Below are 72089 nucleotides of genomic sequence, written 5' to 3' on the forward strand. Positions count from 1 at the left end.
TGGAGGGCAATATCCTTCAAGACATATTTTATCAATTTTTCACTCAGAGTAATTAAACCAAGAAATCACAGTCCTTCATCTGTTTAATCCTAGTTAACAACAAATGCACAGATTTATTTTGGAATGATGTTTCAAACTATGTAGTGGAGAAAACTTGAACACATCATCATTAGCAACCTCAGTATTTACTCTTGACAAATCTCATGCCCTCTTTAACTTTTCAGATTAAACTGTATTCTGGTCTAAATTTGCAAATAATTTGATTGTTTTGTTAATGTTTTCTTGCAACAAGAACAAACGGGTATACAAAAACAATATCCAATATATAATAGTAGTCTGAAAACTATTCTAAAAGTAAGTTAAGTACAGCTCAACTGTATTTGATATAAACAGTGTCCTCACTATTTGCTCTGTAATTTGAATTGCCCTCTGTTAGCATCTGTCTGCAATGAGGTAGCATACGGAGACTAAACCAACAGGATTGTATTTAAGATAATCACAATCTCTCCACAGCAACACACACACACATTATTTTCTATTCTTCTTAGTAAATCTCATGTATTTATTCTTCTGTATGGACTAAAATTATTTTTATTCAGGGCTTGCCCATCTCCCTGACACAGAAACTTAACAAGAGATTAAGGTTCTGACTTAAATTGCAGTTGACCCTAATGATCAGCATATGAAAATGTATGCTAAAATCCAATGTTCAGGTTGATGCCAACAGTTTTATCTCCCTTTGTATATCCCATCTCCCACCATTCTCCTCCCTCTACTTTTTAATAAATATTTCTTATAGTGCAAGAAGTAGTTCAATATTTGCCTCTTCTCAGAACATTTCATGGTTCTTGTATCACCTTATTCTGTTAAGACTAAGACTTAACGGACATGTGCTCATATAGAATCTGGGCTTCTCAGGTGGTGCTAGTGGTGAAGAACTCACCTCCCAGTGCAGGAGACATAATAGACTCCGGGCTCGATCCCTGGATTAGGAAGATCTCCTGGAGGAGGGCATGGCAACCTACTCTAGTATTCTTGCCTGGAGAATCCCATGGACAGAGGAGTCTGGTGGGCTGGAGTCCATAGGGTTGCAAAGAGTTAGACATGACTGAAGCAACTTAGCACGCACACATATAGTATCCAGTGCTTACCTCTATGCCAATGCTCATATAATTTTGTAATTGACAAATTGTCTATCTGCCCACTAATTTCAATGGAAGTTTAAAACTAGGCCATTTCCTGGAAATTAATGTATGTGAATAGTTCAATTTCTTTGAACAGTAGACCAAAAGCCTTTCGAAGGCAGCCCTCTTCTCTGCTTTCCTTGTTGTCATATATCCCGACACTTGATAGACATTTAATACATTTTTGTCCAGTGAATTAGTTAAGTTTCAGTTTAGTGGAATAAAAATATATACTTAGCAACTGATGCTGGCATAATCATACAAATCCCTGGGGAAAAAAGCTGTTTCTCTAAAGCAGACACAGGCAAACCACAGCCCACTGCCTGCTTTTGCATGCCCACCAGCTAAGAATGGCTTTTACATTTTCAAAATGTTTTGCTCAAAAGAAGACTACCATTCCACGAGATGTGAAAATTATGTGAATTCACATTTCAGTGTTCACAAATGAAATTTTTATTGGAAAAGCAGCCATGTTTATTCTGGCATGTACTGCCAATGGCTGCCTTCACCCTACAACTATAAACTGAACTAGTGACTATCTATGTGACTAGCTATGTGCCATAGTAATTCTGTGGTTTTCCCAACACTACTTGTACTTGCTGCACAACAAGATTTTATTTATTCAATTTCACTTTACTTCATCACATCAATCAAGAAAGGGGTCAGAAAGTGAGCACTGAATATCTAGCTTTCAAGGCACAGTGGAGAGTAGATTGTTTATCTTCACTTTAGACGGCAAAGCATGTCTTCATTATGCAATGACACTTTAACTATGCTAAAGAGTACAATACACATTGGCGTTGCCAAACTAAGCATTCATTACTAGAGTCTCAACTTCAGGCAGAAATATTAGAAAATTTGAAATGGAATACCTAATCACAACCGAATTTTCCACAAATTTTGTAACTCTGTATCTATCTATTTGGGCTTCCCAGGTGGCACTAGGGGTAAAGAAGCTGCCTCCCAGTGCAGAAGATGCAGGAGACTTGGGTTTGATCTCTGGGTTGGAAAGACCCCCTGGAGGAGGGCATGGCAACCCACTCTAGTATTCTTGCCTGGAGAATCTCATGGACAGAGAATCATGGCTGGATATAGTCCATAGGGTTGCAAAGAGTCGGATATGATGGAAGTGACTTAGCTTCCGCACATCTATCTATCTATCTCTATCTATTTATATCTGTCAAGAAATAGACATGGCTACAACCAAAATAAGTTTCCAAGTGGTTCACTTGCTAATTAAGCAAAGAAAACCATTTACTGATGTTTAGTCATATATATATATTGCAGCAGTTGAAGAAATATGTCCAGAGAAAATAAACTTCTTTAAGGTTATTCATTTTTTATCAAGAATGCTTGTTGGAAGAGATGAAGACATTGGGAGGAACCTCAGTAGTCGATTTAAAAGCAAAATTATTTTACACAGTTATAAAAGGTAAAATTATAATTCATTAGATAATTGCATAAGTTATCTTTAGGGCTTCCCTGGTAGCTCAACTGGTAAAAACCCACCTGCAATGCAGGAGACCCCAGTTAGATTCCTGGGTTGGGAAGATCTCTTGGAGAAGGGAGAGGCTACCCACTCCAGTAATCTTGGGTTTCCCTTTGGCTCAGATGGTAAAGAATCCACCTGCAAGGCGGGAGACCTGGGTTTGATCCCTGGGTTGGGAAGATCTCCTGGAGGAGGGCATAGCAACCCACTCCAGTATTCTTGCCTGGAGAATTCCCATGGACAAAGGAGCTTAATGGGCTACAGTCCATGGGGTCGCAAAGACATGACAGAGTGACTAAACACAGAAGTTATCTTTATCACTTTGGGAATGGGAAAGAGTTTTAAACAAAGCTAAAGTATAACAAACCCATAAAGGGAAAGGTTTAACATTTCTACTTCATTAAATTAAAATTTAAATCATTTAAAAGATATCATAATCTCATAATTAAAGAATACAAATTGAAATTGTACCTCTTAGATGGGCAAAAATCCAAAAATGTTTATCTCAACAAGATGGCAAGATAAGAAGGAATATATCTTCTCTTTCACTACTGATGAGGAAGTAAATTGTTCTAGCCAACTCACTTTGTAAAGTGAATTTCACAATATATATAAATAACTTACAGCATTTCCATTTCTATAATTTTAGCCCTTGGTAATATATATAAAAATTATCTACTTTACATTTTTTACAGTAGTAGAAATGTTAAACAACCTGGACATCCATCCTGAGGGGACTCATCAAATGAATTAGAATACACACACAATATGAAAAATGAGTGCAATTATAAAAGTTTGTTAAGTACTTTATGAACAAAAATAAGTAGAGTTATATATAACCCTTTCTTTTCTCTCTCTCAGTTAAGTGAATAAAAAGCAATGTGAGGAAACATTCATATAGTATGTCCACAACTGAAAAAAAAGCACAAGAAATAAATACTATAGCCACATTGTTTTTATGTGTATTAAAATATCTGGAAAATACAAGAGAAACTGAGAGTGATTACCCTTTTGCTTTTTAATTTCTTTGAAGGTCTCCTGTCTAGCTGAGCAGTGGTTGGAAGTAAAATTTTAACTGTTTACTTTGAGTCTTTGAATTATGTGACTAGCTTGCCAGTTTAAAATATAGAATTTTTTAAAATCTAAGCCTTTACATTCAAAACTATAATGACTTTTAAGGTACATTAATAAAATTGGGAATATAAATCATTTTAAGTGATGTTCCTGGCAATACATATAAATGACAAATTACTTTTACTCAGAATGTATACTGTGCTTAGTCACTCAGATGTGTCCAACTCTTTGCAACCCCATGAACTGTAGCCTGCCAGGCTCCTCTGTCCATGGGGATTCTCAGGCAAGAATACTGGAGTAGGTTGCCATGCCCACCTCCAGGGGATCTTCCCAGCCCAGGGATTGAACCCAGGTCTCCCACACTGCAGGTAGATTCTTTATCATTTGAGCCACCAGGGAAGCCCAAGAATACTGGAATGGGTAGCCTATCCCTTCTCCAGGGGATCTTCCTGACTCAGGAATTGAACTGGGGTCTCCTGCATTGCAGGTGGATTTTTTTTTTTTACCAGCTGAGATACCTAACTGCAAATTAATTATTAGAAAAAGACTAAGTTGCACTGCAGAAATGGGCAAAAGACTTGAGCATCATTATATATTAGACTCTCATTATTAGAGGAAGCTGGAAGTGTCAAATTTCTAAATAACCTTAATCCCATTAAAAATCTGAAACATGAAAATCAACATCAAAAAGAGATTAAAATTTCCCACCCATCCAATGGGAAGCAAGTTCAGAGTCTGATAAAATCAAGTGTCGGTTAAGGTTATGGAGATACAGGAGCTCTTACATAACTGCTGTTGAGAGTCAAATTGGTGCAACCACCATACTTTGGGAAACAAATTCCACTTCTCAATATACCCTTGAGAAATGTGTGCGGCAGAATATATGAAAACAATGTTTATAAAGCATAGCTTATAATGGCAAGACACTGGATGCAGCTAAATTTTCAACAAGAGCAGAATGGATAAATGATTTGAGGTATTTTTATTTTGTTATAGTGGATTTCTATACAGCAGTAAAAATAAATAGAAAACATTTACAAGCAGCAACACAGATGAATTTCACAAATACAATGTTTAGTATTTGTCATACGAAGCATGTAGTATGAAAGTGAGTCACACTACTGTAGGATTGCATTTTGGTAAAATTTTAAACATTCAAAAGTAAACATGGAAAGTCACTTAGTCATAAAAAAAGAATGAAACAATGTCATTTGCAGCAACATGGATGGGCCTAGAGATTATCATACTAGGTGAAATAAGTCACAGAAAGACAAATATCATATGGTATCACTTAGATATGAAATCTAGAAAATGATACCAATTAACTTATTTACAAAGCAGAAATAGACTCACAGTTATAGAAAATAAACTTATGGTTACCAAAGGGGAAAGGTAGCGGAGGGAAGGACAAATTCCGAGTTTGAGATTAACAAATACACCTTACTATATACAAGATAGATAAACAATAAGACCTACTGAATAGTGCAGGGAAATAGATTCAGTGACTCACAATAATCTATAAAGGGAATCTGATAAAGATATATATGTATAACTAAATCACTTAGCTGTACACCTGAAACTAGCAAAACATTGAAAATCAGCTATATTTCAATTGAAAAAAAAATAAACACTATGGCTTTTAGGAATACATAAACGTATGTGTCCAGTCACTCAGTCATGTCCAGCTCTTTACTTCCTCATGGACTATAGCCCACCAGGCTCCTCTGTCCTTGAAATTTTCCAGGCAGGAATATTGGAGTGGGTTGTCACTTCCTGTTCCAGAGGATCTTCCCAACCCAAGGATCAAACTCACATCTCCCACATCTCCTGTATCGGCAGGCAGATTCGCTACCAATGAGCCACCTGGGAAGCCCTAAGTGTATAGTAAATATATAAAAATCAAAAGAAATGAAAACAAAAAATAATTAGGATAGCGGTTAGCTTTGAGGAAAGAGGAAATGAGAAGAAACCTGCTTAGGAAGGGGTGGGATTAGAGTAATACAGGCAGGATCCCAAAAAGTAATTGCCGTTATCTAGTCTTAAACTGATTGACGGGTACAAGTTGTAGATTGTACTATTACTCTTTATGCATTAAACAATTGTTATAAATATTTCTATTTAAGCCATTATTTATTAAAATCACTGAATTTTCAGTTGCCTAATCTAACACTTTGGAATAAAACTCATTTATCTATGGAGAATTATTATTTTAGTATAGCATAATATTCTGTATTTTTTATTTATAGAATTCTGGAACCAGTATTCAAAACTAAAATATGATCTTTACTTTTTCTATTTTAGTATTATCTTGGTTTTAAGATTATTCTTGACTTCACAAAACCAACTGAAAAGTTTTCAATACTTTTATAGTCTGAAACTGCTTAGGTACCCAGGCATTATCTGCTTTTTGTTTGTTTTATTTCTTTCTTTTTTTTTAATTTCTCTATTTTAAACATTCTTTTGTTCTAAAATACAGGTAGGAGCAAAAGGGATAGTCAAATAATTTAGGAATCTTTTAATTCTTTTTTAAAATGCAAGCATTTTCAACCACTTGTCTCCCTGATTATATAAATCCATTTGCTTTTGAAAAAGAATCAGGGCATGGCATCAAACTTTAAGGTCATTTAAGTATTCCATTGTTACTTAATGGACTTGGACAAGTAATTCATGTGGAACTTCCCCAGCTATCCTCTGGAAAGAACTCAGCTCAAAATTAAGGCATTCTTCACATAGTGAATTACAGAGTAGCTTAGTTCACTTATTGAATGATCCTAGGTAATGTGAGAGAATATCTTGGTATAACAGGTTGCATGATGATTCCCAGAGTGGTGGATCTGCACTTGGAGCCCTGTAATCCAAGTTACTGGTAAAAAGGTCTTGGAAAATGTATTGAAATTAGTGATCTTGAGATGAGAAGATCATCCTAGTTACTGAGGTGGACCTTAAATTCAATTAAAAGTGTCCTTATAAAAAACAGAAGTACAGAAGACATAGATATAGACACACAGAACTGAAGGTGATATGAAGACAAGGGTAATAACTAGAATGATGTGGCCCCAAGCCACAGAAGCCAGAAACCAATCGAAGCTGAAAAGGGCAAGGAACCAAAATCTTCCCTGGAGCCTCTAGGGAGAACAAGGATCTGCTGACTCTTTGATTTATTATGTGGCTTCCAGGACTGTGGGAAAATAAAATTCTCTTATTTTAAGACACTCGGTTTGTGGTAATTTATTACAAAAGCCACAGGAAACTAATAACGATTTTTGTATGATGAATTGAGTTGCTCTGTACTACTACTTAAAAATGTGGCAGTGATTTTGGATTTGGGCAATAGACATGACCAGATTAATTTTGAGGTGTATGCTAAAAAAAAAAAAAAAAAAGTTTAGATTTTTCTTGAAAAGACTGTTGGTAGAAGAAAGGTGCTAATACTCTGCAAGTGAGAGCTCAGGAGAAAGTGAAGAACACAATAGAGAACGCTTTATCATCTCAAAAAATGTATATGCTGTCATGAACTGAATGCTGGCAAAAATATGAACACTAAACTTGCTTTGATGAAGATTTAGAAGGAAGAACATGCTCTTGGAAACTGGAGGAAAGGTAATCCTTATATTCAGCACAGAATATAATAGAATATAGATATAGAATTTATAATATAGAATTATATTATAATTCTAATATATAGTATTATCTAATAATAGCATTTAGCTGAGTTATGTCCTGCTATTGGGTAGAATGCAGAACTTTTAAGCAATGAACTTGAATGTTTAGCTGGAGATAATTTTTCAAATAAAGTGTTGAAGGTGTGATCTGGTTTTTCACTTCTGTTTATAGTAAAATGCAAGAAGAAAGTGATACTTGAGGGAAAAAAATGTTGGGAGAAAAGGAATCAAAAAGGAACACTTGAAAGATTTCAATAGATGCTAATACTAGGAGATTTACTGTCAAGAAAGTATACTCTGGAGAGAAGTCCAAGGGTATATATGGACAATCTTTCACTGAAAGAATTCTGTGTGTCTTGTGGATCCACTTGGCCATCTCAGCAAAGTGAGGAATTGATGTGAGCCTCCATGATATACACAGGAGATCCATAAGGCTTTTTGACAATGTTATATCAGCAGAAAAAACTGCCAGCTTGCAATGAAGGAGACAGAATGAGCATAAAATGAGGGAAGGCTGTTGAGTCTCTGAAATTCTACTGGTAGAAAATGAACTCATAGAGTTACTCAGCTGCAAACATGTGCTAGTCTTCAAGAAAAGGAAGATGACTCTGAGAACAGAGTCTTGGGCCCAGAGGATGAAGCTTTGGGAACATAGCACATATTATCAAGCAATAGAGTGTTATTCCCAGCATTAAAAACTAATGGGATATTCCCTTATGCCTTTGGATGTTACTTGGGACTGGAGACTTAGTTCTGCTTTCCATTTTCTCTTTTGGAATAAGAACATCTATAAATTATTATACTATGATTGCCTCATCATTATATTTTGTTTTCTAGTTTAACAGGTTAACAGATAGAGAGAAATTTTGCCCCAGCCAGAGCCAAACCCATTTGTGATTTACATGATTAAATGAGATTTGGAACTATTGAGCTAATAATATTTAGATAAGATTTTAGACTTAAGAGTTGTTACTTTGGGCAATATTCTGATGAGGTGCATATATTTTGAATGCTGGACAGACATTAATTTGGGGTGACCAATGGGCAACATATAGAGTTGAGTGGTAGCCCTCAAAAAGATAATGCCTGAAACCTGTACATGTTGGCTTATTTGGAAGGCGGGTTTTTGCAGGCTTCTTAATTAAGAATCTTGATAAGAAGGTGGGTTTCTTAATTAAGAATCTTGATACAAGAACAGCATCCTCAATTAAACAGGTAGGCCCTAATTTCAATCACAAGCATCCTTATAGATACACGCAGATGAGAAGGCAAAATGAAGGAGGAGGCAGAAACTGGAGTGGTGTGGCCCCAAGCCATGTAATCTGATGAATATCAGAAGCTGGAAGAGTAAGAAACAGAATTTTTCCTGGAACTTCTGGACGAAGCATAGCTCTCCTAACATATTGACTTAAGACTTGTAACTTACAGAGTTGTGAGAGAATGCATCTGTGTTGTTTTAAGCCTCCAAGGTTGTAGTAATTTTTATGGAAGCTCCAAGGAACTGAGATGTTTTGGAAATGCCATCAAGCCTCAGATAAGAGATCCAGGGATTGTTAAAGAATTGACCCTGGGAAGAAAGCAGCACACAGAAGCCTCTCTAATGCAGTAAACCTGGGCTTCCCAGCTACCAGTAAACAGTTATAGAAGTATTTCCAGTGCATAATAAGAAACTTCTTCTTTTAACTAGTAGCTTAATTAACTTACCCTCAATCAAATTCAAGAAGTGAATTAAAATTTAGTTGTAGGTACTAAGAAGTAGGAAAAATTAAAATTCACTATATTGGACTAATTTCTCCTTTAATTATTTGAATATTCACTTATGTGCATCTAAGATAAAATACTTTGACAGTTTATCTTTTGGTACCAGAACCTATAATGAATTTTTTTTCTTTTTTTAATTAAATAAAAAATAAAAAACTCTTTGTAAACTTCTAAAAGATTGTTTATTTTATTTTTTAGCCCTAAGAAAGCTGAAATAATTTGCTGTGGGGAATCAAAATCTTTAGAAATCGTTAGCTTTCATCTGCAGAGACACAGAGACAACCATATGGCTTATTATCCCAAAACTAGATGATTATTAATACTCTCCCAAAATTATAGGTCATAACCTGTTAGTGAATGATGGGTTTAATGAGGGTATTATAGAAGAGACACAGACATTGTACATTAGCAAATACTCAAGAAAATAACTGTGACACAGCAATAATAGTTAAAATGTTCTGGGCTATTACATAGCTAAGCATTTCACAGTGGAGTGAAAAGTGGTTGACTGTGGTTTCTTGAGGCTTACTGCTCTCCGCTATATGTCACAGCCATCTCCGTCTTGCAAGTCTTGAGCTTAATGGGACCGACCCAGACAGCGTCTGGCTTTCTTTTATCTTCATTATCTGGCAGTACTGTTTGCCTGAAGGTGAAAAAAGAAAGTGAGTGCACAGGCAAAGATAAAACATAACATCTGAAGAGGATGAAAATGTGGATGATACAGACAAACTGATCATTTTACATACAATGTGATGCTCAAAACCATCCTCTGAAATTGGTACTATTATAATCATCATTGTGAGCAAGGCATTTTATATTTAATCCCTTTTTGGTCTGCAGCTTATGTTAGCAGCCCTCAGCGCTGATGTCCAGGACAAGGGCCTTCTTAAAGCAGCAGCTTTTGTGCATGTACTGGATTCACTGCTCTAGTGGAGGGGCAGTCCCACTTTCTCCTTGAGTCACCTCAGCAATTATATACAAAGCAGCAGAATCCACAAAACTCAAAAAAGAATGCAGCCCTACTCCCACCTTGTAAAAGAAGACATTTGTATCAATGTTTTAGATCTTGATTTGTGGTGGGCAATAAATTTCAATCACAGAACATTAAGAAAGAAATTTGCTGTCTATTAAGAAACAAAATAGCTCTTCCTTTCAAGTAGGAAAATTAGGCCTGCTACTTCCATTAAGGGTAGGATCTTGTTTTTTTATTGGCTTTTAGAGTCTCTTGCAGTTCTAATTCCACCATTTTATCATTCAGAGTCACTTCTATAAAGTTGAAGGTTATCACAGGAAAGTCTTTGTGACAAGCCTCTAAACCAGCCTGCCTGTGGACTACCCCCCTATAGAAGGAAACCCCCAAACTTTAAAGAAACTGTGGGGATTCCCAGAGGTGATAGGATCTGCTTGTGTGGAGCTTCTGATGTTGGCCCAAAGGTGAGGCAGCCAGGCTCTGCATTAGGAGCATAAAGTAGAAAGGGAGCTGAGGGGTTTTCCCATTTTGCTCTGCACTGCTGCGGTCTTGAGACGTTATACCTCTGTTCCAGAGAAATTTTCCTGCTTGAGAGGAGTTCTAGGAGAGAAAGTGTGGATGGGCCAGAGAAGAGCTGAAAGAGATACTGGTTGCAATGTTTCCAGAAGTGATGTAGAGCAGGGGCTCCTGGTGTGAGGGTGCTTTAGGAATGCCTTATCCTGTACATTTGCTTGTATTTTCTTTTTATTTGTATGAGCATGCTATTACAAAAAATCTCTACATGTTGAAAGAGGTCTAAATAATAGACTTCTACCAACTGATTTAAAATAAATATTCTAAGTGTTCAAAAGCAAAATGGCACCCTGCAACTTTTATCCTTTCTTTGTAACTCTTAAAACAATGGTGCATCCTTCAATCAATGATAACTTAGATTTTATTAAAACTAACTTCTCTATTTGAAGTATGTATATGTATATAAAACCTACAATAATTTGGGTTCAGTTCAGTTCAGTTCAGTCAATCAGTGGTGCCTGACTCTTTGTGACCCCATGAACCACAGCATGCCAGGCCTCCCTGTCCATCACCAACTCCCGGAGTTCACTCAGACTCGCGTCCATCGAGTCAGTGATGCCATCCAGCCATCTCATCCTCTGTCGTCCCCTTCTCCTCCTGCCTCCACTCCTTCCCAGCATCAAAGTCTTTTTCAATGAGTCAGCTCTTCTCAACAGGTGGCCAAAGTATTGGAGTTTCAGCTTCAACATCAGTCCTTCCGATGAACACCACAGACTGATCTCCTTCAGAATGGACTGGTTGGATCTCCTTGCAGTCCAAGGGACTCTCAAGATCTTCTTCAACACCACAGTTCAAAAGCATCAATTCTTCGGCGCTCAGCTTTCTTTAGAGTCCAACTCTCACATCCATACATGACTACTGGAAAAGCCATAGCCTTGACTAGATGGACCTTTGTTGACAAAGTAATGTCTCTGTTTTTTAATATGCTTAATCAAGATGTAACAATAACAACAGCAAATTAGCAACCTAGTAAAATATTCAAATGACATAACTGAAAGGGTTTGTCCTGGGAAATGAAAATGCCTCATCATTAGGAATTTTATTAATAAAATCCATTATCAATCAGTCAGTTCAGTCTCTCAGTCATGTCTGACTCTTTGCAACTCCATGGACCTCAGCACACCAGGACAGCTTCTCTGTCCATCACCAACTCCTGGAGCCTACTCAAATTCCTGTCCATCAAGTCCGTGATGCCATCCAGCCATCTCATCCTTTGTCATCCCCATCTCCTTCCACCTTCAATCTTTCCCAGCATCAGGGTCTTTTCCAATGAGTTAGCTCTTTGCATCAGGTGGAAGTATTGGAGTTTTAGAGTTTCAGCTTCAGTATCAATCCTATTAAGAGATAATAACATCTAGCTAGCATATTGAAAAGCAGAGACATTACTTTGCCAACAAAGGTCCGTCTAGTCAAGGCTATGGTTTTCCCAGTGGTCATGTATGGATGTGAGAGTTGGACTGTGAGGAAAGCTGAGTGCCAAAGAATTGATGCTTTTGAACTGTGGTGTTGAAGAAGACTCTTGAGAGTCCCTTGGACTGCAAGGAGATCCAACTAGTCCATTCTGAAGGAGATCAGCCCTGGGATTCCTTTGGAAGGAATGATGCTAAAGCTGAAACTCCAGTACTTTGGCCACCTCCTGCGAAGAGTTGACTCATTGGAAAAGACTCTGATGCTGGGAGGGATTGGGGGCAGGAGGAGAAGGGGACGACGGAGGATGAGATGGCTGGATGGCATCACTGACTTGATGGACGTGAGTCTGAGTGAACTCCGGGAGTTGGTGATGGACAGGGAGGCCTGGCGTGCTGCGATTCATGGGGTCGCAGAGTCGGACACGACTGAGTGACTGAACTGAACTGAACTGAACATATACAAAGAAGGAAATGGTTAAAATTTACCAGCTATAGCTACTGTATACACAAACTATCGAAGTGATACAAGATATGGATGCTATAAACATTTGAAGAATTAATATCAATGCTTCTCAAAGTTTTCCCCAAAATTTAAGAGAACTGAACATTCCCAAACTCATTTTGTGAGATGAGCATTGCCCTGACACCCAAGCCACATAGGGATAGCACAGGGAAAGAAATCTACGGGTTAATATAACTGATGAATACAGATATATTCTCAACAAAAACTAGCAAACTTAACTCAGAAGCACATTAAAAGGATCATGCATCAGGATCAAGTGGGATTTGTTCCTGGGATGAAAGTCTGGTTCAACATACACAAATCAGTAAGTGTGATACATCACAATAATAGAACGAAAGATAAAAGTCACATAACCATCTCAATAGATGCAGAAAAAACATTTGACAAAATGCAACATTCTTCCATGATAAAAATGATTTTAAAAAAATGCTCAGTGGGTTAGATATGGATATTTCAGCACAATGAGGGCCATGTATGACAGGACAACTAATGGCATAATACTCAGTGGTGAAAGGCTGAAAAATGTCCTTTAAAATCAGGAATGAGACAAAGTGCCCACTCTCACAACTTTTATCCAGCATAGTGCTGAAAGTCCTAGCCAGTGCAATCATGCAGAGTAAAAGAAACTAAAGGCACCCAAATCAAAAAGGGAAAAGTAATGTTGTCTTTGTCAGCATATGATTCAGCCTTATATAGACAAAATCCTAGAGATTTCACCAAAGGACTGTTGAAAGTAATGAATGAGTTCTGTAAGATTCAGGATACAAAAACCAAAATGAAAATGTACATTTTGGCTGTATACTAACAACGAACAATTTGAAAAAGAATAAAAAATTATATTACAATATCACCAAAATCAATAAAATACTTGGGTATAAATTTAAGAAAGTGAAAGATCTATAAATGAAAACCTCAAGACTTTGATGACAAATAGAAGGGAAAAGGTGGAAGCAGTGACAAATTTCTTCTTGGACTCTAAAATCACTGCAGATGATGACTGCAGACATGAAATCAGGAGACAATTGCTTCTTGGCAGGAAAGCTATGACAAACCTAGACAGTGTGCTGAAAAGCAGAGACATCAGTCTGCTGACAAAGGTCCATATAGTCAAGCCTATGGTCTTCCCAGTGGTCATATACATTTGTAAGAGCTAGGCCATAAAGAAGGCAGAGTGCCAAAGAATTTATGCCTTCAAATTGTGATGCTAGAGACAACTCCTGAGAGTTCCTTGGACATGGAGATCAAACCAGTCAATCCTAAAGGAAATCAGCCTTGAATATTCATTGGAAGGACTGATACTGAAGCTGAAGCTCCAGTATTTTGGTCACCTAATGTGAACAGCTGACTCATTGGAAAAGTCCCTAATGCTGGGAAAGAATGAGGGCAGAAGGAAAGCTACTGGAGGTGATGGAATTCCAGTTGAGCTATTTCAAATCCTGAGAGATGATCCTGTGAAAGTGCTGCACTCAGTATGCCAGCAAATTTGGAAAACTCAGCAGTGGCCACAGGACTGGAAAACGTCAGTTTTCATTCCAATCCCAAAGAAAGGCAATGCCAAAGAATGCTCAAATTGCCACACAATTGCACTCATCTCACATGCTAGTAAAGTAATGCTCAAAATTCTCCAAGCCAGGCTTCAGCAATATGTGAACGGTGAACTTCCAGATGTTCAAGCTGGTTTTAGAAAAGGCAGAGGAACCAGAGATCAAATTGCCAACATCTGCTGGATCATGGAAAAAGCAAGAGAGTTCCAGAAAAACATCTATTTCTGCTTTATTGACTAAGCCAAAGCCTTTGACTGTGTGGACCACAAAAAACTGTGGAAAATTCTACAAGAGGTGGGAATACCAGACCACCTGACCTGCCTCTTGAGAAACCTATATGCAAGTCAGGAAGCAATAGTTAGAACTGGACATGGAACAACAGACTGGTTCCAAATAGGAAAAGGAGTACGTCAAGGCTGTATATTGTCACCCTACTTATTTAACTTATCTGCAGAGTACATCATGAGAAGCGCTGGGCTGGAAGAAACACAAGCTGGAATCAAGATTGCTGGGAGAAATATCAATCACCTCAGATATGCAGATGACAGCACCCTTAGGGCAGAAAGTGAAGAGGAACTAAAAAGCCTTTTGATGAAAGTGAAAGAGGAGAGTGAAAAAGTTGGCTTAAAGCTCAACGTTCAGAAAACTAAGATCAGGGCATCTGGTCCCATCACTTCTTGGGAAATAGATGCGGAAACAGTGGAAACAGTGGCAGACTTTATTTTGGGGGGCTCCAAAATCACTGCAGATGGTGATTGCAGCCATGAAATTAAAAGACACTTACTCCTTGGAAGGAAAGTTGTGACCAACCTAGATAGCATATTAAAAAGCAGAGACATTACTTTGCCGACTAAGGTCTGTCTAGTCAAGGCTATGGTTTTTCCAGTGGTCATGTATGGATGTGAGAGTTGGACTGTGAAGAAAGCTGAGCGCCAAAGAATTGATGCTTTTGAACTGTGGTGTTGGAGAACACTCCTGAGAGTCCCTTGGGCTGCAAGGAGATCCAACCAGTCCATCCTAAAGGAGATCAGTCCTGGGTGTTCATTGGAGGGACTGATGCTGACTGAGGCTGAAACTCCAATACTTTGGCCACTTCATGTAAAGAGTTGACTCACTGGAAAAGACCCTGACTCTGGGAGGGATTGGGGGCAGGAGGAGAAGGGGATGACAGAGAATGAGATGGCTGGATGGCTTCATCAACTTGGTGGACATGAGTTTCAGTAAGCTCTGGGAGTTGGTGATGGACGGAGAGGCCTGGAGTGCTGTGATTCATGGGGTCACAAAGAGTCGGACATGACTGAGCGACTGAACTGAACTGAATGTGAACAGCTGACTCATTGGAAAAGTTCCTGATGCTGGGAAAGAATGAGGGCAGAAGGAGAAGAGGATGTCAGAAGATGAGATGACTGGATGGCATCACTGATGCAATGGACATGAACTTGGGCCAACTCCAGGAGTTGGTGAGGGGTGAGGAGGCCTGGTGTGCTGCAGTCCATGGGGTCACAAAGAGCTGGACATGACTGAGTGACTGAACAACAACAACAACAATTTTGGGGGATAGTTTGAGAAAGATAAGTGTTAACTCTTCTGTAAATGTTTGATAGAATTTGTCTGTGAAGCCATCTGATCCTGTATTTCTGTTTATTGTAAATCTTTTAACCACAGTTTCAGTTTTAGTACTTGTGATTGATCCATTCATAGTCTTGGAACAGTCATTGATATTTTTCAGTCTTGGAAGGCTGTACCTTTCTAAGTATTTGTCCATTTCTTCTGGATTTTCCATTTTATTGGCATATAGTTACCTGTAGTAGGCTCTGATGATCCTTTGTATTTCTGTGGTGTCAACTGTAACTTCTATTTCATTTCTGATTTCATTGGTTTGTGTCCTCTCCCCCTTTTTTTGATGAATCTGGCTAAAGTTTTATTGATTTTGTTTATTTTCTCAAAGAACCAGCTTTTAGTTTCATTGATCTTTTCTATCATTTTCTTCATCTCTATTTCATTTACTTCTGCTTTGATCTTTATGATTTCTTTCCCCTACTGACTAAGTTTTCGTTGCTCTTTTTTCTCTAGTTGCTTTAGGTATAAGATTAGGTTGTTTATTCTATCTTTAACTTTTGAACTTTAATTATTATATGTCTTAGTATGGGTCTCTTGTGGTTCTTCTTATTTGGTATTCTGTGCCTTCTGGACTTGAATGTTTATTTCCTTAGATTAGGGAAATTTTCAGCCATTATTTTTTCAAATAGAGTTTCTGTCCCTTTCTCTCTCTTTTCCTTCTCAGCCCCCTGTATTTTCCCAGAAGTTCCTTAAGCTTAATCCTCATATTTTATATTATCGTTTCTTTTTGATTGGGTGGTTTTTACTACCCTGTGTTCCAGACTTCTATTCTATTCTTCTGCTTCTTGTACTCTGGTGTTGATTCCCTTTTGTGGGTTTTTCATTTCAATTATTGAGTCTTTCAGTTGTAATTACTTATTTTTACATTCTCTGTCTCCTTGTTAAAGTTCTCATTGAATTATTTATTCTTTTCCTGAGTTGAGCATCTTTCTGACCAATGAAGTCTTCATCTGATAAACTGCTTACATCTGTTTCATTCAGTTGTTTTGGGGGGAGTTTGATCTTGTTCTTTCATTTGAAAGGTTTTCCTTTGTTTCTTCATTTTGCTTAATTATCTGTATATATTTTTATTAGGTATATCAACTACATCTCCTGGTCTGGAAAGAATGACCTATGTAGAAGGTGTCCTGTGGGGCCCAGTGACAAAATCACTCCTTGTCGCCAGAGTGCTCTAAGGTTATCCTTTGTGGGGCTGCCTGTGCCTTCCTGCTGTCCTCGAGCTGCAATTGCTGCAGGCACTAGTGGGTAGAACTGGCCCCTGATGGCAGACACCCTGGTGGGAAGGGCTGGTCCCCAGCCTGGCTGTCCACCAGGCCTGGTTTCAGCTGCTGTAAGCAAGCTGGTATGCATTTCTAGCCTCTAATATGACTAGCTACAAAGCCTGGCTGTGATTGTTGTGGGTGTGCTGATGTATAGGGCTTGCCTCTGGGAGAAGGAGCTGCTTTAGAGGGATGCTAGTCCTGGCTGAATCTGCCTGTTGTGTGGGAGGGGCTGGCCACCTGGAACTAGTCTGGAGGGGAGCTGATGCTGGACAACACTGCCTGCCAGGAAAGGTATGGTTGGAACTGCTTTGGAGGGGCCCAGTGGGGAAAGTGGGTTGAGCCGGGCAAGTTCTCAGGGGCAGTGCTCATGGCATTAGGTAGGTTGATTAAGAATGACAGAAATATCACTTACCAGAGCCAAAACAACTAGATGAAACAAGGGTAAAAAAAATAAATAAACAGATGGCTCTTGCTAGTACTCTATCACCAGAGAAAGTTCTGTCAGATTCCTGCCCCTCCAGTACCCACCTTAGTATTAGGCAATGTACCTCCTTCTCAAATGGCTCAGGTGCTTTCCAGGCTGTTGCCTTTGCCCTGGGAGTGAGTGAGTGTGTGTGAATCCTAAAAGAGTGGAGACTTGATTTCACACAGCCTTCCATCTCCCCCAGATGTAAGCCTCACTGGTTTGCAAAGCCAGACATATGGGGACTCATCTTCCCAGTGCAGGTCCCCTAGGCTGGGATCCTAATGTGGGGCTCAAATCCCTCCACTTCTCAGGGGAACCTCTGTAATTGTGGGTCATCACATCGAGAGCGTGAATTGTGATTAGATTGCATCCTGTCCCTCCTACCTATCTCAATGTGTCCTTTCCTTTATATCCTTAGTTGTAGAAAATCTGTCCTGCTAGTCTATGTAACTGTAATTTTGGTATGTCCAAAGAAGAAGGTGATCTCAGGATTTCACTGTTCTGCCATCCTGAATCGTACTGCACAAACTGTAAATTTCTAATGGAAAGTCAACATTTTCTGTGAGAGTATGACATTTGAGTGTTACTGAGAAAAGCAAGTAAATGTTAGCTTTTGTAGCAGGAAAGGTAGAAGGAAACAAAGAATTAGAGGGAGAAATAGCATGAGCTATAAAAGAAGTCAAGCTTTTGGAGGTGAAAAATAATAGATATATAGACAGTATCGGAGAAGGCAATGGCACCCCACTCCAGTACTCTTGCCTGGAAAATCCCATGGATGGAGGAGCCTGGTAGGCTGCAGTCCATGGGGTCGCTAAGAGTAGAACACGACTGAGCGACTTCACTTTCACTTTTCATTTTCATGCATTGGAGAAGGAAATGGCAACCCACTCCAGTATTCTTGCTTGGAGAATCCCAGGGACAGTGGAGCCTGGTGGGCTGCCACCTATGGGGTTGCACAGAGTCAGACACGACTAAAGCGACTTAGCAGCAGCAACATAGACAGTATAAAAAGCTGAAACATTACTTTGCTGATAAAGGTACATCTAGTCAAAGCTATAGTTTTTCCAGTAGTCCTGTATGGATGTGAGAGTTAGACTATAAAGAAAGGTGAGCACTAAAGAATTGATGCTTTTGAACTGTGGTGTTGGAGAAGACTCTTGAGAGTCCCTTGGACTGCAAGGAGATCCAACCAGTCCATCCTAAAGGAAATCAGTTGTGAATATTTATTGGAAGGACTGATGCTGAAGCTGAAACTCCAATACTTTGGCCACCTGATGTGAAGAACTGATTCACTGGAAAAGACTCTGATGCTGGGAAAGATTGAAGGCAGGAGGAGAAGGGGACAGCAGAGGATGAGATGGTTGGATAGTATCACCTACTCAATGGACATGAGTTTGAGCAAGCTCCGGGAGCTGGTGATAGACAGGGAAGCCTGGCGTGCTGCAGTCCATGGCTTCGCAGAGTCAGACATGACTGAGTGACTGAACTGAACTGATAGAGTTTCAGAGATAGAAGGGATCTTGGTGATTGTTTGGGCACCTTTTATTCCTTAGACGAAAACATTTAGTCAAATGATTACAGTATATCTCATGATTATGCAATAGAAGGCCCACTAGAATCTAATGAATCTTGACTTCTAATTCAAGAATTTTTTTTTCCAATTAAGGGAACTGTACAATTTTTCCCAAAGAACTCCTTTCATTGGCTACAACTTTCTTCTTTTCATCATTCAAAGCCATTTCAAAGCTCTGTGTTCTATGAGAATTTGCCCCTTCTCCTTCTTCTGTCTCACTGCACTGCCTGGGGGAGAGTATATTTTTCAAAGACAGACTCAGCAGCATTCTGTTATGAACTGAATGTGTGCCCTTAAAGTTGATATTTTGAAGCCATAAATCCCAGTGTGGCTGCTTTGGGAGATGTGACTGTATGACAGTAATTAAGATTAATGAAGTAGTAAGAGTGAGGCCCACCTTCAATGACTTTAGTATCCTTATAAATAGAGACACCTGAGAGCCTTCTCTCCATGCACATGTATTGAAGAAAGGCCATGCGAGGACACAGAGAGAAGGCAGCCATCTGCATGCCAAGAAAAGACTACTTGCCAGAAAGTAAATCAGCCAGAACCTTGATCTTGGACTTCCAAACTCCAGAACTGTGAGTAATAAATTTTAGTTGTTTAATCCAACCAGTCTGTGGTCTTTTTTACGTGGCTCAAACAGATTGATATGTGTCACATCCCACAACCTTTCTACTTTCTCATTAAAAATGGGATAGAATGATCTCCCTCTGAAGCTAGACTGGCCTTAGGAACCTGCTTGTAACCAATAGAATGTGGTAGCAAGAATGCACTGGAGACATTTGCAGTTATGTGCTGTGAGATTCCTGAAGTCTGGTCAGAAGAGGCCATGCATTTCAGACTCCTCCCTCTAAACACTGGCTTTCCACATGCATCCTCTTGAAGTGCTCTTTTTCAGAACCCAGCTTTCATGCTGTGCGGACCCAAGCCACATGCTGAGGTTGTGTGTGGCGAGGGCACAACTGAGTCCAGACTTCAAGTCATTCTATTCTGGGTTCCAGATGTTTCCAGATAGTTTCAGCTCTCAGCCAGTCAAGCCACCCCCAAGGGTTTAGATCCTCCCAGCTGAAGCCCTGGAGCCCTGAGTTCTAGAGCAATGTCTGAATTTCTGATTATAGAATCTGCAAGCATAGTAAAATGGCTGATTTAAGCCATTAATTTTGGGGTTTTTTGGGTGCATCCATGGATAATTGGAACATAGAATTTCTTGCTGTAAAATATCTTCAGTGGTAGCTGTCTGACTAGTCCTATGCGTTCTACTCCTTATGACTTGTAAGACGGAGAAAGAGATAAGATGAACACGGGACAGAAATCTTCCCATAAGTAAGCTAGAGACAAGTTTTGAAAGAGTCCAGAATCTTTGCTACTTAACTTCCTTTGCCAAACATTATACTTGATGATGAAAAATTAAAACATGCTGACTTTAAATACAAGTGTCTCTGAGCTTCTGACATTTGGTTATTTATATTCAACACTAGTTTAATCATCATAGCTATATTAAAAGTTGAAACTCTCAAAATGATCAAGGTGCTCCATGCTGAGTTAAGCCAGTCCGAGTAGTCAGTCATTCTTACTAGACAGAAATCAGGGTGCCTACTCAAGAGGGAACACATAATGTAAAACTAGGGTAGATTTGGTTTCCACTTAGATAATTAGGGATCAGAAACATTCTTGCAACTAACTCCTTGCCTGTTAATAAGTTGATTACAGTCTGGTTAATTGCTCAGATTGAAAAGGTGGTGCTAGTCATAAATACAGTATTACAATAGACATGCATCCTACATGACTGCCTTCATGAAAAATTCTACAAAATGCAAAATTCCTAGTGACTGAAAGCACTGGAGATAGCAACTGAAAGTATTAGTGTTTGCCTGGAGATGGGGAGGAGGGGTAATTACAAGGGTCAATGGATGTGTCCATTATCTTGATGTGGTAATGGTTTCATAGATGTACACATATGCCAAAACTTTTTCAGCTGTACACTTTAAATGTGCTATGCTTAGTCACTCAGTCATGTCCGACTCTTTGTGACCCCATGGATGGTAGCCCGCCAGGCTCCTCTGTCCATGGGGTTCTCCAGGCAAGAATACTGAAGTGGGTTGCCATGCCCTCCTCTAGGGGATCTTCCCAACCCAGGGATCAAACCCAGTTCTCCCACATTGCAGGTGGATTCTTTGCCATCTGAGCCACCAGGGAAGCCCATGCTTTAAACACATGCAAGTTATTATAAGCCAGTTTTCTCTATAAAGCTGTTTTAAAAATTTCCATCATAGCCAAGATCATAGTGTTGAACTTTCTACTGGTCCTTTTTTTTTTTTTTTTAAGAAAAGAAGTATTGCAGAAATATCCCTCTTACTCCCTCTACTTTTGTCATTTTCCCAAAGCAAACACTATCAGGATGTTAATGTATTTCCCGTGCAAGATTTTATACATTATCTCTGAGTGTGTCCATTTAATTTACTTTCTTTCATGAGTTCAAAATATTTGCATAAGTATTATCATATTTGGATAAGCACCTATTTGTGATCATTGAAAGGGAAAAAGAAATTCTTTCCTTTTCCACCTTCCTTTCAGACATAAGTTTCCAGCCTCAGATTACTTTGCATGCACCCTTTGCTTATGATCAGTATTTCTTAAATGCCATGTTTTCTGTTTTGTTGGATTCTTTTTGTTTTTCTATGGTATGTTCTTAATGAATCTTATTTTATGAAAGGTACTTGGATAGGAAACAAACTTTGCAGTCCTTCTTTGCATGTCTAAAGGTGTCTATTTAATTTTGTATTCACATTTGATAGATAGCTTGGCAGGGAATAGAGTTTTAACTTGCAAATTATTTTCCCAGAAAATTAAAGCATTCATTGTTCCATCACATTCTAAAAACTAGTGATACAGATGAAAATTCTGCCAAACTTGATCTTCTTTCATTGTAGTTCACATGCCTTTTGCTTCTAGAACCCTTTAGTATCTTTATTTTGTTCTTAGTTTTCTGAATTTTTTTTTCTCTCATACTTCTTAACTCTTTTTACTGGGAAATTTCAGCAAATCTTTCTTTTAATTAGTTCTGTTAAATGGTTTTATTCAGATATCCTGTTTTTAATTCCATGAATTGACTCCATTTTTTATTTTTATTTTTCCTTTTGAATAGTAGTCTATTCTTAGGTTATAGATTCTTTGCTAAGTCTGTCTAGAGATTTTAAATATCTCATCTTTCTTCTGAACTATCTTCATTTCCTCTTTGTCAATTCCGTTTGTTCATCCTTCCTTGACTCTTCTGTTTTCCCTTCTTTTCTCCTTTTGAATTTTTTCCTGGAGTGTGTATTTATAAATAATTCACAGTGTTGCTTAATTAGACAGTTCACAAGAATATACTCAATTATTCATGTATGGCTTCTCCTCAGAATTTGAGGACTTCTTACAAGCTGGAATATAGGTGAAATATGTCACCTGGCAGATTTCTTTAAGTATATAAACAATGGTATGAAAACTGGCAAACATCCTGAAGTCACAAAGGGATCCTATTATTTTAGGAACCTTATACTCTCCTACTCAGGTATTTCTGCCTTCACTCTGGGAATAAATATAGATTCTGGGAAAGAAAGTTAGAAAAAGCCTACCATGACCCCTACTCTATACTCAGCATTGCTATAAATTTGTTCTGCTTTATATATACCTCAATCTCAGGAGTGCGACTCACGTAAACTGCATTCATTAAAATCTGTTATTGGGTCTACTTTGAAGTGAACCTAAACTAAGTTAATCTCTTGAACTCAACACTTAATCCTAGAATCTGAAGATTTATTGTCTTCGATTCATTACTATGTTCTTGTAAAGATTTTTCTCTTAACTTTGTATTTTTACAGGAAAATAGATGTAGATTTCAGTGCTGCCAGAACCACTGCTACCTATTTTGTGACATGTTTTAATGTAGACACATTTACTCAGCTTCAATTCCAGTCTTCCTTCTTGAATCTTCCATGTATTAGTCCTAAACCTTCCCTCCACAGATCCAGAAAAAGTAATTTCATAATCTATTAAAGTCAATTAACTTTGATCTCTGGACAGCTCAAGATTTTGTGGAAGTTTTTCCCTCTATTCTCCAAAAATCAGCTAATGAAATGAGATACACGATTTGATCTATCCATCTAATTAAACATTAATGAGTGACTGACCCTCTACTTCATGCCAGGCAGTTTAGGAGATTTAAAAAAATCCATAATCATAGGGCATATTATCACAAAGATTACAGTCTAATAAGAAATACACACAAACAACAATTGTGCTCTGTGAGACAAAGGCTATGAGACAAGAGTACAGAGTGCCTTTGTAGCCCATGGGAGAATCAGTTGCTGGTAACTGTCTATAGCAACTGGGAGTGTTCCTGAGAGGAAACAATCCTATTCCGAATCCTGAAGGGTGGGAAATAGAACTTTGCTAGTCAAAGGGACCAGGTGTTTCAATCAGACAGAACAGCATTTGTGAAACATTCTATTTCATCTGCTAGACCCATAATTTTCAATAAATTTTGTAACGGGAGCAGAACACTTTCTTAAACAAGAATCTTTGTGGGATACCAAGAATGGTCTGGGACTCTAAGAGAGACATCTTTCAATTCAAGTTTTCTACTGACTATAACATGACTTCTCCCCATCCCAGGCAGCCCCCACACAAGGATGATCCATGGTACTATGAGTTTACATGATGCAAGTACAGCTCCATAAATAAAAGGAAATCATTCCTATTATAGGCTCCTCTGGTATCTCAGACAGTAAAGAATATGCCAGCAATGCAGGAGACCCAGGTTCAATCCCTAGGTCAGAAAGATCCCCTGGAGAAGGGAATAGCAACCCACTCCAGTATTCTTGCCTGGAGAGTCCCATGGATAGAGGAACTTGGTAGGCTGTAGTCCATGAGGTTGCAAAGAGTCAGACACGACTGAGTCTCTAACACACATACACATTCTTATTACAGATTCTCATGAGATGGACCAATCTAAAATAGAAAGAATTTCAGTGGCGGGTACCAAAATACCCCCTTTGAAGGGAGGCTTTACCTTAATTGGTTCCATATACAGCTAATGTGAGTTAGAGAATGAGTTGGCAAGAAATAGGAAAGCAAAGATTGCTGAATTAGTCTCCTTAGGAAGATGAGGTTTTTTAAAATGTATTTTAAATCTTATTTATTACTCTTGAGGTGATGAGGAAATAGAAATCAGAAATTGGAAAAAACATGACTTGTTGCTCTGATGGCAAAAGTCACAGTTGGCTGAAATAGCAAAGAGACAATATTTTTAAGGAGCACAGGTGTATAATATTTAGTTTTTAGTTATTTGTAAAGCATACTGGTGCCAACACAGGTGGCTGGAGTCTGCTCTAAAAGTCAATTGTTAAACTGTCAGGAATTTCACAAGCTTGTCATTAAACTTAGCATTTATTCCAGATTAAATAACAGAAATGCACAATAAGTAACAAATATTAAAAACAAAGGGAACAGATACTCAAGACTGATTGCTCCCTAAGTAGTTTGCTATATTATACATAGGTACTCATAAGTTCCCCTATACCTGTGGCATAAGTACTATATAACATCATAGAGTATCACGTAGTGACATTGTACACAGTAATCTTTTCCTGACTAAGCCAGTGGTATCATGTTGGTAGCTTGAAGTATTTGCACCACAGGATTTGGCAAATGCTTCGGATCAGGGTGTTTCTGTTAGAGAGCAGGTCGTTAAATTTTTACCAGAGCATCAGCTCGTCAAGGGCCAGTTTGCCTGAAAACAGTCACTCAGAGTCCTTGTTCCATCACTAACCAGCAGCATGACTTGAGCAGTTACTTAGTCTCCTTCTGCCTGACTTTGCTCTTGTGGTTATTTTCAGAAGTAAATGAATCAAAATGTAATTGTTATCCATTATTGGTGTTTTGCTGTAACATTTTTTTTAACATAATAATATTAAAATACACATATCCTATATAAATGTCTGGCATCTTCCTAAACCCTCAGAAGCACACACAAAATCCTGGCTTTATCCTGTACTGTGCTTAGTTGCTCAGTCATGTCCGACTCTTTGCAATCCTGTGGTCAGTAGCCCGCCAGGCTCCTCTGTCCATGGGGATTCTCCAGGCAAGAATACTGGCATGGGTTGCCATGCTCTCCTCCAGGGGATCTTCCCAACCCAGGGACTGAACCCAGGTCTCCAGCATTTCAGGCAGATTCTTTACTGTCTGAGCCACCAGGGAAGCCCAAGAATACTGGAGTGGGTAGTCTATCCCTTCTCCAGGGGATCTTCCCGACCCAGGAATCAAACTAGGGTCTCCTGCATTGCAGGCAGATTCTTTACCAGCTGAACATCCATTTACTCAGTCAGTTTTCATAGTTAAAAAACAAACAACTGTTAGCTGGGTGTAATAACCTCTATAACTAAGAAAACATTTCTCAGCTTCCTTTGGTTGTTCTGAGTTACATTTTGAAACCCTAAGTGTCATAGAACTGCTGCTTATAGTCTTCCTTAAGAGGCAACCAAGTGGCAGACTTGGCTCTGCCTCTACAACACTTCTTTTTCTCTGCTGGGGGGATGTCAACACAATGGTAGGATCTGCAGCAGCCATTTCGAACTCTGAAGTTTCCATAACAGAGCAGCAATATGGAAGTCGCCTGGGTCTCCTCAGACTCCATGGAGCAGAGTGTCCACATCAACATTTTCCTTGGAAAGAAAATTATTAATACGTATCTGTGCTATTAATTCCCTTCTACTTCAGAGTGTGTTCTTTGAAACAACAGTTCTTATCAGAAATTCAGAATCTCTCTCTCAAGTCATTTGGTGGTTTAGTTGCTAAGTCACATCCAACTCTTGTGACTCCATGGACTGTGGCCTGCCAAGCTCCTCTGTCCATGGGATTCCCCATGCAAGAACATTGGAGTGGGTTGCCATTTCCTTCTCCAGGGGATCTTCCCAATCCAGGAATTGAACTTGGGTCACCTGCATTGCAGGACGATTCTTTACCAAGTGAGCTACAAGTGAAGCCCAAGACTGTTGACCTGCATAATAATAAAATTTGCACTAACACAATCATGGTATGCTTCATTTGCACATTAAAGGTGGGGACATGCTGGGGTAAGCATGGGGTAATGGTGTTTAATTTTCACCATTCTTACTTTCAGTTGAGCCCATTCTAACTTCTTTTATTCTTATGGGATCAAATCTGTACAGAATAACCAATGGGAGGGGCAGTATGCATACTTGGGTCCTCAGGATGAAAAGGAACAAATCATGGTTTGATAAGGAAAATAGATGAGAGGCAGGAAACTGGGACCTGTGCCACAAGCAGAAAAAACTCTTTGTCTGGAAAAAGGGGAATTACTGAGTTTTATTCAGATCTTGGGCTTCCCAGGTGGCTCAAGTGGTAAAGAATCCACCTGCCAATGCAGGAGACACAGGCAGGAGATGCAGGTTCTATCCCTGGTTCAGAAAGATTCCCTGGAGGAAGAAATGTCAGACCACTCCAGTATTCTTGCCCAGGAAATCCCATGGACAAAGGAGCTTGGTGGGCTACAGTCCATGGGGTTGCAAAGAGTCAGACAAGACTGAGTGACTGAGTACACACTCAGATCTTGAAATGGAGGATTACAGTCTTATCCACCAGTCTGTTCAGGGTGATAGTAATTATGCTGCCATCTTGGTTGATTGTCTTGTCTTCCCCACAGTTCTTTGCCTCCTTGTGCTTGTCAGTTTCATTTACTCTTTTAAATCCAAGGTTTCCTAAGACATGAAATGCCCAGGAAAGGAAAACTCTGTTGGTTCCCACTATTGCTAAAACTAGCTTGGGTTGTTCTTTAAAATGTAAGCTTTATTATTACTCAGGTATGCTGAAGCCAACAAATCAGAAGGAGACAATACTGTTAACAGGATAGTTTCTTACTTTCAGTTCTCAAGAGGTGGGTACATGCCATGCAGGGCCAAGAGAGGAGCATCAGGGTCAGTCAGGAGGCACAAGGAGAAGATAAAATGTGGGCAAGAGTCTGTTTTCATGAGAAAGAATTGGCAAGCAGAGTAAGCATGATAAGCAGATTTAGGATTGGCTAGTTTGAATAATCTCATGGGGCTCAGGGATATAGAAAAGAGTAAAAGTGTTACCCTCTCAGTTGTGTCTGATTCTTTGCAGCCCCGTGAACTGTAGCCTGCCAAATTCCTCTGTCCATGGAATTCTCCAGGCAAGAACACTGGAATGAGTAGTCAGTCCCTTCTCTGGGAAATCTTACTGACCCGGGGATCAAACTCAGGTCTCCTGCATTGCAAGGAGATTCTTTACCATCTGAGCCACCAGGAAAGTCCGAGGTGTAGAGGTTACCCCAGGTTGTCTGGTACCTGGCCCAGAGAAATATAGGCCTAGAGTGTGAAAGTTTTCTAGAGGAGGTATGGGCTAAATCAGTGTGCTTATGAATGGCACTTTCTTGAGCAAACTGTTTGCTATCTCCAGAAATTAACTAATCCAAGGATGAGCAGTCCCTCCCTGGTTTGCAAGATTCCATTTGCCAGAATATCAAGAATAAAGAAAATGAGAAAATATAACACATCAAGGAAGGCTTCAGTTCAAACAGTTCAGTACACTTGCTCAGTCGTCTCCGACTCTTTGAGGCCCCATGAACCACAGCACACCAGGCCTCCTTGTCCATCACCAACTCCTGGAGTTCACTCAAACTCACGTCCATTGAGTCGGTGATGCCATCCAGCCATCTCATCCTCGGTCGTCCCCTTCTCCTACTGCCCCCAATCCCTCCCAGCATCAGAGTCTTTTCCAATAAGTCAACTCTTCACATGAGGTGGCCAAAGTACTAGAGTTGCAGCTTTAGCATCATTCCTTCCAAAGAAATCCCAGGGCTGATCTCCTTCAGAATGGACTGGTTGGATCTCCTGGTAGTCCAAGGGACTCTCAAGAGTCTTCTCCAACCACAGTTCAAAAGCATCAATTCTCCAACTCTCACATCCATATATGACTACTGGAAAAACCATAGCCTTGACTAGATAGACCTTTGTTGGCAAAGTAATGTCTCTGCTTTTCAATATGCTATCTAGGTTGGTCATAACTTTTCTTCCAAGGAGTAAGTGTCTTTTAATTTCATGGCTGCAGTCACCATCTGCAGTGATTTTGGAGCACACAAAAATAAAGTCTGACACTGTTTCCCCATCTATTTCCCATGAAGTGATGTGACCAGATGCCATCATCTTTGTTTTCTGAATGTTGACCTTTAAGCCAACTTTTTCACTCTCCTCTTTCACTTTCATCAAGAGGCTTTTTAGTTCCTCTTCACTTTCTGCCATAAGGGTGGTGTCATCTGCATATCTGAGGTGATTGATATTTCTCCCGGCAATCTTGATTCCAGCTTGTGCTTCTTCTAGCCCAGCGTTTCTCATGATGTACTTTGCATATAAGTTAAATAAGCAGGGTGACAATATACAGCCTTGACGTACTCATTTTCTTGAAGGAAAGCTTAGAGGAAATAATAATTTGGCCTCAAAGGAAGAAGATTTGGTTTAGAGATAAAGAATATTCTCTTTTTTATTGGAGTATAACTGCTTTATAATAGTGTGTTAATTTCTGCTTACAACAAAGTGAATCAGCTATGTGTATACATATATCCCCTCCTAGTTGAGCCTTCCTCCTACCCACCCCTCATCCCACCCATCTAGGTCATCACAGAGTACTGAGTTGAGCTCCTGTGCTATCCAACAGCTTCCCACTAGCTATTTTACACATGCAGTGTATATATGTCAATGCTATTGTCTCAATTCTAAGTCAAGTAAAAGCACAAAAGGCTGATCTTCAGGAAGGATGACAGTAAGGATGAAGAAGATTGTTCATTACAGGAGCTGTCAACTGCCTGCTAAGAGCTGCAGCAAAACTCTTGCACCCATGAGATAATGAACGGAGGAAGGAAGTGTTGGCCGAATGGAGCCTGAGACCATCATACCATTGCTGAGTGGTTTGGGATGATCTAGCTCCAGCCAGCTTGCATGACATAGTGAGGTGTTATTCTTGCCTAAGGCACAGTTAAGTTGGTTCTCTGACACCTGCCCTGAAAGCTTGAAGTCAGTATAATAAAAGCAGGAGACTGGGGGATAAGCAATTTGGGATTGGTAAAATCTGACCTGAATACTAAAGGATTGAGGGAAGAGCTATGATCATAATATTTTTAAAAGGTTATTGTGATAGTCATGCATAAGATGGACTAGAGAGAAAATAGAACAAAGGAAATATATATATATATATGGAGAGAGAGAGAAAGAGAAGTAGCAAAATAATTTAGACAGTGAAAATAAAAAAGAAAAATAAGGAAGTCTGACAAAGTTTCACAGCAGGGCTTCTGAGGTGGCTCAGTGGTAAAGAATCTGCCTGCTAATGAAGGAGACACAGAGATGCAGGTTCGATCCCTGGGTCAGGAAGATCCCCTGGAGCAGGACATTACAACCCACTCCAGTATTCTTGCCTGCGAAATCCCACAGACAGAGGAGCCTGGGAGGTTACAGTCTATGGGGTGGCAAAGAGTCAGACATGACTGAGTGTACACACACACACACGTGACCACTGAAGTTGAGACCCTGGATAAGAAAGGAAACTATTTTGAGTCCCTGTGAGCAGGACAGTGCTGGAGCCTCAAAAGGAGAATCATCAGTAGAACAGACTCGGGAGCAAAACCAACACAGTCAAGCTTAGACCAAGCCTAGGTCTCCAGGGATGTCCACAAGCTCCTAGCTGCATATCACATGCCATAAAAGAACATGAAAGTCTTTACTCCTGATAAAAAGACCTTTGAGAACAAACATACTTTTGGAATAAGTGAAGATTGTTCATTAATTGAGCACTGATTCTCTGGCTTCCCAGACTGGGGATTACATCATCTCATTTTTCTTACCGTAAACATGTACAACTACTGTGACTGTTTTATTCACAATTTAATTATGAAGAAAAATTTAGGCTCAAAAAGTCAAAAGTCCTTATAGTCACACAGCTATAAGTGGAGGAGCTGGTAGCAAAGCAACTCAGTAGCCACGAAAACACACATTTACTGAAATGACAAGCACACACGATGTTTTAAGAGGATCTGAAAGTCTCTTTTTAATCTGGCTTCAAAATCTCCACCTACCGTTTCTACCGTCTTTAAGCACCTCCTGAATTAGCCAGCGACTCATTTTACTCCAGAATTTATAAATAGCACTGACAATTTTTTACCAGGATGAAATATAGAACAGAACAGATAATCTCTATAAACACAGGGATTAAACATTTCTTTTTATCTTTATGGCAGGATCTGGATCAAAAATGTTTATGAATTTAGGGTCCTGCATTTCAGAGAAGAGTTGGGACGGAATGCAGGGGAGAGTCAGTGGGGGTTTGTGCAAGATGTTGAGAGAGATAGAGTTGTTTACAGGCAGGATGGAGCATCCATTTATTTATTTACCGTCTGTAGCCTTAAACATTACAGACAGAGGTATGAACCAACCCACACAGAGTCAGGTCGGGGAGGCTGGTTAAGAGCATGCCAAGCAACTCAGGGCACCCATCTGTCTAGACTGGGAGTCCTCTATCACCCAGGCAAACACCATTGCGTTTTCTCTCTATGGATCTGTGTGGCAGAGGATGAGGACGCTGGCACCCACTTCATCAAGATAAGTCTCTTTTAAGGCTTGCTCTAGGTAAGCAGCTCACCTGGTTAGTCAAGATCAGGTGATCCTCTTTGTTCCTCCCTGTGGTGCAAGGGACCTTTTGCCTGGGCAGAAAGCACCATGTTTTCATTGTGCATTATGTATGAGCCCTTGCTCAAGTATCAGCCTGCACAGGCGATCACATCCAAAGGCATCCTGTGATCCACACCCTCGGAGCATTGGCTTTGGCAACCAGGAGCACTAAACACTGGGTGAAAACAGAAGGCAAACTGTCCTTTTGTAAGGAAATATGAATCAAAGGTCCAATTTCAGACTTTAACGTGGATGACTCTGGGTATAGATTTTAAAATATCAGCCTGCAAACAGCTCTCCAAGGTCACTGACTTAAACGTTGCCTTGCTCCTTGACTTTGCAATGCTCTCATTCCTGGAGCTGCCCCTAGCCCCGCCTCCCCCCTCCCTGTCCATCCCTGGTAGGATGCCCCGGACCTCCCCAGAGCTGGCCCCCGCCATCCCTACAGCGGCTGCAGCCGAACCACAGCACGTGACGCTGCCTGATGCTTTTGGCCAGCAAGGCCATATAAACATTTTCTCAAACCGCTATAGGACCTGTGTTTTCCAGAACCCAGAGGAGTTTTCTGTGGCATGACCCAGATGGTTCTTGCTATCTCCTACTCGGCTTGTAGGTCAGCTTCTGCCTGGTTTAATATATCTTAGTAAGAGCTTAATTCCCAGGTACCTGTTATCTGATCTGCCAATTTTAGCCGTGCGTTTTCTGGGTCAGTTGGATAATGGACCTCATTTACTGGTTGATCATTACCACTTTGTTTTTGAGGGGCTATTATTAGTTTCCTAGGACTGCCATAATAAAGTACCACAGACAGGGTGACTTTAAACATCAGAAGTTTATTGTCTTCCAGTTCTGGAGGCCGGAAGTCTCAAATAAGACTGTCAGTGGGCAATGTGCCTTCAGAAGACCCTAGCGGGGAGTTCTTCTACCTCCCTCCCAGTTTCTGGGGAGCTCTGATGTTCCTTGATTTGTGACAGCATCATTTCAATCTCTGCTTGTTTTTACAAGGCCATCTTTTTCCTGTGTGTCTGTGTTTTCAAATCATGTGTATATGTGTGTGTATACATGTGTATTTGTATATGCATGAATATGTGTATATGTGAATGGGTCTATGTGCATATGTATGTATGTATTTTATGTATAGGTATGTGTGTTTCTGTGCATTGCGTGTTCAATCATAACCCTAAGTTAGAGCACAGGGTGAAGACTAGGACAAAGGAAAGGTAAGCCACAAGACAGTATCCCTTGTGGCCTGCCTGGAGGAGGGCAACCCCAGCTGTAGAACACCTGGCCTCTTGTAAAGCAGAATAATGAGATAAATTATTTTAGGTGGGACTTGGAAACCCAATGGCCTGGTATGGAAGGAGGAGACTGAGATGCCCAGGGGGTTAGGAAATTTAGGAACCACAGGGAGCCTAAAAGAAAGGTGGCCACTGGATTTCCCATTAGTGGTCCAGCTGGAAACTTTGAGAACAGAGACACTGAGTCTCCACCCTAAGTGATGTTTGTTTAAGTGGTGTGGATGGTGCTGGTACCAGTGGAGAAATCAGGTCACTATGCCTTCTGGGAGAGAGGCCCAATAAAATACAGGCTGCCTCTTTAGAATGTGAAATGTGAGATAAATAATTAATTGATTAGTATAAAGTATGTCCCAAGCATTATGAGACATAACTGTACTAAGATATTGTTCAGTGCCTATCTGAAATTTATAGTTAACTGGGTATCCTCTACCTTTATTTGCTAAATCTGGCCACCTTATTTGTGAAGACCCTCAAGGCATAAAGAGACAGCCTGTGAGAATGGACCTATTCTATAATCACCCTCCTACCCCCAGCCCCATGGAGACCACCAAGATGGGGTGAGAAACAATTCCATTGGATTCTCCAGATATCTGATATTTTAATATATTTAGTACTAACAGGGTAAGAATGAAAAAGGGAAAGAAAATGAACCTCACCTGCTATCAAGCAGTCACTAAGGGAGGCATGGAGCATCCATGGAGTCTTTGCTCAGGGGAATCCCAAGTACAGCTGGGGAAAGGGGCACATGGTGGGTAGGTATAGAGATTAAGTAATTTGTCAGTAATTAATAAGTGAAGTGAAGAGACCATTAGTAAGTGAGGGAAAAGAAGGGACTGAGGCGTCTTTACTACAACCAAATTTATCTGCCCGTGTATCACTTTTCTCCTGGAGTCACATCCACACCATCTGTCTGCCCATCCTCCTTGTTTGCCCAGGTTGAAGGCCAGCCTGGTTCCTAGCTCCTGCCTTGCTCCACCCATCATTGATTACCTGCCCAACACCACGGTCATAAACAGAATGCACAGAGTCTCTGCCTTCACTGGGGAGGGAGTACATGTGTGGTAGGATGCACTAATCAGAAAATGCAGACTTACTTGATGGGAAAGTGGCAATTAACTTTAGTAGAGTGGGACAGTAAAATGAAAGGATTTTTTTCAAGACTCGATATTTAAGCTGAACAGAAAAATTAGTAAGAGTTACAAAAGCCTGGTGGGAGAGGTATGGGGGAGTTCTAGCTGTAGGGAACAGCAGGTAAAAATGCCCGGAGGTGGGGAAGTCATGCTGTATTTCAGGAACAAGAAGACCATCACCATAACTGAGAGGAGGAGTCGGGGATGGGTTGGGATGAGGCTGAGCAAAAGATGAAGCCTCAAGACTGAAGTTGCTGAAGCCCAGATTATCCAATTGGAACCTTGTCCTGCAGTTCCTCTGGTTGTCCTTCTGGAGCCTCTGCATTTGCACAGCCCCCAGCTGCCCAGGGTCATCCTCCAGGGCCGTTTGCTAGAGTCTCCATACAGTGACCTCTGATGGGAGGGGCATGATGCTTCCAGATTGTCTGGGGCTCCTGTCTATGGCCTTGTGACGGGATCGCCTTGTCATTCCCTGCTGTTCTGTCCTGCCTCGGCACGCAGGTTTCTATCTCACTTGGCCCATTGTCTCCCACAGGTTCCAATATGAGCTCATTTCCTGCCTCATATCTTCTGCCTATGTCCACCTCCCCACCCTACTCCTCAAAGGCATGTCCCAGACCTGCAGAATAGCTGCTGGTTTTGTATATTTCAGGACAGAGAAGGAGAGAAATGGAAAGGAAAAACTGTTTTGTTCCATGTGATTCCTGGCAAAGCAGTCTTTCTAAAGTGGGAAGAAGGGACCTCTGTTCACCTGGGTGCCTTTGGAAAGACATTGCTCTGGTAGCCAGTAGCAGGATGGGTTCAAATCCCAGCAAGGCCATTCCCTGCTTGTGTGACTTCCTACCATTTGGCTTCTATGTGACTCATTCCTCACCTGTAAGATGAGGTCAACCACAGTGCCCCTTTGAAGATTAAGAGCAGTGACCCTTAGGAACCCTCATCACAGTCCTCGCCTGTGGTCTTCACCCTCAGGCAATAAGTAGAAATAGTGGGACTCCCAACAGCCCCAAGCCTTGAGTAACAATGGGAGAGGTAGAATTGGAACTGAAACATTTCAAATTTACTCTGCTCATCAGAAAGTAATTTGCATCTTCTGGCAGAAATATGGAGGGTAGGAAAGGACAGAGGGAGGCTGGGTCTTATAGAAAAGAGCATGAGGTGAGAAATGTCTTTCAAGTTTAAGAAAATAAGAAAGCTGAAGAGACATTGGATGTGTGAAAACTCATCCCTCGATTGAAAAACTACAAGCATTGCAAAACTATAAAGAAACGCAACGACTTAGTGACTGAACAACAACAAGTGAAGGAATGCAATGCAGCAAGTAGGTTAAATTTGAATTTACTATTAGTCAGTGCGTGACACTGCAGGCAGGGATTAAACCCTTGCCCTTGATGCCCTCCTCATGACAAATGCTGACATGTGGGTGGGTCTCAAACTGTCCGTGCCCTTTTGTTTCTGTGGTTCGTGTCCAAAGGGGGCCTTCTTCCTCAGGGAACACTGTCTATTGTTCACCTAAGTGTGGAAAAGGGGGAAGGCAACAGATCAATTTACCATGACTTTGTCCTGCTGCATTTTTCTAGAGGTAGAATGTCCAGGCTGTACTGAAGATGCAGCTGTTGAGACATATTCTATGGCAACACTTTAGCCGAGCACTTAGGGATAAAAAGACAGGTATGAACATCTATGTGGAGTTTCCAGTGTAGTGGAGGAGGCAAACTTCTAAACTTACCGGGTAGAAAACTACCCAGGAATTAACAAGAATGAGATATATGCAGGAAGGTTGCTTGCCCACCTTTCACTTGCCCACCTTGCCCACCTTCCATGGCAGCAGAAGTTGAAGCAGGTAACCCTGATAAGGAAATGTAAACATTGTGTCAGTTGGAAAAAAATGTTTGACTCTGTAACACCACTGAGTCGAATGCAGAGCCAGGGGGCAAGAAAATGTGCAGACAATGATACATCCCTCTCCCTCCTGGTTGCAGCAGGACAAAGTGCACAGCAATGTCTGGCTGGAGAGAAGGAGAATAGACAGGGAGGGCAGGCCAGGTGGGCCCTGCAAACTGAGATGGGGCCACAGACCATGTTAGGGAAAGAAGCCATATGGACACATGAGCATCTTTAGAAAGATCCTGTTTACAGTGGTAACTGAATAATTTTTTAAAATCATCTAAGACATCTCTCACCTGGAAAAAAAAAAATCAGAACTTGGAAAAGGTGAAGGGATTAAACACTTTGGTGAGGAAAGGTACAAGCACGGCGGGAATGCCAGAGGCAGACAAAGCTGGTGGTACCCACGATGAGCAAGATGGTAAAATGGGATGTAGTTGTGGCCTCAAGTAGGTTAACCCATTTATGGACAAATTGTATCCTCCCCAAATTCATATGTTGAAGTTCTAATCTCCATTACATCAGAATATGACGGTATTTGGAAATTAGATCTTTACTGAGGCAATTAAGCTAAAATGAAGTCATTAGAGTTGGCCCTAATCCAACCTGACTAGTATCCTTAGAAGAAGAGCACAGTAGAACACAGATATGCACACACAGAAGACCATGGGAAGATGTGGGGAGGAGATGGTCGTAGGCAAGCCAAGGAGAGAGGTTTCTTGATCTCAGACTTTCAACCTCTAGAACTGTGAGGACATGTATTTCCTTTACTTAAGCTCCCAGATATTTTATTACAGCCAGCCCTAGCTCACCTGGGCTTTCCTTGTGGCTCAGAGGGTAAAGCGTCTGCCTGCAATGCAGGAGACCTGGGTTTGATCCCTGGGTGGGGAAGATCCCCTGGAGAGGGAAATGGCAACCCACTCCAGTGCTCTTGCCTGGAGAATCCCATAGATGCAGAAACCTGGTGAGCCACAGTCCATGGAGACGCAAAGAGTCGGACACGACTGAGCAACTTCACTTTCACTTTCTTTTCTAGCTCACCTAGACTTTCTCCCACTTGTGTCAAAGGCCAGTATCTCAACAAGCTGAGTTCATAAAGATGTATATTTAAATTTTTATTTTGGCTCAGAATATCACTCTTTTTATTCGACTAGTAAAACAGTTGTTTTATCCTTTGTTGCATAACCAATTTGCTTCTGATTAAATAAAAGTAAGTAAATATAAACTCTCAGAACATATTTTCCAGATAAATTAAATAACAAAATTCTGCTAAAGATAAGAGGAGAAATAGAAGCTGGTAAAAATTCACTATCCTTTGAGGACATCATCACCTTGAACAGATTAAGCTCTCTTAATGATTATAATCTCTTCTCCAAAACAATTTAATTTACTCTGTTGGTTTTACTAATTATACTTTACTCTTACAAATAGATTGCCCAGTCTCCAGTTTCACTCATTCCTTTTCATTTCTCCAGCCACAGAAAAGAATGCCCTAATGGAAATGTGCTTGTGTATCGGGTTTTGATATTGGTACACTGGAGAATTTTGCCATCTTCCAGTTTCTCTGCTTTGTGACATCTTTCAAAACTCCTCTTTTGGAAACTGTGCTACCAGTGTTGTATGGTTTTCTTCCCTGGTTTCAAAATAAATTTATTTAACTTCTGCTTCTAGGAAGATGTAGTAGCTGTATGTTTCCCTATTTCTCTCGCTAGTTACAACTGAAAACCCTAGACTTTATATAGATAATAACCAAAGAAGATTCTCAAAGGTGGGGAGCAAAAGGAAGGCCAGCTAAGAAACCTGGGAAAAGGGGATCACATGGCAGTAGGTTCTGGGTTTTCTTTTTGCCTCATACAACTGCAACTTGAAGCTGAATAACATATAGACAAAAATATCTCAGCAAAATCATTCTGTCTCTACCCAGAGGACAAGAGGACTCATGCTGGCAGGACAGAAACTTTCAGATGATCAATGCTCTCCTCCTAACCAAATCCCACTGAGAACTGTGGACAACCCTCATCCCTGCCAGCAAAAACCAAGTGGGAAGCCTTGACTTCCATCCCCTCCAGGCAATAATGCATGCATGTTCTGTTTCTCAGTTGTGTCGGCTCTTTGCGACCCCCTGGACTGTAGCCGGCCAGGCTCCTCTGTCCATGAGATTTTCCAAGCAAGAATACTGGAGCGGGTTGCCATTTCTTTCTCCAGAGGATCTTCTTGACCCTGGGATCAAACCAGTGTCTCCTGAGTCTTCTGCATTTGCGAGAGTCTTTACGGCTGAGCTTAAAGAGGCATCATAAAAGGCCCTCGCATTTCCCCAACCGAGCAGTATCACAGAAAGCCAACTAAAATAGAAGACTTAAACTCCAAATTCTCATAGTATAATCTCCATATTTCCAAGTTTCAATAAAAATAACTCATCACAGACTTAAAACTAAATGGAAAAAATACAAGAGATCCCATCACCAAGTTGGCCAATATGCTAGAATTCTTTTGGACAACTTTACACAAAACATGAACCTTCACTAAATTCTTACACCTCATATAAAAAAACTCAAAATGGTTTATGAATACAAAACCTAAAATTTCTACCAAAAAAAAAAAAAGGAGAAAATATCTTCAGGCTCTAAGGCTTGGCAAAAATTTCTTAGACTTTACACAGAAGCATGATGCAAAAAGGAAAAGAAATTAACCTGGATTTCATCAAAATGTATAACCTTTGCTCTGCAAATGACTCTCTCAAGAGGGTGAGAAGACAAATTACAGACTGGAAGAAAATATTTGCAAACGTCGTATCTGAGAAAGGGCTAATATGTAGTATATATAAAGAACTCTCAAAACTGAACAGTTGAAAAATTCTCAGAAAAAATGGGCAAAAGAAAAGAAAAAACATTTTGCCACAAAGGGTATACGGATGGCAAATAAGCATACAAAAAAATGTTCAACATGTTGCTTTCAGGGAAATGTACATTAAAATCACAATAATATATCACTATATGATCATCTATGCCAAAGCCTTTGACTGTGTGGATCATAATAAACTGTGGAAAATTCTGAAACAGATGAGAATGCCAGACCACCAGACCTGCCTCTTGAGAAACCTATATGCAGGTCAGGAAGCAACAGTTAGAACTGGACATGGAACAACAGACTGGTTCCAAATAGGAAAAGGAGTATGTCAAGGCTGTATATTGTCACCCTGCTTATTTAACTTATATGCAGAGTACATCATGAGAAATGCTGGGCTGGAAGAAGCACAAGGTAAAATCAAATTTGCCAGGAGAAATATCAATAACCTCAGATATGCAGATGACACCACCCTTATGGCAGAAAGTGAAGAGGAACTAAAAAGTCTCTTGATGAAAGTGAAAGAGGAGAGTGAAAAAGTTGGCTTAAAGCTCAACATTCAGAAAATGAAGACGATGGCATCTGGTCCCATCACTTCATGGGAAATAGATGGGGAAATAGTGGAAACAGTGTCAGACTTTATTGTTTTGGGCTCCAAAATCACTGCAGATGGTGACTGCAGCCATGAAATTAAAAGACGCTTACTCCTTGGAAGGAAAGTTATGACCAACCTAGATAGAATATTAAAAAGCAGAGACATTACTTTGCCAACAAAAGTCCGTCTAGTCAAGGCTATGGTTTTTCCAGTGGTCATGTATGGATGTGAGAGTTGGACTGTGAAGAAAGCTGAGCACCTAAGAATTATTGCTTTTAAACTGTGGTGTTGGAGAAGACTCTTGAGAATCCCTTGGACTGCAACGAGATCCAACCAGTCCATCCTAAAGGAGATCAGTCCTGGGTGTTCATCGCAAGGACTGATGCTGAAGCTGAAACTCAAATACTTTGGCCACCTGATGGGAAGAGCTGACTTATTGGAAAAACCCTGAAGCTGGGAGGGATTAGGGGCAGGAGGAGAAGGGGATGACAGAGGATGAGATGGCCGGATGGCATCACTGACTCGATGGATGCGAGTCTGAGTGAACTCCGGGAGTTGGTGATGGACAGGGAGGCCTGGCGTGCTGCGATTCACGGGGTCGCAAAGAGTAGGACACGACTGAGCGACTGAAATGAACTGAACTGAACTGATATGACCATCAGAATGACTAAATTTTTTTTTTAATGGTGACATTACTGAATATAGGTGAGAATGCAATGAAACTGGATCACTCATACATTGCTGGTGGGAACATAAAATAGAACAGCCACTCTAAAAAACATTTTGGCTATTTCATAAAAAAAAAAAAAAGTCACATAACTATCATATGACCCAGAAATTATACCTCTGGGAGTTTATCCCAAGAAATGATGACTTAAGTTCAATAAAAATATTTAAAACATGTAAATGCTCATTCAGGTATTTTTTAAAATTTATTGTGAATTATAGGATAATTGCTTTACACTACTGTGTTGGTTTCTGCCATACATCAACATGAATCAGCTATAGGTATACATATGTCTTCTCCTTCTTGGACCTCTTGCCCACTTCCCATCTCATCCCTCCCCTCTAGACTGTCACAGAGCCCCAGTTTGAGCTCCCTAAGTCATACAGCAAATTCCCACTGGCCATCTATTTTACATATGGTAGTGTATATACTTCTGAGCTACTCTCTCCATTCATCCCACCCTCTCCTTCCCGTGCCCTGGCCACCCCACTCCGCCACTGTGTCCACAACTCTGTTCATTCAGTTTTACTTGTAGTAGCCAAAAACTGGAAATAACTCTGATATCCATTAATGGATGAATGGTTAAACATACTACGAATCTTCCATACCATGGATCACTACTCAGCAACAAAAAGGAAGGGATTATTGATACAGCATCAACTTGATGAATCTCCAGGAAAGATGAGTGAAAAAAGATTGAAGTCATAGTCCTTGTAAAGCCCCATCTAACATGTGACATTCTATCACTTTGTCTATCCTATCTGTTAGTGAAAGCAAAAGTGATAGTCGCTCGGTTGTGTCCAACTCTTTGCGATCCCATGGGCTGTATCCCCCAGTTCCTCTTATGCATTGAATTCTCCAGGCGAGAATACTGGAGGGGGTTGCCATCCCCTTCTCCAGTGCATGCTCCCCAACCTGAGATCGAACCTGGGTCTCCTGCACTGCAAGCAGATTCTTTACCTTCTGAGCCATTCTCTTGGTTAGAAGTGAATCATTAGGTCCAGCCTACATTCAGCAGGAGGGTTTTTCACAAGCATATGAGTTCCAGGAGCCAAGATCATTTCAGGTCACCCTGGAGGCTATCTACCAAAGCAGGAAATAACCCTCTCCTGCCTGGAGAGGGAAATGGAAACCCACTCCAGTATTCTTGCCTGGAGAATTCCATGGACAGAGGAGCCTGGCAGGCTACAGTCCATGGGTCACAAAGAGTTGGGCACCCCTCCCCTGCTTAGGCAAGTTAAAGGATCTCAGCACTCATAGTGGAATTAATGTGGCATTTGGGGGAGAGAGGGCCTGTCTTGAGATGCCTTAAGTCGACCTAGAAAGATCATTTGTAAAGGGTCCAGTTTGCTGAAGGCAAGAGTTAGCAAGTACAGTGGACACCTGGCAAACCAGAGCCTGGGGGGAGCAGCTGCCAGACGAGGAGAGGCACCGCCCCACCTTGAAAACCACAGCTGTGGAGCCCAGCAGTGAAATAGCACTGGGAGAACTGCCGAAAATTGCCTTGGGGACAATCCCAACCGTACCACCTCAGCAGATGGAAAATGAATCCACGCATCAGACTGCATTTTCTTTCCTTCCTCCCCTTCCCCAGGCTCACTCTGGAGGGGCCAAAACTGTTTACCAACTGAGCTATCAGGGAAGCCCAAAGTTGACTGGAGGAAAGAGAAAAATAAGAGGAAGGGAGGGGAGCAGCAGATATAGGGTTCCTTCTGCAAGCAGCTGGCCCATAGTGCTAGGTGGGCCAATGGAGGTGGAGGTGGTGACTGACTCCAGTCTGGGAGTGGGCAGTTTAGGTGTGAAGGAGACACTAAGACAGTGTGCCTGATGCCACCCACCCTAGGATCATCCATTAGGTGAAAGGGAACAGAGAGGTCAGGGGACTAGCTGGTTCCTCCAGGAGTAGGGAAAATCTATCCCCCTGGTATAAATTTCTTAGGGGCCACAGAAAATGAACACAAAGTGGATTGTGATCATATCTTTTAGGAAGAGTTTGTGCAATGTTCCAGTTACAGTTACAGAAAAAGCCTGTCCCTGCTTGACCATGCTTACCCACTGGGAATTGATAGATATGAAAGAACAATTTCTATTGCATAAATGTAAGCCACAGCTATCCCTTGCTACTGCTGCTGCTAAGTCGCTTCAGTCGTGTCCGACTCTGTGTGACCCCATAGACGGCAGCCCATCAGGCTCCACCATCCCTGGGATTCTCCAGGCAAGAACACTGGAGTGGGTTGCCATTTCCTTCTCCAATGCATGAAAGTGAAAAGTGAAAGTGAAGTCACTCAGTCTCTACCCCATGGACTACAGCCCACCAGGCACCTCCATCCATGGGATTTTCCAGGCAAGAATACTGGGGTGGGGTGCCATTGCCTTCTCCCACAGCTATCCCTTCAGTTCAGTTCAGTTCAGTCACTCAGTTGTGTCCGACTCTGCGACCCCATGAATTGCAGCATGCCAGGCCTCCCTGTCCATCACCATTTCCCGGAGTTCACTCAGACTCACATCCATCGAGTCCGTGATGCCATCCAGCCATCTCATCCTCGGTCATCCCCTTCTCCTCCTGCCCCCAATCCCTCCCAGCATCAGAGTCTTTTCCAATGAGTCAACTCTTCGCATGAGGTGCCCAAAGTACTGAAGCCTCAGCTTTAGCATCACTCCTTCCAAAGAAATCCCAGGGCTGATATCCTTCAGAATGGACTGATTGGATCTCCTTGCAGTCCAAGGGACTCTCAAGAGTCTTCTCCAACACCACAGTTCAAAAGCATCAATTCTTCGATGCTCAGCCTTCTTCACAGTCCAACTCTCACATCCATACATGACCACAGGAAAAACCATAGCCTTGACTAGATGGACCTTAGTCGGCAAAGTAATGTCTCTGCTTTTGAATATACTATCTAGGTTGGTCATAACTTAGATCTCCCTTAAATCTCTAGCAACCCTTTCTTTTAACATTGTATCCAGGTCACAAGTTCATTTGCACTGTGTGTTTCACATCTGTACAGTTTGGTGGTGTGTTGACAGATATACCCACCCGAGCACATGAAGGGATCCTTCTGCAGCCCTCAAAGCACTGCTGTGACCAACCAGAAGTAAGAATGGGGTATAACAGCCTCCCTGGAGGGATGCCTTTCTGTGGAAACCTCTGGGATTCCAGGAGGGCCACTCCAACTTGACATCTCTCATTTACTCCCTGGACAAACCCCTAATCCTCTGAAGTCACGGTCCTTCAGCTGAGAGTCACAGCCTTAGTGAATATGGCTGCTAGCCAGAGAAGAGCATGCCCTTGGAGAGCCGTAAGGCTGCACATAGACGGAACTGATGGGCGACTGTCTAATATTAAGTGACATCTGGCTTCGGAAATAGCCAATCTAGCCACCTCTCTTAGGATTTTTTATAAACAGAGAATTGAAGACTTTGGGTCCAGATAAGCCATAAAATCTGGGTTTTGCCACTTGCTGGTCCCAGGTCCTCCAGCAGATAACTCAATCTTGCAGCCTCAGTTTTCCTGGATTTAAAACTGGAGGTGAAACAGCAACCCCTCCATAGCGGTCTTGTTGGGGGGTAAGTGAGGTGACACAGGGAGAGTACTCAGCCTGTGCCTGGCTTACGGTAGCTGCTGCCTCTTAACTAAAAACCCAGGATAGGCAAGCCAGGCTCTGTTGGCCATGCTACCCAGCTACTGAACACAAGAAAGGGGATGCCTCTATCCAGGAACTGATACTAAAGAAGATGACATCTCTTCTCTACTCACTCTCCTCTGTTCCCATTCCTTGAACCTTTTCCCTTGAAGAAATCCTGGGCCACCCTTGGAAACCAGAGATGCCAGCTCCTGGTGGAGACAAAAACCTGCCTTTGTCCCTGCTCTCTAGAGAGGACTTTGCCCTGGTCAGGTCAGGGCTCGCTCAGGAGGACCACGCTGATAGGAACCTAGATCTATCCCTACTCACTGCCTCTCCTCCAACCATTAAATAAGGTAGCCCCTACATTCACAGGGCCGTTCCTTGTCAGAAAAGAAGGAAGCCAAGTCCCAAGGCATTTTACAGCTGCTAAAACTCACTGTGAGCCTTTATTTTCAAGGATGTCAAGTAGCATCCTTCCTCATCTTGATGTTGATGGGCAGATTGCAAAAAGGACCATAGGGTTTGCTGAAATACACAGCCCTGTATCATCTCCTTTCCATGCATGAGAGCTGGACCTAGTCACTTTCCTCTACAAAGAGATGGGATGTCACTTCCATAGTGAGGGTACAGAAGACCCCATGTTCTATCTCCCACACATTCTTTTGCATTTTGCTTACTCAATCTGCAGGAAGCCAGCTATTCTGATGTGTTCTGCCTCTTGAGAGGCCCCTTGGCAAAGAACTGACAGCTCCAGCCGGCAAAGAACAAAGGGCTTCAACTCAACATGTGCAAAGCCCAGAATCTTACTCAGAGCTATGGGAGTGAGCTGGGAAGAAGAGCCTCCCCTTTCCCTCTAGTTCTGAGAGAACTGGAGATCCTTCAACACCCAGACTGCAACTTCTGAGACCTTGAACCAGAACACTGAATAATAAAGATTTGCCAGTTCAAAGTCATTGAGATTTCTTAGGCAGAAACAAACTAAAACCGCTGTGTTAGATTTTAAACAGTCCTAGAAACCTCCTCCAGTTATTCTTTCATTCTCATTTAAATACTCTCATTAACATCAATAAATAGCTCATGAGAAATAGACATGCAATTTTAACGCCTACACACCAATCTTGAGTGAGTGCCTGACACTGTACCTCGGTTTCAAAATACTTACCGCTTGCGTTTTATTCACAGCCCATGCTCCATCCTACTGCTTCCTTAATCTACTTTTCTGCTTTTTTTTTTTAAACAGGATTAGTCTTTTGAAAAGGAAATATTGAGTGATGACTCTTACAATACTGCCGAGCATCAGTGAATTAGAACTAGATGTGTGGTTCCAGTGCTGATTTGTTTACGTGCTTGTACCCGCAGGGACACTGTACAGTTTCTGGGTGAATCACCCCATTGCCTTTCTCCAAGGCTTTGGGGGTTGATTAAAATTATCCTCTGCCTTCAGGCGCACAGCAGAAGGAGGCCGATGTTTCTGGGAACGAGTCATAGTTTTTCTTTCATTGTCTTCCCAGACTTAGGTGCTCCAATTTTTCCTTTTCATGAGGTTTTTATCCCATTATTGGCTGTCATTTCTGTCACTTCCTCCTTGTTGTCACAGCACAAACGGAAGCTCACCAGTCGCCAGGGATCTTTTTGTGTCTCCTGTCACCTGGGGGTCTGCACCTAACAGACTTTAAAAGATTAATTTTCTGTCTTCAGTCACAAAGGAGGACAAGAGAGTGCTTAGTCACCTTGCAAACCAGGGTCCAAAGATTATTTTTACAGACACTTTGCTTTTTTATTTGTGATAAAATATGCATGACATAAAATTTACTATTTTAACCTTTTGCAAGTGTTCAGTTTGGTGGAACCATCAACCACTATCCACTGTCTGTCTTCAGAAATTTTTCATCTTCCCAAACTGAACCTCTGTCCCCAGTAAACACTAACTCCTGCCGTTAGCCCCTGGCACCTAACACTCTACTTTATGAATTTGATTACTCTGGGTCCCTCATACAGCTGGAATTATGCAGGCCTTCTGTGGTTGGCTTAGCTCACTTAGCATAATGTCCTCAGGGTTCATCCATGTTGTAGCATGTGTCATTTTTTGTTATGGCTATATCTTGGAGATATATATATATATATACACAAATTATATATATATATATTTATATATATTTATAATTTATATATATATATAAAATTTGTGTGTATATATAATGTATATATAATGTACATATAATGCATATATAATGTATATAATATATATATATAATGTATATTTTATATATATATATATATGAGAATCCCATGGATGGAAGAGCCTGGTGGGCTACAGTCCATGGGGTTGCAAAGAGTCAGACACGACTGAGCGACTTCACTCACTCACTCACTCATAATGTATATATATATACATTTCAGGTAATGTATTTTGCCATTTTACCCAAACATTTTGCTTTAGGTAGACTTGTACATTTTGCTGCAATATATATCATTATATGTGTTATATTAGACTGGATGTCCTATCTCTTTTGAGGCAGTGTTCCCTGACCACCACAGTTTCAAGACTGACTCTTAGCATGTGCTATATTTTGTTTATTCATTGTTGGACATTTAGGCCATTTCAACTTTTTGGCTACCGTAAACGATGCTGCTATGAATGTAGGTTATTTTCACAGATGTCTTGGCCCCATTGCTGACTGAGGATAATAGTAACAGGACAGAGAACATGTGGGAGATGGGCCTCATTTGACTTTTTCCTCTTTTTTCCTTATGTCCTTCTATCACTCAGTATGGTTCAAGTAACTGAGCTGGGCACCAGGGGTGCCAGGCATAAATATGACAGCACCCTGTGTCATACACTCCCAGATAGGGAGGAGAACTCCACACATGCTCTGTGGGGCTGGTGAATCTGCGGGGTAAGGTCGAGTCCTAGAGAAAAGATCTAGCCTAGCTCAGGATCAACCGGAAAGGCTTGGCCCAGGACCTTGACAGACAGATTAGCACAAATGTAAGGCAGGAAACAAGAGTGGTATTGGCACGGTGCAACTTGGGCTGAGTGGCTGCAGTACCGGGAAGGTACATAGGAAGCCTGACCTCGTTAGAAAAGGAGATTGAAGCCCATGAAGAATGAACTTGTGTATCTTGCAAAAAAGCAACCCAACTAAACACAATCAAATCACTGAAGTATGTTCTACTTTATTGCAAACTTATATTGGGGTAAATGTTGAAACCCTAAAGATAATAGAGAAGCTACGATGATATCACAACACAGTTAAGTTTTAAAAAGTCATCATAACATAGACAACAAATGAGATGTGGTACTCTGGGGTGGGATCCTGGAACTGAAAGAAGATGTTAATTTTAAAAACTGGTGAAATCCAAATAAAATCCACAGTCCACTTAATAGTAATATACCAATGTCAATTTCTTAGTTTTGATAGGTGAGCCATGATATGAAATATATTAGTGATGAGGGGAACTCAGGGAAGGGTATATGAGAACTCTGTTTTTGTAACTTTTCTCTTATATTTAAATATGTTTTAATCCCTATCAAGATACCGGCAATATTTTTCACAGAACTAGAACAAATAATTTCAAGATTTGTATGGAAATACAAAAAACCACGAATAGCCAAAGCAATCTTGAGAAAGAAGAATGGAACTGGAGGAATCAATTTGCCTGACTTCAGGCTCTACTACAAAGCCACAGTCATCAAGACAGTATGGTATTGGCACAAAGACAGACATATAGATCAATGGAACAAAATAGAAAGCCCAGAGATAAATCCACATACATATGGACACCTTATCTTTGACAAAGGAGGCAAGAATATACAATGGAGTAAAGACAATCTCTTTAACAAGTGGTGCTGGGAAAACTGGTCAACCACTTGTAAAAGAATGAAACTAGATCACTTTCTAACACCGCACACAAAGATAAACTCAAAATGGATTAAAGATCTAAATGTAAGACCAGAAACTATAAAACTCTTAGAGGAGAACATAGGCAAAACACTCTCCGACATAAACCACAGCAGGATCCTCTATGATCCACCTCCCAGAATACTGGAGATAAAAGCAAAAATAAACAAATGGGATCTAATTAAAATTAAAAGCTTCTGCACAACAAAGGAAAACATAAGCAAAGTGAAAAGACAGCCTTCCGAATGGGAGAAAATAATAGCAAATGAAGCAACTGACAAACAACTAATCTCAAAAATATACAAGCAACTCCTGCAGCTCAATTCCAGAAAAATAAACGACCCAATCAAAAAATGGGCCAAAGAACTAAATAGACATTTCTCCAAAGAAGACATACGGATGGCTAACAAACACATGAAAAGATGCTCAACATCACTCATTATTAGAGAAATGCAAATCAAAACCACAATGAGGTACCACTTCACACCAGTCAGAATGTCTGCGATCCAAAAATCTGCAAGCAATAAATGCTGGAGAGGGTGTGGAGAGAAGGGAACCCTCCTACACTGTTGGTGGGAATGCAAACTAGTACAGCCACTATGGAGAACAGTGTGGAGATTCCTTAAAAAATTGCAAATAGAAATGCCTTATGACCCAGCAATCCCACTGCTGGGCATACACACAGAGGAAACCAGAATTGAAAGAGACACATGTACCCCAATGTTCATTGCAGCACTGTTTATAATAGCCAGGACATGGAAACAACCTAGATGTCCATCAGTAGATGAATGGATAAGAAAGCTGTGGTACATATACACAATGGAGTATTACTCAGCCATTAAAAAGAATACATTTGAATCAGTTCTGATGAGATGGATGAAACTGGAGCCGATTATACAGAGTGAAGTGAGCCAGAAAGAAAAACACCAATACAGTATACTAACACATATATATGGAATTTAGGAAGATGGCAATGATGACCCTGTATGCAGGACAGCAAAAAAGACACAGATGTGTATAGCGGACTTTTGGACTCAGAGGGAGAGGGAGAGGGTGTGATGATTTGGGAGAATGGCATTGAAACATGTATAATATCATGTAAGAATCGAAATGCCAGTCTATGTCTGATGCAGGATATGACACGCTTGGGGCAGACACGCGGGGATGACCCAGAGAGATGTTGTGGGGAGGGGGGTGGGAGGGGGGTTCATGTTTGGGAACGCATGTACACCTGTGGTGGATTCATGTCAATCTATGTCAAAACCAATACAGAATTGTAAAGTAAAAATTAAAAATAAATAAATTAATTAATTAAAAAAAATAAATAAACTTCAAAAAAAAATCAAAATAAATTTTATTAAAATTTTAAAGTCCCAGAAGTCTATAATCCTATCCTTTAATTGAATCTCTTTTTCCTATGTTTTATTCTAATTTATAGTGGATATGCATTTTTATATCTGTAAAGAAAGTTACTAGATAGACTTACTATAATCGGCAGTTTTAGTTAACATTGTTCACACTTATGTTTCTTCATTTTGCTTCAGTCTCTTTATTTTTTGTCTCTCTCCTTCACCCTTTTAACACCATCACAGAACCAGTATTACATACTTTTCAGTATGCCCTGTACCTCATATATTAATACAAATGTGTAAACACATGTACATCAATGGCAAACATCTGTCTTTGTTGAGTTTTATAGAAAAAGAATCATAAGGTAGATGATTGATTGATTGATTGAAAGATAATCTGTGTACCTTCTTTACTTCACAGCAAAAAACATCCTATAATTCAAGAGATATAGGTCTAATTAAAAATGTTAAATGGCCAAATAACATTTCAGGTAATGTATTTTGCCATTTTATCCAAACATTTTGCTTTAGGTGGACTTGTGCATTTTGCTACAATATATATCGTTATATTGGACTGGATGTCCTGCCTTTTTTGAGGCAGTGTTCCCTGACCACCAGTTTCAAGACTGACTCTTAGAATCCACCCTAGGCTGGACCCAAGGCCTGACCTTTTCTCTCTGGTATATTCCCTGTGTGGCTTAGGTCTCCCAAGACTGGGCAGGATGGAGGATGAGTGGAGAAGGCAATGCCTTTTCTTATTTTTATCTCACTGGTGATGTTTCAGTTGGACATTGGTGCCACTTAGGTGACATTAAGTATAGTCACATGGCTCTGCAACCATCACCAATATCCATCTGTAGAACACTTCCATTTTTTCAAGCTGAAACTCTGTATCTATTATACAACAACTTTTCATTCCCCATCTTCCAGACTTGGCACCCACCTTTCTTCTCACTGTCTGTTTGATTTGAGTCTTTGTTATTGGGAGCTCCAGCAGCTTCTCAGAAGATGGCCCTATGCCCCTAAGACCCTAATAGAGTCAAGGACTACATAGGGTTGTCCCTGACTGTTGGGCACCCTCTCTCAGGATGCCTCCCAAAGGCACATCCATGATTTCTGTCTGCTCTCAGGAGTCATGCCATTCAGCCTCCCCCTTCTGCCCTCAGAATGCCCCTAGCTCATTCCTGACAGATTTCACCAAGCCAGTGTTAGACGACAGCTCAGGAGTGCATATACCCTGTTTTCCAGGGATTCTCTTAAATACCCCTCAGTTGGCAGGTGCTGGGGAAAACAGTCCATGCAAAGGCAAGGTACTCTGCAGCTTCTCTACACAGACTTTCCCTTACCTTTCTCACCACACAACCCTCCCTTCTGGGTCCATCTGAGGACAGAGAACAGGTTCTGCTGCCTCCTTGGCAAGTGTTTTCAGAAAGTTTGTTCTCTCTTAAAAGGCGTGGGCCCTTTGTTCTCTTGCAGCCTGATATTGGAGGAATCCCCATGACAGTCTGCTGCACAAGAACACACTTTCCCACTTTCCATTATGGATATAAAATGAAGATTCCAAGACTCAAGGCAGAGGGTGGAGGTACACAGCAGGGAGGTGACATACTCTCTCTTTGGCCAAATTTTACCCAGGATTTTTGGAGCTCTTCTTTTAAAAAACCAATTTATTTAATTGGAGACTAACTACTTTACAATATTCTGGTGGTTTTGACCATGCATCGACATGAACCAGCCACAGGTATACTTGTGTCCCCCTATCCTGAATCCCCCCCTCACCTCCCTCCCCACCCCATCCCTCTTTTTAAGCTAAGCCTCTACTTGGGTTCTCTGCATTGTCCCACATTAGGAAGAATCCTTGGAAGTCTGTTTAATCACCCCTCTCCACATTGTCCACATCTGATCACCCTCGATGTCTGACTAGGTTCCTCATCCTCCACTACCTCCCACCCCCTACCCCATGGTGATGTCCGATCACCCTGGCCTGCCTTCATCAAGAATCCTGTTAGGATGGGTTAGCCAGAATCCCCCCTCATCCCTAATGGTCCTCATAGTGACTTTTCATCCACTGACCCCCATCCTCCTCCTTGATCATAAATTCCCACTTGTTCACACCATATTCAGAGTGGACCCTGATCTCTCTCCCATTGTAGTAGGCCTTTCCTTGAATAAAATTGGCCTTACAGTTCTTTAACAAATGTCAGTAAGATTTTACTTTTTAATTGAAATATAGCTGAAATACAGTTTTATATCAGTCTCAGATATACTACAAGACAATTTGACATTTGCACAGGTTATGAAGTGATCACCACTATGCATCTAGTAACCATCTATGTCCATACAATGTTACTATGTTATTGACCATATTTCTCATGCTATACAGTATATCCCCATGACCCATTTATTATAATAACTAGAAATTTTTACCTCTTAATCTCCTTCACCTGTTTTGTCCAAACCCTTTCATGGTGACCCTCTATTTGTTCTCTGTATCTATGAGTCTGTTTCTGTTGTGTTTTGCTTATTTTGTTTTTTATATTCAACATATAAGTAAGATTATACAGTATTTGTCTTTATCTGACATATTTCACTTAGCCTAACACCAATTAGATACATCAATTTTGTTGCACATGGCAATATTCCTTTTTTATGACTGAGTAGTATTTCATTGGGCATATATTGGGTTGGCCAAAAATTTTGTTCAAGTTTTTCTGTAACATCTTATGGATGAACTTTTTTGGCCAAGACAATATATACCGCATATTCTTTACCCATTTATCTGTTGGTGAACATTTAGGTTGTGTTCATATCTTGGCTATTGTAAAGAATGCTAATGTGAACATTGACATGCATGCATCTTTTCAAATTAGTGTTTTTGTTTTCTTCAGGAAAACCCCCCAAAATGAAATTGTTGGATCATATAGTAGTTCTGCTTTTAATTTTTTGAGGAACTTCCATACTGTTTTTCATAGCATCTGCATCAACTCAGACCCATCAACAGTGAACAAGGGTTCTCTTTTCTCCATGTACTTGACAACACATGTTCTCTATGTTGTATTTTTGATGATAGTCATTCTGACGGTGTGAAGTGTTCTTTTCATTAGAACTTAACTGATGATTAGCAATGTTGAGCATCTTCTCATGTGTCTGTTGACCAATCTGTATGTCTTCCCTGGAAAGATATGTATTTAGCTCCTTGACCCATTTTAAATCAAATTACTTGGGGTTTTTTGTTGTTGCGTTTTATGAGTTCTTTGTATATTTTGGAAATTAACCCCTTTCAAATATACCATTTCTAAATATCTTATTTCATTCATTAGGCTGCATTTTCATTTTGTTGATAATTTTCTCTTCTGTACAAAACTGTTTTAGTTTGATGTATTCCAATTGTTTATTTTTTGTTTTGTTTCTCTTGCCTGAGGAAAGAGATTTTATAAACATTGCTAATATCAATGATAAAGAGTGTATTCTCCATAACATCTTCTAGGAGTTTTATCATTTCAGGTCTTCCAATACATTTAACCCATTTTTTATTTTTGTGTATGTTGTGAGAAAGTAGCCATTTTGATTCTTTGGCATGTAGCTGTTTAGTTTTCCCAACACCATGTATTGAAGAGACTGTGTTTTTTCCATTAGATATTATTACATCCAGCGTCATAGATTAATTGACCAACCATGTAAGCATGGGTTTATTTCTAGACTCTCTTTTCTATTCCGTTGATCTATATGTCTGCTCGTTAATGTCAGTACCATATTGTTTAGATTATTGTAGATTTGAGTATCACTTGAAATCAGGGAATGTGATATTTCCATCTTTGTTCTTTTTCAAGGTTGTTTTGGCTATTTGAAGCCTTTTGTTTTTGTACAAATTTTAGAATTACTTGTTCTACTTCTGTGAAAAATGCCATTGTTATTTTGATAGGGATTGCCTTGAATCTGTAGATTGCCTTGTGCAGTATGCTCTTTTTAACAATATTAATTCTTCCAACCTATGAGCATGGTATCTTATATCAATGCATAATATATATATAATATATATATATAATATATATATTATATATATTTGGTCTAATGTGTTGTTTAAGGTCAGTGTTTCCTTATTGATTTTCTATCTGGATGATTGGTCCTTTGAAATTACTGGGATGTTAAAGTCTCCTACTATCATTGTATTACTGTCAATTTCTCCATTTATGTTAGTTAGTATTTGCTTTGTGTATTTATGTGCTCCTATATTAGGTGCATATATATTTATATATTAAGATGATAAATTATAATAGGATACTGCAATTGTTATACCTTCTTATTGAATTTATTCCTTTATCATTGTGTAACATACTTCTTTTTTCTTGTTATTGTCTATGTGTTAAAGCCTACTTTTCCTGGTATAAGTATTGCTACCCAACTTTCTTTTCATTTCATTTGTATTGACTACTTTATCACAGATTTTCACTTTCACTATCTTTAGTGTTGTGTTTGGATTCATTTTCTTGTGTGTGTGTATCTATTATAAAGGGTTTTGGTTTGTGATAACCATAAGGTCCCTATCTTATCTGTTTATCTATCTGATTATAGTAAGTTAATAATCTTTTAATTATGAATAGATTCTAATAACCTTGAAGTTTTACATCTTCCCCATGTTTAATGTTTTTGACATCATGTTTTATATTATTTTGCTTTGTGTATCCCTTAACTACTTGTTATGGGTATAGATGATTTTACTACTTTGTCTTTTAACCTTTCTATTAGCTTTATATGTGGCTGACCTACTACACTGGCTGTGTGTGTCTTTATCAGTGATGCTTTTTCTTTCATAATTTTCATATTTCTAGATGTGGTACTTACTTTTCTGCTTAGAGAAGCTCCTTTGACATTTCTTGTGAAGTCAGTTTACTATTCTAAACTCTTTTAGCTTTTACTTCTCTGTAAAAATACTTTCCTTCAAATATGAATGATAACCTTGCCAGGTAGAATTTTTTTGGTTGCAATCCTACCACTTTTACTGACTTGCAAATTTTCTACTCAAAAGTCATCTGATGGTCTAATAGGAGTTCCTTTGTATGCAAATATGCATGTTTCTTTTCCCTCAATGCTTTTAAGAGTCTCTGTTAATCTTTATTTATTTCATTCATTTTAATCAGACTTTTTCTTGATGGATCTCTTTGGTTCATCTTGTTCAGGACTTTCTGTGTTTCCTGGATCTTGATGTATGTTTTCTTTCAGAGGTCAGGGAAGTTTTCTAATTTTCTATTATTTCTTCAAATATCCTTTCTGCCCCCTTCTCATTCTCTTCTCCTTCTGGTACCCCTATAATATGAATGTTAGAATGCTTGATGCTGTCTCAGAGGTCCCTTAAAAAAGTCCCTTAAAAGTTCTTTTTAAAAAAAACTATTTTTATTTTTTTTAATTCTTCTCTTCTTCTGTTCAGTTTTAGTGATTTCCACTACTCGCTCTTCTAGTTCGCAGATCTGTTCTTCTGTATTATCTAATTTTTTCTATATATGCATATCCTTTAATAACAAAGTTACTTTAGCTGTAAACAAAGAAAGGAAGACAAGAAGACTTTAACACATGATACTTCCACAACTTTGGGTCAAATCAGGCATATGTGAAGCTTTAAAACATATATTGTTTGTATAGAGGCTATACCTACCCACTTTGACTATGTACATCTTCTAAAATATTATTATCAAAGAGTGCATGCAAAGTTAGAGGAAACAATAATATCAGAAAAATTTTGTCTTAAAATTTTGATAAAGTCTTTTAAGAAAGTCTCACATTGACTCTCAAACCATTGATTTTTATATCAGAATATCAGTTTGCCACTTTAACTTTTACCATACATAAAAAATTATCAAAAAATTATTGATGGGCCTATACTAATATGACTGTTTATATTTACATTAAGCAGACTCTTTTACCAAATTCTTTATATTCAAATTACCATTTGTCTGATGTCAAATTCATTAAAAAGTTAGAAACAACAGAAATTTTATTAAAAATAATGCATTTGAGTATGTAACTTCTTTCTATCAACAAAGAACATTTTAAAATAAATTAACTGAAAAATTATTATCTAATTTACTGTTTTCCCTTCTAGTATATTTTTATTTCAGTTATTGTATTCTTTAGCTCTGTTTGATTCTTCTTTATATTTTCTGTTAAAATTCTCAGTTTGTTCTTTATTCTCCTGAGTAGTTCATTGAGCATATTCATGGCAATTACCTTGAACTCTTTCAGGTAGATGGCTTATCTCCATTTCATTTAGTTTAGTTTTGTTTTTTTCTGGGGTCTTGTATTATTCCTTTGTCCAAATCTCTATGTTTATTACTATGTATTAGGTATGTCAGTTACATTTCCTGATCTCAGAGAAGTGGTCTTATGTAAGAAACATTCTACAAGACCCAGAAGCACACTCCTCTCTATTCCTCAGAGCTATAATCTATAGAGGTGTCACCTGTGTGGGCCTTTCTGTTGTGGTGAGGCCATAACTACTATGAGTGCACTGGTAGGCAGGGCTGTCCTGGCTGGTTGGCTACCAGACCCTGTCTCATGTAGTGGCTGCTGGGTTAGTGGTGAGTGGGGCCAAGTTATGGTGCTGCTGACTACATGACCTGGTGTGTCCTGGGATGTGTACCAGTACACTGATGGTCAAGACTGACTCCTATTGTCTCCTATGCAAATTGTGGGTTCCCTGGACTGGTGCCAGTTAGCTGCTGGTAAGGGTTGGGTCCCAGGGCATCTGACTTGGGGCCTAGGGGAGCTAAAGCTGGTTCCAGTCCACTGATGGGAGGGACTGGGTCCCAGCTTGGCAGGCAATGGGACCAAAGGGAGTTTGGGTCTGGTGCTGGCCTGACAGTGGACAGGTAAGTCCTTGGTTCTTATAGGCTTACCAGTACCAATGTCCCTGTGGTAGAAGAAGCTCCCCAAAATGGAGCATCTATGTCCTCAAGGGGAGTCCCAGTTGGCAGCTTTCTCTTCAGGAGGCTCTCTAAGATCAGCAAGTAGATTTGATTCAGGCTCCTTTCAAATTACTGCCTTTGTGCTGGTTCTCAGAGTTTGTGAGATATTCTGTGAACTTTTAAAAAGTGCAGTCTCTGTTTCCTATAGCCCTCCAACTCTCCCATACTCAAGCTCTGGTTGCCTTCGAAGCTAGACATTCTGGGGGCCTCTCTTCCTGGTATAGGACCCCTGGGCTGGAAGGCCCAATGTGGGACTCAGATCCTTCACTCCTTAGGAAAAACCTCCACAATTGTGATTATTCTCCCATTTATGAGTCACCTACCCAACTACGTGGGTTTTGATTATACCATATCTCTGCCTCTCCTACCTATCCTGTTGATATGGAAAATCTTTTCTGCTAGTCTTCAGATTTCTCCCATTGAGGGCTGCTCTGTAAACAGCTATAATTGTTATATGTCCATGGGAGAAGGTAAGCTCAGGGTTTCCTTACTCTGCTATCTTGGCCACACCTCCAGAAATAGTATTTTGTTTAACAATGCTCCACATGTGTCCTGTCTTATATTTGGTAGACTTCCAGGGTGGGTTTCAGGGTGGCCAGGAAGTGCAAGCAGAACAGGCAGGAGAGTGGCCAGGAGGCTGTTGCAAATGTCCAGGACCTGTGGGAATAGCACAGCCATATTCCAAAAGATCAGTGTTTAATTTTTAAGTTATACTGCACTTCTTTCAGAATAATTTTATCTAGCAATCCTGGGAAATGCTAGATATGAGGGCATGAAAATTGAAGTCACTGCCTGCCCTGGAGGAAATAGATATATAGGGCAATATTGGCCTTGTTTTTTGGATCAAATTTATCAAAGGAGCATCACTACAGAATGTTCAGTGCATACATGCTCTGTTGCTCAGTGGTGTCTGACACTTTGTGATCCCACAGACTGTAGCCCATCAGGTTCCACTGTCCATTATATATTCTATGCAAGAATACTGGAGTGGGTTGCCCTTCCCTTCTCCATGGGATCTTTCTGACCCAGGGATTGAACCCACATCTCCTGTGTTTCTGCACTGACAGTCAGATTTTTTACCACTGACAGACTTGGGAAGCCTGGAGAATGTTCAGAATTGGCTAATCCCCAATTCTGGAGATGCTTCTAAAGACCAGAATCTGGGCATAGATGGGTCCCCCGAAATGATTATCCTGGGCTCCTTTCAAGCACTAGATTGGCAAGAAGGGTGGGTTAAGGCAGGTGTTTTAACTGAGAGATGATAAATGCCATTGAGGGAAAACATGTGAGCTGCACAGGCCTCTGAATGCACCAATTATCTGCTGAAGGCTGCTGCTGTGCTGACACCTGGAATCTCACACACCTGACAGACCGTCTCTACTGTAAGACACACCCACTGAGACGTGAGCTCAGCAGGCACTCAATGGCCATCGTAAACTTTTAAGAAATATTTCAAAAAAATCTCTCTAGTTAAATAATCTTTACCCTTATATGAAAGTAAAAAAAGAAATGGAGTGTGTACACACATGTACGTGTGTTTGTGTGTTTGCAAGCAGATCTATCACTGATATTTATGCTGCAACACATAATGCAGAGTAGAAACCACTATATGATCATGGTAATGCTGCTACTGACAGAAGCAAACTTCACTTCATCACAGCAGCTTAGAGGCACTTGCCTTACCAATCCCCACTGTGATATCAACTCTTCAGTTTTATTGGCTCCACAAAACTGACTTATGAAATGTAGTCATACTTTGTATATTCCTATTATTAATATCCTACATGCTCAGATTATATATATATAAACTTGTAGGGATAGAAGCACTTCATTTGTTGTTGTTCAGTCGCTCATTTGTATCCAACTCTTTGTGACCCTATGTACTGTGACACACCAGTGTTCCCTGTCCTTTGCTATCTCCCGGACTTTGCTAAAACTCATGGCCATGGAGTCAATGATGCCTTCCAACCATCTCATCCTCTGTCACCCTCTTCTCCTCTTGCCCTCAGTCTTTCCCAGCATCAGGGTCTTTTCCAATGAGTTGGCTCTTTGCGTCAGGTAGCCAAAGTACTGGAGCTTTAGCATCAGTCCTTTCATTGAATATTCATGATTGATTTCCTTTAGGATTAACTGGTTTGAACTTCCTGCAGTACAAGGGACTTTCAAGAGTCTTCTCCAGCACCACAGTTTGAAAGCATCAATTTTTGGTACTCACCCTTTCTACAGTCCAACTCTCACATCTATACATAACTACTGGAAAAACCATAGTTTTTAAGATATGGACTTTGTTGGCAAAGTGATGACTCTACTTTTAAATACACTGTCTAGGTTTGTCATAGCTTTCCTTCAAGGAGCAAATGTCTTTTTATCTTGTGGTGAAGTCACCTTCCACAGTGATTTTGGAGCCCAAGAGAATAAAATCTATCACTGTTTCTCCTTTTCCCCTTCTATATGCCATGAAGTGATGGGACCAGATGCCATGATCTTAGTTTTTTAAATGTTGAGTTTTAAGCCAGCTTTTTCGATCTCCTCTTTCACCTTCACCAAGAGGCTCTTTGCTTTCGACCATTAGAGTGGCATCATCTGCATACATCTGAATTTGTTGATATTTCTGCCAGCAATCTTGATTCTAACTTGTGAGTCATCCAGACCAATATTTCACATGATATACCCTGCATATAAGTTAAATAAGCAGGGTGACAAATATATAGCCTTGATGTACTCCTTTCCCATTTTTGAACCATCCATTGTTCCATGTCCAGTTCTGTTACTTCTTGACCTGCATACAAGTTTCTCAGGAGGCAGGCTCCTTTGTTTAGTTCCCACAATGTGGGAGACCCAGGTTCCATCCCTGGGTCAGGAAGATCCCCTGAAGAAGGGCATGGCAACCCACTCCAGTATTCTTTCCTGGAGAATCCCATTGACAGAGGAGCCTGGTGGGTTACAGTAGTCCATGGGGACACAAAGAGTTGGACACAACTGAGTGACTATCACACAAGGGATATTAGCAATTTGATCTCTGGTTTCTCTGCCTTGTATAAATATAGCTTGTACATCTGGAAGCTCTTGGCTTATGTACTGTTGAAGCATAGCTTGAAGATTTTGAGTATTACTTTGCTAGCATGAGAAATGAGGGTGATTGTACAGTAGTTTGAGCATTCTTTCGCACTGCCTTTCTTTGGGATTGGAATGAAAACTGACCTTTTCCAGTCCTATGGCCGCTGCTGAGTTTTCCAAATTTGCTGGCATATTGAGTGCAGCACTTTAACAGTATTATCTTTTCAGATTTGTAATAGCTCAGCTGAAATTCCATCACTTCTACTAGCTTTGTTCATAGTGAGGCTTCCTAAGGCCCACTTGGCTTCATGCTCCAGGATGTCCTTCTCTACATGAGTGATCACACCATCATGATTATCGGGGTCATTAATACCTTCTTTGTATAGTTCTTTTGTGTATTTTTGCAACCTCTTCTTAATCTCTTCTGTTTCGGTTAGACCCTTACTGTTTCTGTCATTTATTGTGCTCATCTTTGCATTAAATATTCCCTTGGTACCTCCAGTTTTCTTAAAGAGATCTCTAGTCTTTTTCATTTTATTGTTTTCCTCTATTTCTTTGCATTGTTCACTTAAGAAGGCTTTCTTATCTCTCCTTGCTATTCTCTAGAACTCTGCATTCAGTTGGGTATATTTCCCTTTCTCCTTTGCCTTTCATTTCTCTTCTCTTCTCAGTTATTTGTAAGGCCTCTTCAGACAACCACTTTATGTCCTTGCGTTTCTTTTTCTTGGGGTTGTTTTAGATCACTGCCTCCTATATAATGCTATGAACCTCCATCCATAGTTCTTCAGTTGCTCTGTCGACTAGATGTAATCGCTTGAATCAATTCATCACCATTTCTGTATAATCATAAGGGATTTAATTTAGGTCATGCCTGAAAGGTCTAGTGGTTTTCCCTACTTTCTTCAATTTAAACATGAATTTTGCAATAAGGAGCTGATGATTGGAGCCACAGTCTGCTCCTGGTCTTGTTTTTGCTGACTGTATAGAGGGAAGAAGCCTGGTAGGCTACAGTCCGTGGGGTCGCAAAGAGTCAGACACAACTGAGCGACTTCACTTCACTTCATAGAGGGGAGCATATTCAGTTTTCATTTGCTTATATCAGCCATCACTGGGGGAAAAAAAATTGAAGGAGAGAGAATTTGTGAATGATTAGGAAATAGTTACTTTGTTCTCTCTTTAGTTGAGAAATGTGTTACACTCCTTTCCCACCTTCCACTGATATGGAGAGCAGAGATGCTCACAGGGAAGAGGGCACGTGGCCCCACACCCAGCCTGACTTCTTTCTGTATTTCAATGTCCTCTCTTCTGCCATCTCCTGAAACCAAGATAGGGAAAGAGGAGAAAATAAAGACAGGTTGAAGTTTCACTGTTCTCATTCATAAAGGCCACAATTAAAGTCCATGGGTCACTGTCTCAGAAGCAGGAGGCCTGGAACCAGCCCACAGGCTCTGTGCTCTTTGATCAGCTCTCACATCCCTCCAAATTGAAGAGGAAAAATGAAAACAGTGACTACTTAATTTTCTTGGACTCCACTACAGGTGGTGACTGCAGCCATGAAATAAAAGACACTTGCTGTTAGGATGAAAAGCTATGACAAACCTAGACAGTGTATTTAAAAGCAGAGACATCACTTTACCAACAAGGGTCCAAATAGTCAAAGCTATGGTTTTTCTAGGAGTCATGTACAGATGTGAGATTTGGACCATAAGGAAGGCTAAGAACCAAAGAATTGATGCTTCCAAACTGTAGTGCTAGAGAAGACTCTTGATAGTCTCTTGGACAGCAAGAAGCTCAAACCAGTCAATCCTAAAGGAAATCAACCCTGAATATTCACTGGAAGGATTAATGCTAAAGTTGATGCTCCAATAGTTTGGCCACCTGACGTGAAGACTTGACTTATTGGAAAAGACTCTGATGCTAGGAAAGATTGAGGGTAGAAGGAGAAGTGAGAGACAAAGGCTGAGATGGTTGGATGGCATCACTGACTCAATGACCATGAGTTTTAGCAAACTATAGGAAATAGTGAAGGACAGGGAACACTGGCGTGCTGCAGTCCATAGGATGCAAAACTCTGGGCACAACTGAGCAACTGAACAACAACAACGCATCCCTCCATGTGTGCTTCTGGCTCTGTTCAGACCTATTCTCAGTCATCTCACCCCTGGAACTGAACCTCGTCAGCCTGGTGTGGAACAAATGCTCCAACACCAGCAAAATCCTTTGTGTACCCTGATATCTTTGCACATCAATGATGATTTCTTGCATCTCCGATGTCAGTTCCACCATTATTCTTATATGTGTTCAAACGACTCCAACCAAATAGCAAACTTTCTGTGATAATGCTTTACACCCTAATGCAGGTGGGATTTCTATGAAGAGACAGAAAGAAACAACCAGAGCCAAGAGCCTCACAGAGTCACCCCTTACACATAGAAAACTCAGGCGAAAGGAAGGATTGGGAGCCCCAGTTGGGCCCAGGCTTCTTCGGGGGAGGATGAAGCACTGGCTTAGCAGCCTGAGGCATGCATGAGTAGACCGTGCCCCTGGATGCTGGCAACAGATGAGGAACACGTGAGTTGTGACTCCAGTCAATTCTGTACCTTGGAATCAGCCATCATCCTCAGACAGCAAAGAATTTCTGGATCTCACTGACAAACAGATCAAGAGCTCCTCTCTTGTAGAGGTGACAGAAGCCGTAGGTAGTTCCCAGCTGCCTGCTGCTTCAGTGCAGGCAAAGTGGCTCTGAAGTTTTGATGCCCTGACTATGCAGAGCATGCAGCGCTTGCTTCTTTGAAAGGACCTGAGGATCACATTGCTCCTGTGTTACTTATAATAGACCAGAGCTCAGATTCCAAGAAGTCCCTCAGGGGTGTGTTCACCCAGTTCCCCACGAGCAGGCAACAAAAGTTGCAGGAAGCAGGTCTACCGTCTGTTTACAAAATTGTCTGACTGAAGACCTGCTTCTATTTCCATATTAAGAAAGTTACCTGCTTACATTCAGGAGGAGAGTCAGCTTACACAGCTATAGTCTTTATCCACAGAAATAAACAAAACCAACAGTGCCCAGTTTACCATCAGTTAAGAGTAGCACCAACATTGCAACTCAGGGCTGATTGACTTACAAAGTATGTTCCAGTTTCCCTCTAGAAAAGCAGGAAGAATAATATCTGTTTTCTCCTGGATACAACAACATGAGATGTGATCAGAAGTGTTTGTAGCTCTTCAGAAGAAAAATTATACAGTGCTACACCTGTCCTCAACCTAGTACTTAGAGACTAACTTATCTGCATCTGAAAGCTCCACACAATTTGGGAGGCCAAATCACCAGTCTTACTTAAGCACTTTAGATAAACCTCTATTTAAGAGTTTAAAAATAAGGGGAAAAGTCTTTTTATTGGTTCTAAGACTTGAATAACTTAATTGGGTATGTATCTGTATCTGTGTCTGTGTGACTCCGTGCATGCATGCATGCATACTTGTGTGTGCAGACATATGTATATTTGTGCATATATGTATGTGTTCCTGTGTGGGAATTTGTGCGTCTTTGTGCATGAGTATATGTGTGTGAATATGTGTCTGAGTGTATGAATATGTGTCTGAGTGCCTGTGTGTGTATTTTGTCTAATAGTAGTCAGTTATGGTCCAGTTTCCTTACCTGTTCAAACCAAGCACTACCTGCCAAGTCATCCTCTGAGACCTGATAATCTAGTGACCCCAATAGATATCTCTCTGTATTTTCTTTTGTTTTGAGGAGATATCTTCAGTTTTCTTCCTATTCCTTTTATTTTTTTTTTAATTGAAGTATAGGTAATACAATGTTGTATTAGTTTTAGGTATACAGCATGGTAATTCAGTTTCATAAATACACACACATATGTGTGTATATATATATATTTTTTTCAGATTATTTTCCATTATTAGTTATTACAAGATATTAAGTGTAGTTCCCTGTGCTATAGAGCAGGTCTTTGTTGTTTATATATTTTATGTATAGCAGTGTGTATATGTTAATTCCAAACATATATGGAATTAATATGCTAGTTTATCCCTCCCCCAATCCCTTTCCTCTTTGGTTAACCATAAACTTGTTTTCTATGTCTGTGAGTCTATTTCTGTTTTGTGAGTTCATTTTTACCGTATTTGAGACTCCACATTTAAGCGATGCATGATATTTGTCGTTCTCTGTCTGACTTCTTTTAATATGCTAATCTCTACATCCATTCATGTTCTGCAAATGATATTATTTCATTCTTTTTAATGGCTGAATAATATTTCAGTATATATATATATATCACATCTTTATCCATTCAATACTTTATAAACGTCTAGGTTGCTTCCATGTCTTGGCTGTTGTAAATAGTGCTTGAATGTATATTAGGGTGCATGTTTCTTTTTGAATTAGACTTTTCTCTGGATTTTTAAAAGCATTTTAATTTCCTTATTATACTTAAAATGTCCAAGAATATTTTATTTTTTCAGCTTTATTGAGGTATAATTGACAAATAGGAATGTAAGAAATTCAAAGTACACTTCCCAAGATTTGATATCTGTGTACAGTGTTAAAGGATTTAGTTAGTTAACACATCCATTACTTTATGCATTTATATATATAATATATATATATATTAAATATAGGTGAGAACACCTAAATTCTACTCACTTAGCAAATTTCAATTCTAAAACAAAGTGCTATCGATTAGAGTCACAATTTTACATATTAGAGCCTCAGACCTTTCTCATCTTATAATTGACAGTACATCTTTTTGCACTTTTAAAAATAGATATATATATGTGTATATATACAACTACTTTTGCTTTACTGACTGACTATGCCATAGCCTTTAACTGTGTGGATCACAACAAATTGAGGAAAATTCTTAAAGAGATGGAAACACCAGAACACCTGCCCTGCCTCCTGAGAAATCTGTATGCAGGTCAAGAAGCAACAGTTAGAACTGGACATGGAACAACAGACTGGTTCCAAATCAGGGAAGGAATACGTCAAGGCTGTATATTGTCACCCTGCTTACTTAACTTATATGCAGAGTGAATCATGCAAAATGCTGGGCTGGATGAAGCACAAGCTGGAATCAAGATTGCTGGGAGAAATATCAACAATCTCAGATACACAGATAACACCACCTTTATGGCAGAAACTGAAGAACTAAAGAGACTCTTGATGAAAGTGAAAAAGGAGAGTGAAAAAGTTGGCTTAAAACTCAACATTCAGAAAACTAACATCATGGCATCTAGTCCCATCACTTCAGGGCAAATAGATGGAAAAACAGTGGAAACATTGAGAGATTTTATTTTGGGGGGTTCCAAAATCACTGCAGATGGTTATTGCAGCCATGAAATTAAAAGACACTTGCTCCTTGGAAGAAAAGCTATGACCAACCTAGACAGAATATTAAAAAACAGAGACATTACTTTACCAACAAAGGTCCATCTAGTCAAAGCTACAGTTTTTCCAGCAGTCATGTATGGATGTGAGTTGGACTATAAAGAAAACTGAGTGCCGAAGAATTGATGTTTTTGAACTGTGGTGCTGGAGAAGACTCTTGAGAGTCCCTTGGACTGCAAACAGATCCAACCAGTCCATCCTAAAGGAAATTAGTCCTGAATATTCATTGGAAGGACTGATGCTGAAGCTGAAAGGTCAATACTTCGGTCACCTAATGCGAAGAGCTGACTCACTAGAAAAGACTCAGATGCTGGCAAAGATTGAAGGCGGCAGGAGAAAGGGACGACAGAGGATGAGATGGTTGGATGGCATCACTGACATGATGGACACGAGTTTTAGTAGACTCTGGGACTTGGTAGTGGACAGGGAAGCCTGGCATGCTGCAGTCCATGGGGTTACAGTCGGACACGACTGAGCAACTGAATTGAACTGATGTATACATCCAGCCCCTGGCAAACACTTCTGCTCTCTGTTTCTATAAATTTGACTTTTTTTGTATTCTGCGTGTAAATGACATTATACAATATTTGTCTTTCTTTGTCTGGCTTATTTCATTTAGTATAATGCCATCAAGTTCCATTCATGCCATTGCAAAAGCAAGATTTATTTCTTTCTGAATAATATTTCATTATATATGCTTGTGTTGTGTATGTCTTTGTATGTGTGTAACATTTTCTTCATTTGTTAATGGGCACAGGTTGTTTCCAAGTCTTGACTATTGTGAATGATGTTGCAGTGAACATGGGGGTGGGTATATGTTTTCAAGTTAGTGTTTTTCTTTTCTTTGGGTAAATACCCAGAAGTGTGATTGTTGGATTATATGATAGTTATCATTTAATTTTTTGATGAATCTTACTGCTTTCCACTGTAGCTACATTAATTTACATTCCCACCCGTAGTGCATCAGGGTTCTCTTTACATCTCAAGGAACTAGCAAAAGAAATTAAGCCCCAAGTTTGTAGAAGAAATAAAAGAAATAACAAAGATGAGAGTGGAAATAAATAGAAACTAAAAAAAAAGACAATAGAAATGATCAATAAAAATAAGAGCTGCTTTTTTGAAAAAATAAAATAGACCAGCTTCAGCTATTCTTAGGAGAGGGAATTCAAACAAAATTATAAAATCTGGTAGATCTCTCTTAATACAGCTTTTGGTGCCTTATGCAGAAATACCCTTTATTATTAATGATGCTGAGTTAGTTCTACATGATGCTTAGAATATAGATCTTCAATGGGAAGCTCCCCACTCCCTCCATTCTCTTTCCTACAGGTAGCACAGGTGAGCATCTTGGAGCACAATTACTGGAAGCTTCACAAGTGCTTGGCTCTTCACAAATGTTGCCAGTCCACTAGTCTGCTGTGGCCCCACACCCTGGCCATTCTGCTTCATTCTCCAGTTACAGTGATTGAAAACAGAGACATCGGCCGGTAAGGGTTCCTCACTGGCCTTTAAATCTTCCCAAAGCCCAGCTGGACACAGTGACCTGGAGGACATTTCTCCAGTTAAGATAATCAAATTCTGGGGCCTGGAGACACCACTCTCCTTATAGCCTTACAGCATTATAGTGAGAGAAATGCAATTACACTTGAAAATTGAGTATTGCTTTATGTCAACAAGAAATGTGGGATTAACTGAGTCCTTACAAACAGATGCCATTTTGGATTGCAGAAGCTAAGTTAAACCTTTTAAATGAAAGTCAACCTTTATTAAAATTGGGTAAGGGTGGGGTTATTGAATTTTAAAGCAACTGATAGGGATTTTTCTGAAAAAATGTATGAAGCCTATTCTTTGTGATATACAGTTCCTGAAGATGAATCCAAGAAACCTTATTCTTTATGATTAATTAAGGGAGTGTCAAATAATTGTCATAGAAGGGATTTGTTTAAAACACAAAGGTTGCTCAAATGAATAAATAGCCATAACTGACTGACGTTTAGTAATCCATGAAATGAAGACAAGTGCTAACACAGATTGGGCTTCCTTGGTAGCTCCGATGGTAAAGAATTTGCTGCAATGCAGGAGACCCAGGTTCCATCCCCAAGGCAGGAAGGTCTCCCGGAGAAGGGAATGGCTACCTACTCCAGGATTCTTGCCTGGAGAATTCCATGGACAGAAGAGCCTGGCTGGCTACAGTCCGCGGGGTCACAAAGAGTCAGACATGACTGAGCGACTAACGCTTTCACTAATACAGATGATGGAACAACAGTAACCATCTTTCTTCATGTAACAGTTTAAAATAAAAAAGCTTTAATAGCTAATACTATAAAACTTACAGTTTCAGATATTTAGACAACTGCATTTTTTATTTCAACCTGCTTGTTTGACTTGCCCTTAAAACTGCATTTTAAAGATGTGCATTTTAAAGGCACACAACATGCTGGAGTAAGGAGGAACTTAAAAGTTTGAACACCTGTGTTGTGAACCTGAAAGCCGAGTGACCTTAACTACCTGTGACACTGAGCAAATCACTTCACTTCTCTGAGAATCAGAATCCTCCTCAATACACAAAAACATCACTGTGACACTGTGATGTACCGTCCCCTCCCCCATTGAGTTTTCAGTGATCCAGTGAGATAAGGCATGTGAAAATATTGTGTTGTGACTATTATTAGTTGTGATGCTATTAGTCATGGTAATATTAATAATTACATTTTAAATGTGATATATTTAACTCCCATCAAAAACATCCAATCTCTGTGGTAAACACAGACATGCTAATGTCCCACCTTGCTAGCCCTGAAATGAAAACAAAACAAAGCCTGCATTTAGCTCTAAGGTAACCACCTTCACTTGGAGCAGTTGACATGTTGACAACAATCAGTTCAGTGAGTTTACAAGAGGAAAAAAACAATCAATCATGCTGTTTGGATTTACCATAAAGTAGCAGGTTGTTTATCTGAACTACACACTTTCTGACGTTGCAAAGGCACAAGCCTGGAAAATGTCCTCCTTTTGAAAATTCTTAAAGATCTGTATTAATGTATTTATTCAATGTATAGACTTAAATGAGGAGAAATTAATGTTAATAAATTAACATTATTGCAACTTAATGCAATAAAACTGAGTTGTATGATGTAAAGATGCCTGGATGTTTTGATTCTTTTGATTACCTCCTTATGTTCTCTGTTCCTTTTGAACTTTGTGAATATTTGCAGGTTTCAACAGCTTAGGTGGGCATCAGAAGTAACATCCAGCAGTGGGACTTTAGATGCCCACTGGGAAGGACAACAAAGCAGACCTAAGTGTGCTTTTCAAGGATATAATGTTTCCCCTTATGAAGATCCAGCAAAAGATATGAGATAGTAGCTGATGACTAAGGAGGTATGGAGAGGGAGGGTTTTCTCTTTTAACCTAGAAGTCATCTATTCTTCTAACCCAGGAGGGTGAATGTTCTTTCTATAGGTGACAATTGTTTCATGTTCATGAGCTTTATACACTGTCTAAGAGGCTGGGCCTTCCAGGTTATGTGGGGCCATGTACTGAGGCCCAGGGGATCATGTGACTTAGAAGCTTGAGGGTAAAGAAGGATCTAGGATCCATTTACCACTTCTTGGCCCAGCCCTGCTATGCTCTGAGTTTCTGTGCATAATCAGATTCAGTCAACACAAAGTCGAGATTTGAATTTTAATAAGAGACAAAAATATACAAAGACAAGGAAACCCTAGAAGACCTGAGTCATATAGACTCAGACAGAAATTGGCAAGTGTGGTAGAAGGTCAGGGCTTACTGTGTAACCTTTGCTCTAAAGCCATGCTACCATGGAACAGGCCACAGAATCGAGAACTGTTGTCCATATTCAGACATTCAGACATTGCATTCTCCAGCATCAGCATCTTACCTGAAGAAGTCCAGGCAGAACTGGGTCCCTGGCTGCTGGACCCCTGGAGTTCCCACACTGTGTGCCAGGGAAACTTCAGGGAGAATGTTGGCAGCCCTACTTAGTGCCATGGAGGGCTAGATGGACAGGCAATTTGGATCCTGCTGCCAAATGGCCCATTGCCCAGCCTGACAGCAACCTGTATTCCTCAGAGAAAAATCAACGCATATCTTGATTAGTTTCAAATCTGGTCTAATTGAGCAAAAAGCAGCCTCCCATTGGTCCTGGGGAGAGCTTCCATGATGGAGAATTGCATAATGATATTGGGCAACCCAGCAGTGATGTCACAGTGAGTCCCAGAGGCCAGCATCATGGGGAAGGAACTGGGCTAGCCAAAATCAGGATATAACCCATAGTCAAGGCCCAGTTGCTCACTCATGACAATTTCCCTTTACCTGATGCTTAAAATTCTCCAAGTCAGGCTTCAGCAATATGTGAACCGTGAACTTCCAGATGTTCAAGCTGGTTTTAGAATAGGCAGAGGAACCAGAGATCAAATTGCCAACATCCGCTGGATCATGGAAAAAGCAAGAGAGTTCCAGAAAAACATCTACTTCTGCTTTATTGACTATGGCAAAGCCTTTGACTGTGTGGATCACAATAAACTGTGGAAAATTCTGAAAGAGATGGGAATACTAGGCCACCTGACCTGCCTCTTGAGAAACCTATATGCAGGTCAGGAAGCAACAGTTAGAACTGGACATGGAACAACAGACTGGTTCCAAATAGGAAAAGGAGTACATCAAGGCTGTATATTGTCACCTGCTTATTTAACTTATATGCAGAGTACATCATGAGAAATGCTGGGCTGGAGGAAGCACAAGCTGGAATCAAGATTGCTGGGAGAAATATCAACCACCTCAGATATGCAGATGACACCACCTTTATGGCAGAAAGTGAAGAAGAACTAAAGAGCCTCTTGATGAAAGTGAAAGAGGAGAGTGAAAAAGTTGGCTTAAAGCTCAACATTCAGAAAACGAAGATCATGGGATCTGGTCCCATCACTTCATGGCAGATAGATGGGGCAACAGTGGAAACAGTGGCTGACTTTATTTTTCTGGGCTCCAAAATCACTGCAGATGGTGATTGCAGCTATGAAATTAAAAGACGCTTACTCCTTGGAAGGAAAGTTATGACCAACCTAGACAGCATATTAAAAAACAGAGACATTAATTTGCCAACAAAGGTCCGTCTAGTCAAGGCTATGGTTTTTCCAGTGGTCATGCATGGATATGAGAGCTGGACTATAAAGAAAGCTGAGTGCCAAAGAATTGATGCTTTTGAACTGTGGTGTTGGTGAAGACTCTTGAGAGTCCCTTGGACTGCAAGGAGATCCAACCAGTCCATCCAAAAGGAGATCAGTCCTGAATGTTCATTGGAAGGACTGATGCTGAAGCTGAAACTCCAATACTTTGGCCACCTGATGTGAAGAGCTGATTCATTGGAAAAGACTCTGATGCTGGGAGGGATTGCGGGCAGGAGGAGAAGGGGACGACAGAGGATGTGATGGCTGGATAGCATCATCGACTCTATGGGCGTGGGTTTGGGTGAACTCCGGGAAATGGTGATGGACAGGGAGGCCGGATGTGCTGAGGTTCATGGGGTTGCAAAGAGTCAGACACGACTGAGCGACTGAACTGAACTGAATTGATGCCCTCTCCCTCTCTTGCTTACACTACAGCTTTCAGTGGATTCCCCCTTGTATTTTCATGGGTAACTGAGATGGTATTGGGTTGGCCAAAAAGTTTGTTTGCATTTACCATCTTATGGGAAAAACTTGAATGAACTTTTTGGCCAAACCAATAGATTTCTTTGTATGAGTTAGCTTTAGATTTTTATATTTTGGATAAGCAAGACTTTCTTTGCTCTTCTGCCCAAAGAAAAACTGAGTCTTCATATATGAAAAGGTGTATTCCTGAAAAGGAATCACATGAAATGGAAAGATTTTCAATCACACGAAATTTTCAATCACATGAATAGGAAAGATTATTTTGAATAATATTGGCTGACCCTTCACAGGGACTTGGCATAATACCCCAGGAACCTTCAGTCTTAATCAGGTTGCTTAGTTAGCTTTTGCCTGTTGAATTTTCTTGAAGCAGGGCATCCCTGGAACATAACACTCTGAACTGTCAGTGACCTGCTTTAACAGCTCTTCTCAGTGATCCAGCAGAGAAAAGACAAATGAACCAAAGCTGCTTCCAGGAGCCAGATGTGTCCTCACGTTTCAGATCCCAGGGAAGGGCAGCCCTGGGGAAGGCAAGGCCAGTTGTATGAAGCAACATGGCCTCAACAACCCCAAACAGACTTGCAACTAAACTACACAAACACTGACCCGCATGGCAGAAAGGAGATTTCTATCTCCTATGAAAACAGGCAAACAGCCAATCACCCTCTGAGCTTTCTGTTTGCAAGACTGCCATCCCAGCAGGTGGCTAATTGGCACTTGGTGGCAATTCTTAGCATTCAGCTCACCATAACACCAGGAATCCCACTCCTGGCTGAGGAGAGTGGTAACCCAAGGGGAGGCTGAACGCCCAGAAAGGGAAGAGAATACCTTTGGACTCCTTCTCACCTCAGAGGAGTGTCCCTAGGTTTACTCCCTATGGTGGTTTTCATTGTTATTAAAAGAAAATAATGATTAAACATAAAAATAAAAAACAAAGCCAGCAGCACCTCAGCTGTTGCCACAGCATCTTCCTACGGACATGCAATGTTACTAACCCAGCACAGTTTGCCCCATGGTTCTTTCATTCTGTGGACATTTAACAAATATTTACTACATGCCATGGAGACACAGATAACAAGACATGCCATCCCTCCTCTAAGGAGCGTGCAGTCTCATAAGAAGATGGACATTGAACGCTTTCAACACAGTGTCAATGTGTTGTGATAAACACAAGAGAATGGAGGGAGAGCAGCAGTGTTAGGAACACTGTACAGGGGCTGTGAGAGAGCACATGGGCTTGAGGAGAGACAAGGGGTCCCAAAAGCAGTAACGCTGCGAACACGGAGTGGCTTGGGAAACTATGGTCCTGGCATGTTTCAGAACCAGGGCATAAAGGTGGCTGGGAGGTGGGAAGGTGTGGAAGGCAAGCAGACATGGGCCCTGATGATGGCAGTTATGCAAAGGCTTTGAGCAGGCAATGCCAACACCATCATCCCAGCCAGCGTCTGAAAGAGGTGCAGGCCGCTACAGGGGAGGCAGAGCGCCCAGAAAGGAAGTTAGTCTGAATGAGAAAGGAAGGGTTTGGACTAGGGCCCTCATTCTGTCCAGAACTGCCCTGATTGCCAGACAGAGTACATAAGACGTATCTTTAATTGTACATTTTCTAGAAGCCACATTTAAAATGCACAAGGAAACATGTGGAATTCATTTTTATAATAAAAGGCATTTTACCTAATATAGCCAGGGTATTATTATTTCAGCATATAACCAGTACCAGAAACACATGAATGAATTTTTTTTCATTATTTTTCTTACATTGTCTTCAAAACCTGTATGTATGTATTTTACACATATATCACATCTCTGTCGGGACCAAACATAATTCAAGTGCTCAATAACTACATGTGACTGGTGGCAGCTTTATGGGCCAGTTCTGGACACTCCAATGTGCTCAGAGATTTCCTATTTGGGCCGATTGCTCTGAGTGGCAAGCTTGCTGATACTTCTTTCTCACAAGATATATTAAAATGAAACAGTTTTCATCGGCAAAAGGCATATAGTACTCCAAGATTTCCACTGCAAGCCATAGGACCAGATTGATGGGAAAAGTTGTCTTAAAATAAGCATGCACTCCATAATTCTCTTTGATTTCCAAAGCTTAGGGGAGATAGGGTGCCTAGGACAATTTGCATTTTAATAAACACTGCTTCTTGCAAAATGATTCTCAACGTTCTTAATGAATGCCTCCCAATAACAATAATTAACATCAGAAGATGCTGTGCCAGCATTCAGTAATGAATGCCCTCCCAGGCAGACCCTGTTTTGATTGACTTACAGCAAAGCTTTTAAGTAACTCAACTGGCACGGGGCCAGACAGGGAGCTGGGTTTATGTAACTTGTTTCCCAGAAGAAAAGCAGCTTAAGTAACTTCATATCTAGTCACAAGTGGGATAGGTATTAGAAGCAAGACTATAGCACAGGAAATCTGTAGCAGTGTTTTAAGTACTTAAGATCTCAGGAGGGGCACTTAGGTATCCTTTATAAAAGTGCTAAGCAGGCAGTGGGGACATTAACAGCCTCACATGGGTGTGTTGGCCCTACCATATCAGCTGCCCTATCCCATGACTAATGCTCCACCCAGCTCAGGACACGTAAGTTTAGTTGAGGATTTGGACATATCCAAGGGGTTCCTCAATACTTGCTACAGCTCATCCCCTCTAGGCTTGGACCTGGCTTGCAGAATTCCCATCTGAAGAGCCCTAAGGTCCTTGGCTCCTTTCCAATACCCAGTTTGGACAACAGTGTGGTGAGATTTACATGTACATGATAACCTTCTTATACTTGCTGCCGTGGCCCTGCTGTA

The sequence above is a fragment of the Oryx dammah genome, unplaced genomic scaffold (assembly GCF_014754425.2).
Source record: "Oryx dammah isolate SB20612 unplaced genomic scaffold, SCBI_Odam_1.1 HiC_scaffold_1, whole genome shotgun sequence".
Lineage (NCBI taxonomy): Eukaryota > Metazoa > Chordata > Mammalia > Artiodactyla > Bovidae > Oryx > Oryx dammah.